Source organism: Erithacus rubecula (assembly GCF_903797595.1).
Source record: "Erithacus rubecula genome assembly, chromosome: Z".
Taxonomy (NCBI): Eukaryota; Metazoa; Chordata; class Aves; order Passeriformes; family Muscicapidae; genus Erithacus; species Erithacus rubecula.
Window position 1 is genome coordinate 17337490 of NC_136661.1, and position 72089 is coordinate 17409578.

Consider the following 72089-nt stretch of genomic DNA (forward strand, 5'->3'; position numbering starts at 1 on the left):
TACAGGACTGTGCAAGGTTTTTTAACTTCTTGGAATATAAAAATGGTTGTCCTAAATTAAGTTCATAGAATATCTCTCAAAAGATATAAAATCAGTTCAGTGTAATTTCCCTGACTTTGTATTTGTTTGAGAGAGATAACTTTTTTTCTTCGTTTCCCAATATGACAAAAAATGTTTAGGTTTTTAAAGCCCTTGTTCTACTAAACAGTTTAGGTAGTTCTTTACCTTTTAAGAAACAATATGTCTAGAATATGCATTTTGTGATTGTTATAAAATCTCACTGAGATTAATTTTTATCTGACATCATAAAATTATCTGACAACAGGTTTCTCATATTCAACCAAGTAATAATAAATAAAAATATAAGTAAATAAATAATAAAAATATATTCTTTTGAAGACTGTAAAGGGGCATAAAATCTGAAAGGCAGACACATATAAATTAGATTAATCCTTGGATGAAATCTAGTGCCTATGCATTGTATATTAGATACAGAATTTTTAATCTTCATTTTTCTCACATTTCTAAACAGTCTAGTCCCTCAAATTCATTAGTGGAGAGGATTCCTTAATAAGTCATGCAATTGCATTTTTTGCTAAGATACGTCTTCTACATTTAAATGATCTGTCTAATCTAAGCATTTGTCAAGGCTCATTGGACAGTCAGTGAAATGAAGTTCCCCCACAGCCATATCCAATCTACTTTCCTTAGCTCAGCTGCAGTAGCTCCCTCGCACTTTCTTTTTTCGTGTCGACTTTAGAGAGAGACTAACTGCCAACTTAAGCTAAGACATTTAAATGGTTAAAAGTATGAGCAGTGAAGTTTATCTTATCTTTTTATGTTTATGAATTATGTGGAAGTATTACCATTATTATTATTAAGAAGATATAATTTAGTATCAACTAGATCATAACTTGATATGGATGGCCATTTTTCTTTATTACTTGTTTCCTCCATCTGTAGTTCCATAGATTCTGAGCACCTTTTTTTCCTCATCACATTCTTTTTTAGTATCAAAGTTTACCAATGTTTTATTGGAAATTTTTCAATGGTTTGGGTGTGTTTCTTTTTGTTCAAGTTAATTAACTTGGAAGTGAAAGTAGCTAAACAATACCAGACCTTGAATAAACCAACATGATTTTAACACAATGTGAGTGAAATTCTGATCCAAAATAAACAATGTGGTGGTAAGTTCTTGAAATGATATAACATATTCTGTTAACCATTAAAAAAGTTCTGTGTGAATAACTCTATATTTGAACACTCAGGACAAAAATGTTTTGCAGCTTTCCCCAGGTGCTTCATCTGTCAGGAACAGAAAAAGACATTTCATTGCTTGTCCTCCAGTAGGAGACCTGCAATGATTTATTAAATAAGAGCAGAGTTCTTACCTGATGCTATGTTTCTAGCTGTGCAAATTTATGGAAAATTAAATGAAATAGAAAGTGAACCTACTGAGGTTTTGCCTGGAAGTATAATTTAATCTGTGGGTGGTTGAAATATGGACTGCCCTAGAATGATGTGCTGTAGGAGAACTTGAGAGGTTGTCAAGCAGCTGAGCAGGAAATCTGGACTGAAATTACAGGAATTTCTTCATTTAAGATAAAGAATTTATAATACTGACTTTTCTGTTTCAATGCCTGTATAGATCTGACAAATATTTTCTGATATTGATATGATAAAACATTAAATTTTTTTAATCCTCAGGTTTATTTTTCCTGAAACTGGGTCAATGTTCTATTTTGTATTAGGGACATGGTTAAGTGGTGCACTTGACAGTGCTAGGTTAATGGTTACACTCAATGACCTTCAAAGTGTTTTTCAACTGAAATGTTTCTGTGATTCTATGATTCTATGTATATTTGCCAAAAATGGCCTTAACTGTCCAATTTCTGACATCTGAGAATGTGGTGAAAGCTGTTTTTAAGACTTCCTTTATTGTTAAAAAACAGAGAAAGTTTCTTGAGGAACTGATTCTTCCCACCTTGCAGTAGTGGTTAGGAGAATGTTGTCAAGTGTTTCTCTCTTGGAAGTGAATGCAGAAGGAGCTAAAATAGTGAATTTTAGAACTCATCTGACATATAGATGGCTGGTAAGATTTCTTGTACCCCAAAGTTCTAGGTGCTAATAACTTCATTGAGAGAATCTTCGTCTTGCCTTCAGAAACAAGTGTGTTTCGTATGTAAATATTGTCCCCAGACTAATCCAGTCCCTTTAGAGGAATTGTACTCAGTGCTGCTGGACTCTTATTGGAGACAGCCATGTTCTTTCTCTTCCTTGAAAACTGTCAATAACTTTGGTAAAATATTGCTTTTAGATTGGTAAGTTCTTTATTACTCACTCCATCAATAATTTCATAGAGAACTTATAGTAAAAAACTCTTGTTCACATGTGTGTTATATTATTCTGGCTGAAGAACAATGATCATCACCAGCTCATGTATCTTTAGAGTCTGAAAAATTGCTAGTAATTTTTGTGAATATTCAGAAAAGAATGCATATTTTGGAGACAAAATACCCATCTGTGAGAGCTCTCACTCAATTAGGCAGAAAACTATTATCCCTGAGGACCAGTTTCAGGGAAACCTCTGTCTCCATCTTGATATGAGTAGGGATTCACAACTGGCATCACAGACAGTATTTCTTTCAGGAAATTATTATTTGTTTCCACTCTGAAAACCAAGTGTCGTCTGTACTACATCTTCAGAAGCTGTCAGTTTCTGGTGTAATACTGCTGCAAATTAATGCTTTAGGTTTTATTATATATTATTGCATATTATTATTACAATATATTTTATTATATATAGGTTATATATATAATTATATATATATATATATAATATATATAGGTTTTCTTGCCATACATTGCATTGGCTGCTACAGTTTTAAGTGGACTTCTTTAAAAATCAACTGGATCTGCTAAAGCTTGGCTGATGATTAGGAATTTTCCTATTGTTGTTTCAATTACCTTTTTTTGTGTGCATTTTTAAATTTATGACCTAAAAAACACTAAACCCATACAACTCCCAAAACCCATCAAGAATTAGTCCTGTTATTTTTGTCAATTGCTAAAATTTCAAACATTAAATGATGGAACCACCAGCCTTCACTCTTCCTCTTAAGTCCCATCCTTAGAAACATGGGTATGCTAATAAGAAGAGCTTTTGTTTCAGCTCTAAATGGACTTTTATTCTAGAGAATTGTAATTATCTTTTGACATTATTGAAAATACTGAAATTCTTAAAAAACATTGATTTGAAATAGCTTGTGAACTTTAAAAACAGCAAGACCATTTTAGTCGACTGCTGACAGCATGGGAATCCTCATTGCTGAGTCAAGCAATGACCTCTAGTTTCCTTCTACACGAAAGTTCATTAGAGATGAACCTAATTTTGCAGTGTTACTGTGGAAAAGACCATTTGATCTTCAAGCTTGCAACAATATACTTCCTTGTCTTTTCTGTTGGGTAATTAATAAATATTTATTTTCACAGCATTTATATTTGGAAGAATTGCTTCTTGCTTATGTAAGTAGTCTTTTCAGATCAGTTGAATTTATTCACTTAAATAAATATTATTTTAGTAATCAAATACTGCATGACTGAACTCTAAATATCAAATGCTTCTCTTAGTTTGGATCTATATATGATATAAATAACTTATTATTTTATGATTCTTGAACCAACCTAACATTTTAAAATTTCCAGATTTTAAACCAGATTGTCTCATATTTCCACACTGACTTTTATGTTTGCTACAAGAATTTTATATGTTGCATTTTCATTCTAAAGAAAAGAAAAAATTTGCAATGTGATTTGGTTTCTATTAATTTCAACCCAAAAAGATTATATCCCTAACTAAGGTAGAGGGCAAAATTATAGGTGGTGGGATACATCTTAGATCTTTTCTTTATGTGGCTTTAAAGATTATGAAATTCTCTTGTGATCAGTGAAAATTAAATTTATGTGGTGGTTAGACATTAGCATGAAATTAATTTTGTTGTCTATAAATTCTGTCTTGGACCTTATGAAGGATGACAGAGCAAAGCCATAGCCAAGTACTCTAATAAATTTCTTTCTAGGGTGTCACACTTTTATAGATAGCTTAGATTAATTTCCTGTTTCATGTTTTGAGTATATATGACTTTTTCTTGCTCCGTGACAGTTTCTGTGATCTGTTGCCACTTCAGTTCCAAGCACTTTGTCCTACATGTTCACTCGGGCATGCATGTGGAATAGTCTTCTGTTCATTAGATTCGGGCTGTTCTCTGTTCCACTAACTAACAGCTGGATGTAAGGCACCAAAACCTTGCTTAAAAGGGTTTATGGTTTTTCACATACTCTGAGTCAAACACATAGGAGAGAAATTCCAAAAAGATATCTTGAAGAGGTCAAAGCAACAACAACAACAAAAACACTGGCAACTTTAGAAAACCAAGCAACTTTGGCAAAAGGTTTAGAGTAATATTCAATCAACATAAGATAGTTCTCAGGAGAATAACTTACTCAGCTTAACAAGCGCTAAGACTATTTGATTTTAAATTATGCAAAATCCTGATAAGAGGGAATTAGAAAAAAGAAAAAGATGGAAGAGATAGAGAAAAGAAAAATAACTGCCACTCTTGATTCCAGCAGTGTTCAGTTGACAGAAGTTACAAAAGGACGTGGGGTCAAGACACATGCTTGCCTCGTGTTTCAGGTGAAATACTCTTTCCTGGGTCCTTTCCTGAGGTGGGATTTCTGGTCTGGTGGCCGCTTAGGAGCTGGGTGAGAGGCTTCAGAGGTGGGATCTGGAGCACTGTCTTCAGTGTGCCAGTGGCTGTCGGGCTGGGATGCACTCCTGGGCTGGGCTGGGGTCTATGGAGCATTGACCTCCTCACCTGACCCATCACACCTGAAATACTTCAAACCAGAAATCTTTCCAGTCTCTCACAATGGAACAACTGGATTCAATGAAGCTGGCAAAAATGTTTGCTGATAATTTGGAGCTGAAGTCTGACACTGCAAAATCGTAAGTTGCATTTCCCAAGGGTTTTTCTCATTCTAGCTGAGGACTATTGATGTGTTTCAAAGTGGGCAGAAATATCTGGATGGAAAGTTATTTTTAGGAGCATGTGACATTTTGTGTCTGAGTGAAATAGGGTCTTTTGGGGTTATTAGGCATCTGATTCATTTCAGGCCTTATGTTGAGAGGAAAATTGAGGGAAAAAAAATAAACAGTCAGAAGTCAAAAGAGAGCCCATCTACCATAACAGGCAGCTACATCTGTAAAAACTTGGAGATTGTTGGATGATCTCTAAGACTAGTGTATGACTGCTGGAAGTACTGAGGAGTGCTAGAATAAGAAGTATCTCTAGTAGAAGAGCCAAAAGGAATGAAATGCAGGGAAGAGGCATGAAGTGAGCTTCTGGGACCCAGGACTCTTAAACAGGTATCAGATGTCCAGAATATATGCTCTAACAACACATTCTTCTCTCTCTCCATTTTGTGATTTAGCAGCTTTTTTTTTTTTTTTCCTTCCTCTTCACGGTAGGAATTTTGTTTTTGTTTTGTTTGTTTGTTTTTATTTTTGTTTTGGTTTTGTCTGTTTTTATTTGGGTGTGTGCTTTTAGCTTCGGAAAATCGTGAAATCTGAACTTTGTAATTGTTTACATTGGGCTTCTTGAAGCCCCCTAGTCACCTCTGCTGTAATGTCAAGGTCACAGAATAGCAAGCTAAAAGGAGCAAGTGGAATCAGAAATTGTTTTGGATAACAAAAAGCAGAATTTCCCTTTCAGGAAAGCACCATCAGCCACAGTTGTCCTTAATTAAGAACTATCCAAATAGCAGAAGTTTTTTTTGAACTGTGATGCTCATTGTCAATGATTTGACTCCAAATGAGCTTGTAATGAAGTGGGAATGAATATGGGTTGCCCGATCCTGAGGATAAATTATCTTTTCAATGCCCATTTACTTGTTTGTTTCATGTCTCTCCAAGTAGAGAGTGCTTCGGGACAATCTTCAAATGACACATCTCCTCTCCCTCAGCTTTTCCACTCTGGTGGTTTCAGCACTTTTGTAGCTGTTGCTCTTCTGATTGCTTCACTCAGCTTTAAGATTAATGTTGATAGCTATGGGCAGAAATATAGCATACTAACATATACAGGATCTTGAGAGCTATCAAGACAAATTACTTTCTTTCCAGAGACTTCATGTACAGATGCTCCAAAACATGATTTCTCATCCCATCAGCCTAGAATCTGAGAGAATCAAGAAGCATCAGAGCTTGTTGTGTGGAGAACCCTTTGTCAGACACAAAGAGAGGAAGGGGAGCCTTTGACATAGAGGAAGACTGAGCCTTCTTCCACTGTGACAATCTGCTCCAAAATCACTAAGACCCTGTGAGGTACAGTATATAAACAAGGCTATCTACTACTGATGCAGGTGCACTGAGAAGGTAGAGAGTGAGGAAAAAGACAATGGAAGTGGAATTTTCATTTGGGATGTCTTCAATACTGAACTTCCAGCTTCACTTCTTGCTGTAGGCACTGCCAATAAGAAGCAGTCTGAGCACCAGGAGACATGGCAACTACTCCAAGGGACAGATTGATTTTGCTGTCTGTTCAATTCTGACCAAATTTGTTTTGGTATGTGATCTAGTAAGGGACAGAACTGGTGCAACAATTCACTGAGTGTTTCCTGAACTGATACTCAAGATGAGCTAACTGAGAGATGTATCACAAACTCTCATTTGCATTTAAAAATTCACTGCTGGAAGAAGAACAGAGAAAGCAAGTTTGCTGGAGTTCTCTGTATGCAATAATCTCGTAATGCAAGATTCTGGTTCCTCTTTGTTTTTTTCTGAGAGTAATGTACTTGAGATTAATATACTAGGGGTTTTTGTGTTGCTGTTTCAACACTCAATTTTATTTCTGGCAGGACACTGGCAGAAATAACATGGCATCAGTTGGAATGATGGAAGGTGTAATTAAATATGCTTTTGAAATTAACTGTAAGGGCTGGCAGCATCATTATAGTGAAGAATACAAGTACTTAATGAAGGAATATGCAATATGCTATTTGTATTTGCCTCTCTAATTTGTGGAGTAACTTGAAACATGGAAGCAATCCCTGTTTTTCCAACCCCTTTCTCATAACATTGTAAAACTTCAGTCCTGGATAGCATTAGATATTGCTGATAAAACCCAGAGGGTAATTTTAATGAGAAGAAATCTTAAATCTAGGATTTAGCTACCAAGAAAACAGATCAGAAGCTAAAGGACAGTCAGGCTGTTTCTAGCTTAGCTAGATTTAACAGAAAATGAAAAAAAAAGCACTGTCTTCTGCCAGATATTTTTGTCATAAAAGTACCATTCTGAATAAAGGAAAGAGTGTTTTGACTCCTATGAGAAATTGTGCATGTGCCAAGCCTGAGGACAGCCATTGTGCTAATAGTGATTGTGCCCAGTTCCATTCCTTTGGATTGAGTCTGTTGCAAAATTTTTGTTGTATTTATTGGTATGGATGTTAGAAAAGCTATGCTTTCTCTTTGTCTCTCCCTCAGCTCAGAGAATAGTGGTTCCATCCTCTTCCTTTAACTTAAAGTAACCTGTTATAGTTCAAGAACTCTGTCAGGAGTTTCTAACTGATTTTATGATAGAAATATTACTAAGTGCTTCAATGTCCAAATCTACTGTGAACTGACAAGACTGTTATTTGTGCCTAAAATAATTGTGCCATATAAATTTGTGCCATTCATAAAGCCACATAATCAGAAAAAGATGAGAATATTATATGATGCAACAGTGCAGAAGTTCCTCCACTGACAGATGAAGATTTAAGGAATAACAGACTGGGGGGTGTGTGGGGTGTGTGAGGTGTCAGGAGGGAGGCAGAGAAAGATGAGGAGAGAGAGGAGAGACACAGAATTTTAGGGAGATCCATAGGCATGGTACTATCCTACTCACCACAAATCATTCCTCTGGGGTTTTATGCTTCCTCACAACACTCCCCCCTCCCCCCAATATTTCTGTTTAGCATGGTAGGGAAAGAAAGCAGAAAAATGTTACCATTAGGGGTTTTTAAAATGTGGATTAATGGGAAATGAATTTTGTTTTAGAATCCTAAATGAAGTGTGCTATATAGATACCTTATGGTGCTGTTTATTAAATTCTAAGTGTGAACTGCTGACATTGGAAAAGGGCATGTCCCAGTGAGGAGGCAGTCACTGAGGGTGGTGGAGTTCCCATTCTGTGAAGGCACATGTGCAACTCTGCTGGGAAAAACTGTAATACTTTTTTTCTGGGCCCAGGGAAGCTTCAGTGACCAGATGCCCTGTAAACCAGAGAAACACCAAAGACAAATGAGACCAACCAATGAGAAAAAGCCCAGGATGAGGACTGTGCAGCAGGAGCACTTTCATCAGTCAGAAGGACAACATCTTTTAACCTTAGCAGGAGCATTGTTATTAATGAAAGTAAGGACTGGTCATGTGGGCTGGATGGCAAGACATAGCAATGAATGCTTGTCAGTTGTTTTTTCGGTTTTACTTTTTAAAATTTAAGTGCAATTTTTTTTTAGCTGTTTAAAAACATAAGTATACTACTTGAGATGCAATAACAAATAATGGGATTTAAAATATAGATATCAATGAAGCTGAGGATTAGGGGATAGCATTCCATTAATTAATTGAGGAAAATTACTATTATCATTAGTGTTAGAATGTAAGGAGTGTTTTTAGCAAGTCATAATTTTTTGTCACTTCTAGGTATTCTCAGGCCAGTTTCTTAGACAACTTTAATAATCACTACATTAGTGGGTACTGTATTGATTGATGAACTCCATGGATTGGTTTCTTTCTAGTTCTGCTATGAAAATCTGAATACATCTCCAGTTAAATCAGAAGAGAAATGAAACTTTTTGTTTCATTATTTCTTCTTCACACTCTGCTGACACTGAATTCCTAGAAACATAACACAATATAGTAGGCCTGAAACCAATATTGTTAACATCTAGGGAATCTGTTCTTTGCTTTCCCATTGGCAAAACCTGTCTATTGGATCAAGCTTGTAACATAAGAGAGGAATATAATGTAACTGTGAATGCCTGCTGAGTTGTACTAACTCTTGTTTTGTTTGCTAGCAGGAGAGTTGGTTTTATAAACAAAGATTTTTCATTACTTCATTGTCTTCATTTTTGCATACAGTGTCATTTTCCTTTAGCCTCAGTTATAAAATCTAGGAGTTTCTATGCTCACTTGCCAGATGATGTTCCCTTCCATTATGAACAACAACTATGTTAGGAAAATAAATTTGGAAATGTCTTAACACCAACTTTTTTTCTGCATCATATGTATTACCTAATTTGACTTGTGTTACCTAGGGACAGGCTCAGGCAAGGTGAGTGATGCTGAACACTGCGTGATATGTGTAGCATTCTCTGAATTCCCTAACAATGCCCACTTCTTTCTGAAATTCTGATGCAATCATTTCTGCTCTTCCCCATCCTTCTAGGTAGACATTCTGATATTGTGATGTCTCTTATCCCCATCTTGAGCACCCAGAGGCTCCCTCAAGCTTTCTCAGCTCTTTTCTTTACCTTGACTTCCAATATTCCAACCTGCTAAAACTCTCGACAACATTTCCCAGACTCCTACCCACCTCCAGGACTTCCTGGACACCTCCTAGATACTTGTACTGATTACAAAAAATATTGTGCTGCTGAGTAGCAGAATAGTTCTGTTCAGCTATCAAAGTTTAAAGAGCAATATACTGGAATGTATAAACTTGGTTGAATAACAGTTTGAATATGGCAGGAAATGCTAATATTTTTACAGGGTCTTCCTGGTTTTTATTGATTGGAATGCATAAGACAAGGGAATTCTACAGGGAGTTGCAATAGCTATTGCCATACCGAAAAACTAGAAAGTGGAATTTTTTTTACTGTTCAGTGGAACGTATTTATATATTTTTCTGCATAAGAAGAGATTCCTTACCTAAAGGCTTGTAGCCAGAATCATTCTGACGAACAGAAGTCAATACCCAGCTAATTTTCAAATTTGTCTGGTATATTGTGCATTTGTTTTATGCAATGTTCTGTCTACATTTTCATGTTTTCATACGTGTTTAAACCCGTATTAGAATAACTGGAAATTTGTGGGATTTTTATACGTTTTTCTCAGTGCAACCACATGAAAGATTGTCTCATTCAGAAATGAGTTAAAGTGTAAGATGGAGACCTATCCTATCCTATATCCTCAGTTATTACTTTTCATTTGCATTCCTCTGGAAATTGTCAGAAAAGAGAGTCTGGATGTTGCCTGCTTTTATCTTGCTTTCTTCCGTTCTTTGCATAAGAGAAGCTGCAATTACAATATTTTGTCCTTCCTCTTTACCTCTTGTGAGAATATTTCTGAATTGTAGACTTAAAACCCAACCCAAACCAAAGAGGCAGAATGGCACCACCCTGGAATGACAGTGAAGGCACTGGCTTGTCTACCTAAAACTGCAGCTGAGTGTGTTTCAGAAAGTATGACAGTTTTTTACTCAATATTCTGCCCATATTTTTAAAACCCTGCAATGCACCAAGTTCAGCCACATCATGTGCCTTGATGCAGTAAGGCACAAGGGTTTCATTTCCAGGGAATGCAAATAAATTACAGGTATGAAACTACTCAAAGGAATAGTATGATGGATTAATCTTTTGCCTTTAAATATCTTTATATTGATAAAGATTTCCTCAGTGACTGAGAGGGGACAGTCTTGGCTTTTGCAGAAAATATTACTTAGATATCTCCCTCCTAAACCTGTTGTTATACACCAAGCTGCTGATGCAAACCATAGGCAGAGAAGACCTTTCTGTATGAAAAAGTCCAGGGGTCAAATTGTTGTATGGTTTTCAGATACTGTTTTTGACCATTGGTAAGATTCTATTTCATCTTAATTCGTAGTTTGTTCATAGAAAGAGTATATTCAGGAATTTTGTTAATCATACAATGAAAATGTCAACACAGGGTATGACAGATAGGACACAAATACCTATTGGTCTTTCAACTTTGCTTGATTGACTAGTTACTTGCAGCTTTGAATATGGACTAGAATAAAGAACACCTGGAATAGGAGTGCTTTGAACAACTATTTGATACCTATAGGCTTCACACCGATGTGCATGGTATATCTAAAAGATTTAATATAGTGGAAGTATTATTACTGATTCTGCAGTACTCCTTATTCAAACTGACAAGAATTTCAGCAGGGATTTTAAACAAAAAATGGCTCTTGCCAATCCAGTGTCCATGCTAGACCATTGCTATTACTCAACTGGAATTCTAATTCTCTCTTATTCTATACAGGGACCCTATTTTGCAAGAAAAAAATTACTCCAAAGCAATTATTTTGGAAAAGTTAGAAAGGGCCCCTGATTTTTCATGTCATGAATAATTGTGTTTGTTTTTATACAGCTCTCCAGGAACTATTAAAATTTTTGTTCTCAGCCTTTCAGTAAGCCAGAAAAATGAATGTGGGAACCATCATGCTGAATCAGACCAGTGCTCCACTGAATCCGTGTCACTGTCCAATCTCTAATTAAAACCAACTGGTTGAAACTGGGACACATAGAATTACAGAAAATTGTGTTTAATGTTCACATCTTCTTGCCTATTAGTGTCTGATCACATCTTAAAACTCATAGTTAATGCTAGTCTCTGCTTTACAGCTGACAGCTGTATTTCAAACACTCACTCTTTATGTGGCATTGTTTTTTTTATTTTAGCTTTTCCATTAAAAATAACGTGAGAATGGATGTGGCAAAGAAATCAAAATAGTATTAAGCTTATTGTGTTTTTCCTAGACTTAGGAAATGATTGGCTACAACATGCAGGTACTCTTAGAGCACTAAAATATTCTATACCTGCTGTCAGACCAGCAAACAGTAAAACACTGCTGAGTTTCTGATTAGACATATTTGTCTAATCTGATTAGGTGCCTCTTACTGAATTAGATATGTAATTGATATCACTCAGGTTTTATTCAGTTGATGTGGCACACAGAAATTCCAAGAATGTGCACAAGATTGTGAGTGGGACTTGTGGAGTTCATTAGTGCCATCCAAATGGCAGTGGAACAGCTCTAACATCTCTGTACATGGCTCTAGACTGCACTGCAGTACAAAATACCTTGTCCAGGAGAGCTGCAAATGACATTTCTGATCACCCTGAAGTGCCATGCTAGCCACTGGTACACCAGAAGGCAATTCACATATCTCCAAGGAATTAAGCTGAAAATCAAATGAAGAGGGTTTATTTCTTCAGACACAAAGGCCCATGTAATATCATTACATACAAAGATACCAATACCACAGGCATTTATTTTGCCATCTGCTGGTCCTCCTTTTAATTTTTTTCTCTGTAGATATTCTGGGTAGTAACTTGCAGAAGTGTAAGTAGAAAACAGTTATTATTTTCATTGTATTTATAATCTATAGCTATAAAATATGTTTAATCTAGAGTAATAAGATTATGCAAGATTTTATTTTTAGTCATGCCATTATTGGCAAGTATAATAGTGCTCTGATAAGTGATCAAATATTAATGTTAGTCTTTCATATGTATACACTGCCTGTATTTCCTAGTTGTCTTTATAAGATTGTTAATTTGAAAAGTGTGCCACACTCTCTCTTAATAGAAAAAGGATCAGCAATTTCATAAAATTATATAATGTGGTAGGAAACTTGCTTTCTGACCTGGCTGAAAAGATAATTTATGCAGTCTTCTGACTGTCTCAGTAGGCCTGAAAAGAGAGAAAAAATATAAGAGAGGGAAGGAAAGAGAATCCAAAGCCTATACCAAACATCAAATGCTAATTGCAGCTAAAGAAAAGCACCTGAATTTCTGTCACAAAGGGAGAAGAGTGTTGCCAGGAGCATTGCACTGACCATTTGACATTTCAGCTGTCGGCCCTGCAGCATATAATCATAGGGTGTATTTAAGTTCTCCAGCAATTGCAAGTCTACTAAAAATGTAGTATTCTGACAGCCATCAAGCTGAAGGAATGACAGGTAAAAAATACATATTAATATAAATTGCATGGTGCTTTTTGTTATAAAAAGTGATTGAGCTTGCATTTGAGTAAGTTTATTTTAAATTCTTCTTCTTTGAAATCCTTGAAGTCACTTGGTAGCAATAACACAGTGTAATTGTTTTATGAAGCTATTATGAGTATTTAGCTTCATAATGACTATCTGTGCACTAAGTAGACACAGATTTTTTCACTGCTCCAGGATGAGTGTCTTTGTGCCTTTGAAAAGCACATGCCTTTTCCCTCAGCATATCACACATTTTCAGGGATGGTTGTGAGAGATTTGGAAATCCATAGCTGTCTTTCTTTCCTACTCCATTGGAAGCTGTCTCTACTAACAGCAATAATCTCTGCTTCTTCACATGATAACAATTCCAGAAGAAATGTCTTTTATGCAATGGCTTCCAGATCAAAGTCAGTGAGTGATCTATGTGGCAAAGCCTAAACTGAATAAAATTCCAGCTTGGTGCCATAAGGTAGAATCCCATGTCACAGGCAAATAGCAATTGCTTACCTTTATCCTTGTGGAATTCTGTTTGAAAACTTATCTTCAAGTGCTAGAGTACTAAGCTACCCAACACAACATTGATACATTGGTATAATATGAAGTATAGTAATAATTTTACTGAGACCACAATAATCTTCACATCATACAAGAATTTTATAATTTAAAGTGAGTTAAAAGTCTCAAGTAGAAAATGCTATACAGGCAGAACATTGGAAAATTGACTGAAAAACATATTTTTAAGTCACTAAATCAGGAAGAACATTTCCATTGTATTCTGAATAGTATTTTTTTTTCACTTCAGTAAATACCTTCCTTGAAATGTGTTTTCTTCAGCTTCATCTCACCAGTGGCAAAAGATGAGTTTGAACATCAGATGTTAAGATTCTTTATTTCAATACTTGCAAAGGTATAGCACAAAACTTGTGCTGCCAGTCAGTTTCAAATTTGGAGTATTGGGGACACAGATGAATGGAGTTACAGATTGCAGCCTAAAATAATGGGTGTATTTGTTCTTTCCAACTGAATATGCATTGTTTACCTTGTACAATAGCTTTATTTTTGGTTTCGGGTGCTTTATTGGGTCTTGGAGGTCTAGTTTGCGCAGTTAAATCTTAATTTCTTTTCATTTCATAGGAACTTGTGTCTAAATAATGACACAGAAATGAAAATTCTGTGTGTGACTTGTGTATCCATTTGGAAAAGCACAAAATATCCCTACCTTGCTTGCATTAGATGCATATACCTGAGTTTGCATGGAAATAGTGTCTAGTTTATAGCTAAAATAGTGTCCCCATAACAATTTACTATGGCAAGACTGATGAGAATATCAGTGCCAAGGCATGCCCAAAGGGGGACTCAGGATCACCTACTGCAGCATTTTTCTTGAATAGTAAGAGGGTAGTGAAACTCAGCCCCCTTTCAAGATTTGTCTAAGTTTAGGAGCACCAAAAGGCTCAAGAAATTATAGAATTAAGTACAGCATGAATGTAAGGCACATCTTGTGTTCTGATGTGAATAGAATCTTGAGAGCAATCACAGCTACCACAGACCCCCACTGAAGGCAGACTCTGGGCTTGACTGTGGTGTGAGATGTGTTCATTCTGTGTCATGGCCACAAATCTCCAACCATACTGAAACACTGATATAGAAAGAATTAAAAGTCACTTTTCTGATTTAAAAAAATAAAAAAGACAGAAAGATGTTATAAAATGCAGGGCAAGAGGCCACATACAATCCCATAGCTGAATATTCCTGAGGGGGAAAAGAGAAAGAAAAAGGGGCCTCTGTTAATATAGGGGCCCCTATATTAATCTTAAAGTAAAAGTCTGTGGTGACTACTGATCTGAGATGGTTTATTCCCCATCTCTAGCTGCTAAGTTTACAGATCTCAGCTGGGCCCTTTTGGTATTTATCCTTTCTCTAGGGAGAGAAGGGAAAAAACAGAGTACAGACTTCCCAGTCTTTGAAAGCCCAAAATAATAGCTGTTACACTTCACATTGGCTGACCTCTGTGAGTGAGAACTTGCCTCCAACTGGCTCAGATATTTTCTCAGTAGAGATGTCAGTGTGCTGCACATACTCCACATTACTGAGGGAAGCTTTAGGCACTTCTTAGTAATCAGGAAACAGCTTCCATTTTCATGAGAAGATTCCCTCCAAGCTGCACCTGGTGAGTTCACTGTGTTTAAATTGTGTGACACTGCTAAACCTAACAAAGAGTATTTACTTCATAAACTAAACATATGCTTTATTGCAGTAGTGCATCAAGAAATGACTGCCTTATGACAGTTCTTCAGATAACTGTGTGAACATTATAAAGTGATTACTTCAAAATATGAAAGCATAAGAAAGACTGTTCCTCATGACCTGTGCTATAGACTTTATGACCAGGACTTTAACTGCATGTGATCTAGCCATTTTCTTTCAACCTCAGAAATGTGACAACAAACGTGTCTTAAAAATTAGGATTGATTTTTATCATGAGAGCATGTCTGCTTAAAAACGCTTTTCTCCATAGCAGTGCATCAGCCACTATTTTAAGGGCCGGGATAATGCTGTATCGTAGAAAGAAGAAGGGAAATAGCATGATAAAAATGAAACCAGCTTCAAAATAAAATTACTTCATACTCCAAAATGTTCTACTTTTTGGGCCATATAAATACATTAAGGAAAAATGAGGACAAATATTGTGAAAAGAAATATTATCTGTAATTCCTCTTTGAATTATACTGAAGGCTTACTCTTTAAGTAACAAGAAAACAATATTCTATTGGCTATGTAAAGCACCTGAATTAGGAGATGGATTGCAAAGTGTGGGAAGTGGTGGAAAACACACTCCCAGTATTGGCATAGTGGTAGGTTATATTTTAGATTGTAGTCCACAAGAAGTTAAGAGAGGCTTGGAAGATTCATTTACATTTGTCTGGGATGGTGTGAGTGGACAGTGGGAGTTAAATGAAGTTAAATGGGAGTCAGATGAACTGGAACCTCTTGAGAATAGCATGTGGAATATCTTCATTTTAGTTACTGCTCAGATGAATATGTTCTGTTTTGCAGCTGCTATATGGCCACCTCATATCCATTTCCAAGTCCTGACAGACAGTGGTGTGAGGTTCAAAATTATTTTTGTTCAAGACCTCTTCTCCTTCAGTATTGATTTTAGTGAGCAGAACTAAAGGGTGCGGAATTCTTTCATCTCCAACCAAACGCAGCAGAAGTTGAAAGCATGCAGACTGGACCTTTTGAAGACACCGATACCAGCTGAACATCTTGTGGGAAAAATCTTTGTGCTTACATGACCATGCTGCTCTGTGTTACGTATCTTGGAAACATAAGATTGATGTTGTGCAGGAAATACTCTCACAGGCCAGAAAACTAAACAAACAGCAGTCATTCCCCACTCTCAGCTATTTCATCAGCTTTCTGCTATTGTTACAGATGGCTTGACTAAAAGAAGAAAGAAGTGAGTCTGAGGACCCCTCCTACAGGAAAACCTGCAGAGCAGCATAATGAGTAAGGAAATCTCTGCAAACTGTACTACAGGGTTCTTCTCAGTGATTCCAAATGGAGAGAGGCAAGATTAGCTTCTCTGTACAGGGACACAGCAAATTCCTGTGGATAACAGCTACAGACTGATGTTGAAAGTGATCCCAGGCAATCAGTTGCAGAGCAAACCATTCAGACATGGAGATATCTAATAAACTTGCACAAAAGATTATCCCTGGGAGAAGCCTCAGGAGCAATTGCACACATTCCTATTATGAAACAAGTTCCCTGTAAGTTTTTAAGTTTAAATAACAACAAGGCCCTCCCAGAATAAAACAAAACAGATCATCAGGGAAATTGTTTCTGATTGTTAGAATTTAGAAAAGTGCTTGCAGCTCAAGCATTTTAAAGAAGATTTATCTGAGAAACCATATGATACAATTTATTGGACCTGTGCACACAGCAAGCTGCTGTCATGAAGAGGGGAAGAAAAGAGTTGCTGTGAATACAGGACCATAACATTGCAAGAAGAAAGTTCAGTAAATGAACTTAAATCTCATGAAAATGTGATTCACAAAAAAAGAAAATTTCTTTTCTGAATTACAGACTAGGAGAGGTATGTATTCCTAAAATATCCCAGAGTTGCAGGTATATCTGAAGTCTCTATATGGAGAATAGTTCACAGTTTATTGAGCACCAAGAGTAGTCATGATAATCCTAATCAGTTATGGTTTTGGTATGTGCCTTAGGATGACTTAACGATGTTTCTATACCCAAACCATCTGTTCTGTTATGTTGGTGTTGAATATTGAGTTCTGCAACTTTACTACTTCCAGGAGTGAACAGGAAGGAAAAAAGAGGTGCAGTTTGTTGTCAGAGACTGAACTTGCTCTCCCGCATTCTTCACACAAATCATATTGTCTGCAGTGGATGGTGGGACAGAGCTTCTTTTTACCTTTAGTTAGTTTTTCTGACTAGCTGAGGCAAAGGAATCCCCTGGACTGTTTTTTCCCCTTTCTCTTGGAATTGTCTGAACCTGCACTGAACTGAAAACCCAGAAGGGCACCAGGCACCTGTGTCCCACCAGGCCTGGCCTGGGCCATAGCATTTCCCACTGGAGGAACTGAGAACAGCCTGCCTGAGTGAGCTGTGACCCACAGAGGGACTGAGAACAGCCTGAGTGAGCTGTGACCCACAGAGGGACTGAGAACAGCCTGAGTGAGCTGTGACCCACAGAGGGACTGAGAACATCCTGAGCTGGGCTGTGACCCACAGAGGGACTGAGAACAGCCTGAGTGAGCTGTGACCCACAGAGGGACTGAGAACAGCCTGAGCTGGGCTGTGACCCACAGAGGGACTGAGAACAGCCTGAGTGAGCTGTGACCCACAGAGGGACTGAGAACAGCCTGAGCTGGGCTGTGACCCACAGAGGGGCTGAGAACAGCCTGAATGAGCCAGGCTGTGACCCACAGAGGGACTGAGAACAGCCTGAGTGAGCTGTGACCCACAGAGGGACTGAGAACAGCCTGAGTGAGCTGTGACCCACTGGAGGAACTGATAACAGCCTGAGTGAGCTGTGACCCACTGGAGGAACTGATAACAGCCTGAGTGAGCCAGGCTGTGACCCACAGAGGGGACAGCTCTGAATTGTTCACCTCTTCAGGGCGGGAAGAGGTTTTGCTCTTTAGTATTGCACATTTTGTGCTGGGAAGTGCTTTGTCTGTTAAATAAACAGGTTTTTTTTTTTTTCCCACTTTTCTTTGAGGAAATACTTTTCCCCCGTACCATTGGTGGGAAGGACCTCTTGACTCTGTTCATCCCAAATTTGCCCTAAAGCAGGACAGTGTGCATCTTGGATTTGTGCAGCAAGGTTTTGATAGCATGAAGGGTACAGGTGTGGCTTCTGTGAGAAGCTTCCCCTGTGTCTGATAAAGCCAATGCTATCTGGCTCCAAACCAGGCCATGATTCAAGGCCCAGCCATCAGAATGTGGTAGCACCTCTGGGATATTTAAGAAGGGGAGAGGATCCCATCCCAATACCAGCAGCAACAATCAGAACTGATGAATGAGAATAAGTGAAACAACTCTGTAGACGAGGTCAGTGCAGAGGGAGAGAGAGGAAGTGCTCTCTCTGGGTGTGGGAGCAGAGATTCCCTGCAGCCTGTGGTGAAGGCCATGGTGAGGCAGCTGGAGGAGGTGCATAATGGGGCAGAGACCCACTTGCAGCATGTGGACCCTTGGAGAGATTAATTTTGTGAAGCAGATTTTTAGGTTACTCCACAGGGGACTCGTTCCTGCTCCTGAAGGAATGCAGTCTGTTGAAGGGACCCATGTTAGAGTAGTTCATGAAGCATTGCAGCCCATGGAAGGGTTCACATTGCAGAAGTTAATAGCCAACTCTTGTGGGAGGAATCCCAAGCTGGAGCAGAGCAAGAGTGTGAGGAGTGCTCCCTCTGAGGAGGAAGAAGCAGCAGAGACAGTATGTCCCTCTAGCCCTGCTCTGATGTGGAGGAGCTAAGAAAATCAGAGCAAAGCTGAACCCTGGAGGAGAGCAGGGAAGGTATTTTAAGATTCAGTTTTTATATTCTCAATATCCTAGTCGGAGTTTATTGGCAATAAATTAAATTAATTTTTCCCAAGTGGAATCTGTTTTCCTCTTTTGGTAATTGTTGAGTGGTCTCTCCCTGTACTTATCTTGACCCATGGACTTATATTTCCTGTCCTCTATCTTGCTGAGGAGTGAAATGATATAGTGGCTGTAGAGGGCACCTCTTGACCAGGTGAGGTAAACCCACAGGATGTCTTTAGCAGGGTGAAATTGTGGTTTTGTTTAACTTAAAATAAAAAAATGCTACAATATAACAAGCAATTAATGAAGCAAGAGGAAACATAACAATGCTTACTGGAAAAGCATGGACAAGAGAAACACGTAAATACCATGTGAAACATGTGAGAGTAAATCCATTCTGAACTGGCTGCAGTGTGAAGACTTGTCTAGGACTTCCTGACATGCAGCACTGGGATGTGACAAACCCAGTGTCAAATGTTAGTAAATGTCTTTATGATGTGTATACTGAATTTATGAATAATAACTGAATTCTTAATGAACTGATAAGCCACAACTGAATGTGAAGTGTTAATTGCATATCTAATTATTATCTTGCTTATAAAACTAGCACTTAAAACGTCTGGAAGAAATTCAGAATGACATAAGTTTTTCATCAGTTTTGAGTTCCCGTTGCTAGAATGGCAGACTGGTACTTCTGCCATACCACAGCTTATCAGTTATTTTATCTGGTTTTGAGTTGAAGTATTTCTCCCCACCGTGCTCCAGTGGCTGCCATTATCCCATTGTGGACTTTCAAACACTCCTAGGTCTTTTTCCTTCCTGCTTCTTGCATTTGGAAGGAGATTTGCAAGGTTACAATGTCTCTTCAGTCGAATACATTTATTTTTTCATCTGTGATACCACCAAAGTCCTCTGCAACAATTAAGTTACTGATGTGCAGCCTATTAAGAAGATAAGACAGTATCTTTGTTGCATCTAATGCATCATACGTCTCTTTCCATCTGTTGATTCCTGTAGACTGCAAGATCTTTTCATCCAGTATCGTAATTTTCTTCTGTGTTTGTAAACAGCACAGAGCTGAGATTCCAGCAGGGCTCTTAAGAGCTTAGTAAACAGCAACAGCACCAAGCAACAAAAAAGTAATGCATGCAGAAGAAATACTTTGTTGATGACTCTATCTTTAATGGACAAGACAGTAAATAGTTTTCGTAATTTTTTTTTCCGTTATTAAGTATTAAGTATTAAGTATTACCAACATGAATAAGCTAAAAGTGATACACTGAAGGGATTTGTGGCCAATATGTGGTTTAGAAGTTGCTTGAAATATTTTGAGGGAAATAGCTAAATGAAGACCATGGGGATTGTAGTGAATTAAATGGGAGCTGGAATCTGTGCAGGTAGTCTTTAAAGAATGGGAAAGGAAGTGAAGATACAAGGGAGTAATATATACAGTGAGAGAACACAGGAAGGAAACATCTAAAGTAAGCAGATGGCTGTCAGAAAATTATATTAGCAGTGAAACAGATCTAGGAAACAAGAAAAAATAGAAATTGGAAGTTTGAGGGAAGAATAATCACAAAGTAGAAATGAATAAGGGCAGTTAAGAGCATAAGTATTTGAAAACATTTAGGATGCCTGTCTTTCTGAAGTAAATGTGGGAAATTAAATAATTTGAGTATGGACTACTTCAGCAGTCAATTAAAAAGAAAAGTAAACAAATTAATAAAGGGTTGGTTGTTTTTTATAAACAAAACAATCAAAGGATCCTGCAAAGAAAAAATTAAAGAACCAAAAAATTTAAATCATTATTAGTGTAGCTTGATATTAAAACTAAAGGAAACAAATGGATCATGGTTTAAATTATTATGATATAGAAAACCATCTTCCATGTCTAAATGTAAAAAATGAAAATATGATAAACTAGTGCTGAGAGCTGAAGCCCACTATGAAGATACTGAGTTTGTTACATGGATGACTGTTTTTGCCTGACATGGAGGCACATTTATGTTAATATATTATATACAGATATTCTAACATAGTGCTTTGGATGCATTGTTTCAATAGGTGTTTCAGAATTTTTGTGAGGGATCTTAGAATGTAAGAGGACAGTAATAACAGAGAGGTAATCTGCATTAGGCCCATGGTCCATCTAAGACATTTACTTCAAGACTATTAGAACTAAAAGAAACACTGAGTAACACTTTGGGTACATAATTACATTATTAATTTGTTCATTAAGATGCCTTTATGTCAATTTCTTTTCTAACTTTGTTTTCATTTGTGTGTGTTTGTTTTATGATTCATTCCTTGTTTTGGTTTGTTTTGTTTTGCTTATTTAAAGAAGTACTTTGTGTGTCAGACAATCATGGAATAGACGTTTTCAGTGAATTTAAACTAATCATTTTGTTTTCTGACCAGCAAGAGCTGACTCAAATTGTGTAAAGAAGTAACTGCTCATATGCATCTCAGTGGTCAAAAAAAAGATCACCCCACATTATAGGGCAGATGCTTGCTTTGTGTGACCACCACTGACCACTGAAGTCCCCCCAAATAAGGCTCCACATGTTCCTGGAATCTGTACTGTAGGATAAGACCCCACAGTAGGAACTTGAGATAAGATAAAGGAGGTTATTTTCTGAGTGTTGTCTCAGAGTTAACAGGGAGGTTAGCAAAGCTGGGGGAGAAGAATATATCACTGATAATGGACACAAAGAACACAGAATTTATGGGTCACCAACTCACCACCCACAGATCCAAAAGAAGTGAAAGACTGAGCATGTGGACTAATTATGATTAGGGGTGAGGAAACAATTTAACTGGTGGAATAAGGGAACTCTATAGCCAATGATCATTAATTCCTTTGTTTGCTAAAACATGTTGTGAAAGTTATGAATGGACTCAGGTTCCCCACTACTGATATGCCCTGAGTCAAGAAGGGCCAATAGGACACTGCTGGATCCACAATCTTGTTGATCTGTCTCTCTCACTCTCTCTCAGCCTGCTTCTTCTCTATTTCTTCTATTTCCCTACCTCTCATTTTATCGTTAAACAAAATCTGTACTATTGATTTTGGCATATGGTCTCCTTTATAGCTTAATTCAGGCAGAGACAGCTCTCTCTAATCAGATCTTAATTGTCACCATGCTGAGAGTGTGACAAGAAATATACAGTTTGTGAACCATCCCTTGTGGTCTAGCATTTAGTATCTATCCTTGCTTTCTTGATGAAAAAGAAATTTAGGGATGATGTTATTGAAAGTTTTCTCCCTTAACTTCAGTTTTGCAATCATAAAAATCAACTGAAACATCACAAAAGCTCTCCTCTTTGCTTGAAGTCATTCCCCCATGTCCTATCACTACATGCTCTTGTAAAACATCCCTCTACAGCTGTCCTGTAGGACCCCTTAGGCTCTGGAAGATACTATAAGGTCTCTCCAGAGCCTCCTTCATGCTGAACAGCATCCACTGTTTCAGCCTCCCTTCACAGAGGACTTGCTCCAGCCCTGGGATAATTTTGTGGCCTCCTCTGCTACTAATAGACCTGCTTCATTCTTGCATTGGGTGCTCCAGAGCTGGATGCAGCACTGCAGGTGTGTCAGAGCAGAGCAGAGCAGAGCAGGGCAGAGGGGCAGAGCAGGGCAGAGGGGCAGAGCAGAGCAGAGGGGCAGAGCAGAGCAGAGCAGAGGGGCAGAGCAGGGCAGAGGGGCAGAGCAGAGCAGGGCAGAGCAGAGCAGAGCAGGGCAGAGCAGGGCAGAGCAGGGCAGGGCAGGGCAGGGCAGAGCAGAGCAGAGCAGAGCAGGGCAGAGCAGGGCAGAGCAGAGCAGGCCAGAGCAGAGCAGAGCAGGGCAGAGCAGGGCAGAGCAGAGCAGAGCAGAGCAGAGCAGGGCAGAGCAGGACAGAGCAGGGCAGAGCAGGGCAGAGCAGGACAGAGCAGGGCAGAGCAGGGCAGAGCAGGACAGAGCAGGGCAGAGCAGAGCAGAGCAGAGCAAAGCAGAGCAGAGCAGAGCGGAGCAGGGCAGAGGGGCAGAGCAGAGCAGAGCAGAGCAGAGCAGGGCAGGGCAGGGCAGAGCAGGGCAGAGCAGAGCAGAGCGGGGCAGAGCAGAGCAGAGCAGGGCAGGGCAGAGCAGAGCAGAGCAGAGCAGGGCAGGGCAGAGCAGGGCAGAGCAGAGCAGAGCGGGGCAGAGCAGAGCAGAGCAGGGCAGGGCAGAGCAGAGCAGAGCAGAGGGGCAGAGCAGAGCAGGGCAGAGGGGCAGAGCAGAGCAGAGCAGAGCAGAGCAGAGCAGGGCAGAGGGGCAGAGCAGAGCAGGGCAGAGCAGAGCAGAGCAGAGCAGAGCAGGGCAGAGGGGCAGAGCAGAGCAGGGCAGAGCAGAGCAGAGCAGGGCAGAGGGGCAGAGCAGAGCAGGGCAGGGCAGAGCAGAGCAGGGCAGAGGGCAGAGCAGAGCAGGGCAGAGCAGAGCAGAGCAGGGCAGAGCAGGGCAGAGCAGGGCAGGGCAGGGCAGAGCAGAGCAGAGCAGAGCAGGGCAGAGCAGGGCAGAGCAGAGCAGGGCAGGGCAGAGCAGGGCAGAGCAGAGCAGAGCAGGGCAGAGCAGGACAGAGCAGGGCAGAGCAGGGCAGAGCAGGGCAGAGCAGAGCAGAGCAGGGCAGAGCAGGACAGAGCAGGGCAGAGCAGGGCAGAGCAGGACAGAGCAGGGCAGAGCAGGGCAGAGCAGAGCAGGGCAGAGCGGGGCAGGGCAGAGGGGCAGAGCAGAGCAGAGCGGGGCAGAGCAGAGCAAAGCAGAGCAGAGCAGGGCAGAGCAGAGCAGAGCAGGGCAGGGCAGAGCAGAGCAGAGCAGAGGGGCAGAGCAGAGCAGAGCGGGGCAGAGCAGAGCAGGGCAGAGCAGAGCAGAGCAGAGCAGAGCAGAGCAGGGCAGAGGGGCAGAGCAGAGCAGGGCAGAGCAGAGCAGAGCAGAGCAGGGCAGAGCAGAGCAGGGCAGAGGGGCACAGCAGAGGGGCAGAGGGGTAGAGCTGCCTCCCTCACCCTGCTGGCCACGCTGCTTTGGCTGCAGCCCAGGATGTGTTTGTCTCTCTGGCCTGCGAGTACACATTGCTGGGTTATGCTGGACTTCTTGTCCAACACCCCCAAGCTCTTCTCCTCAGGGCTACTCACAATCCATTCTTCACCCAAGCTGTATTTATGCTTGGGATTACCCTGACCCAGGTGCAGGATCTTTTGCTTTACATTGTTGACCTTCTAGAGGTTTGCATGTGTAAACCTCAGATATATATATAAATCTTAGAGTAATTTGTACATTTGCACAGGGGCATGTTTTGCTTTTGGAGCAGAGACAGAACGTTCTTCTCTGAAATAACATTGCCCAAGGCTTTAGTCTGTGTTCATCCCCTTTTTTTTGGAATAACCTGTTATTTTGATCAATAGAAGCAAGATTGTCTTAGAACAGAGGTTAATAATCTAATTATGTTTTTATAATTCAGATAGTAAAACTGGAGATTCTGAGAGCAATGGCAGTTTGAAGAAAACAGAAGATCCTGAGTGAAGTGTTCAAGGACAGATAGTAAAGACAAAGATGTTACAATTAGTGTCACTGAGGTGACACGTGGTTGCTTATGATTAATTTTCTGAAGAGCAAATTGGAACTACTACAGTCAATAAGAAAAAAAATAATTACATGAGAAAGAGCACACTGGCTATAAACAAATACAAAGGTGAATGTGAATTGTAAGATGGTTTATCAGAAATTGCTTTGGTGGATTTAAGGATCCATGGTGTCACAGAGAACACTTAGAATTCATATTGGAATTCAGGGTTTCTGGATAGAACTCATAATTTCTTCTAACAAATGAAAGATTTACTTCTATTTATAGAAGAAATAGGTGCATTGTGAAATTGTGTAATGCTGGTACAGTAGCTTCACATTAACATTCTTTACAGGTACAGGTTTAAAAATTGCACAACAATATAATAATGCAATAAACAAACTGAAATTCTTCCCTAAGACATCAGAGAGTACTATCTATACATCTGACTAATTCAGAATAGAGTAATATTTTGTAATAAGAAAGATGTTAAAAAATGAAATGGAAATTTTTGAGGTAATATCTGTTTGTTTCATTGACTTTAGTGGATTTGGGATAGATCAAGAAAAAGTCTCCATGTGAAGGCAACTATGAGCTAATGAAAAAATAACATAAAAACTAATATAAATACAAAACGTTTTAATGACAGCAATCCTGTCTTAGAATTTAGATCTTAGTAAAGACTGTTGAGAATTTTCTTCTTCTGTCTGTGGGGAGATTTTGATTCAATTTCAGCATCACAGACATTCTTCCCATCATGAAGTCCATATTTAGGCACAAATTCAAAAGCTGATGATTTACTTGACAGAACAATTTATCTCTCTGTAGCTGACGCAATTTGAGTTTCCCATTGGCTCCAAACAGGAGCTGCATGAGGGTCTGTGTGAGAAGGTGGCGGTTGATCTCTCTAGCAGACTAATTCATCTTTGCTGCTTTTTAAATTAATTTTCCATCCCTGCCAGATAAAGCAGTTTCAGTTACTTAGCATGCTATCAGACTGAGAGATTTCTAAGACAGATGTGCTAAAAGAAGGTAACTTGCTTTAGATAGCCTAGGCAAAATCTATGGATTTTGTAAAATGGAAACTAAACCATATAAAGTAAAATAAGCCAAAAATAAATTTAGCCTCAAATACAGTCTTGGTGTTATTGAAAGTATCACTTAGCCAGGTACTTAGCCAAAGTAGATTTCTATTTGCATAGGTAAGTGATTTTAATATGGTCATACAGGAAAGAGCATTTTACTCTTGCAGTGTGGCAAAGTATTTCCTTTCATGCTTTCCCTGCCCCCACTTCCTTCACTCCTTGTATATAATGCTTTCCCCACTTAGAAAGAAAATAGCAAACATCTCCCTGCTTTGTTGGTCTGGAAAACAGTGGAGAATATTTCCAGACATTAGGAAAATTGTATGCTAAACACATTTTAGATCTGAAATGTCCTAAGAACATTGATTTCTTATGCAACAATAATGTAAAAATCTTGATGCAAATAGAAACGTTAAGCTCTGGAGAAACAAACCAAATGATCATAGATTTTTGGCTGAAGCATCAGCTTCAAGAATAAATCATTTGGCTCAGTGTCCTACTGTTGTCAGGATCCAAATTTTTCAGTGTCTATCAGGCTCTGTAATTTTGGGTTTGGAGACTTCCCGACTCCAAAGCATAAATTAATTTCTCTCAAGCTCCTGTTTCATGCAGTGCTGTTCCTATAAATGATTAAGGTGGAGGAATCAGGTCATCATTCACTGAATTGCTTTGCTTTTGCAGAATGAATTCTCATATAGTATTTTAATTTATGTTTCTGTTGAAATAAGTGAAAAAGAATTAGAAGTTTTCCTGAAAAAGGGGATAAGCCATCTCTTTTTTTATCAATATTAAAAAATTATTTGTATTAATAGATTAAGAAGCAGCCAGTTTTAGGAGGAGTTAGAATGTTCAGATATGTAGACTGCCATAGTGTTAAACTATCTTCCTTTCTACTTCCAAAAGATGAGAGCAATCAGTCCTTAAGAGCTGATGTAAAAATAAGATATTGTGGTGCAACAATGTTATGTATTATTAATTCAGTTTTGGTAATGCTGTAGACAGTAGGTGATGATGTAGATAAACCTGTAGGATATAGGGCAGGTGGTTGAATGAGAGAGAGAAAATAAATGGAAACCAATTAGACTCAATTTCAAACAAGTTAAAAAGATAATTCAGCAATAGCTGATGAGAATAACTCCCTGACAATAATAAAAAATCTACATGGATTCAAGAAGAAAATGGAAAAAATAATGGAATAAAAATTCATTGAAGATTACAAAATGTAATTAAGTAGGGACAATGTATATCCTTGTCATGCTCTTTGCTGTAGTCAGGTACTTGCCTGTCAGCCCTACTGGAGACCAGACTGTGGGCTCAACAGACTTCTGCTGTTATAGAGCAGATAATATTCCTATATTTTAGGGATTGAAGTTTGATATTTACTAATACAATAAATAATTTTCATGTAGCATATGATATATATATATATATTCCATAGCTGAAAAATAAATATACACCACAAACATACATAATCCCTCATTTTTAAAACTTTAATATTCCATTTAAAAATATTGATGTCATTGTATCACTGTGTATTTTCACATGAACAATGGTTAAACTACTATAAAGGTTAAACTGAAGGTGCTTACAAGATTTTCCTGTAGGAATCTCTATGTTTTGCAGTGGTTTCATTTGTCCAGAGTGAAGATTCAGACCTCTCTTAATACCAGATATCTTCACTGGGGCATTTAAAATAGAAGCATTACATAACTTTGGTGGCCTTATGAATGTTTTTTTTTTAAAGAAAAACATCTTTTTTTCCAGCCTAAACAGAAATACACATGGATAAGTTCTTTTATTGTGAAAATCTGTGCAGACAGAAGGATATGCCTATACAGATTAAATTGTTGAACTGCATTCCAAGTATATTTGGCAGTAAGATTATCTATCTCTATCTATCTATCCATCTATCTATCTATCTATCTATCTATCTATCTATCTATCTATCTATCATCTATCTATCTAATCTATCTATCTGTCTATCTACCTATATAATCTTCTGTATCTCCAAACATATTACAAATATTCCCTGACAGCTCCATAAACAACACACTGAAGGTTTTCCAAACAGAAAACATGTGGTCAGTGATATATCATTTTGGATGCTTTTCTGATAGCATTCCATAAAGCCTTTAGCAACTTTTCTGTCTTGCACTGTGCCATGCATTATGGAGTTAGAACTCATTGATTTATGGGCATTTCAAAGGACAAATTAATTTGGTTCATTTGGTATATGCAACAACAAATTTTAGAAAAGCTCATGTGTCTTTACAGTTTTTTTTTTTCCTGAAACATTGAAAAATTGAGTTTTAATATTTGAAACGTATAAGGAAATATAGGTTGACTTTAACTGTTTTCTGAAACCTGTTCCAAACATTTTGAAATTAATGAGAACTTTAATTTGACCTTGGTTGGTCTTGGATCATCATTTTAGTAATCGTAAAGTAAATATAGACTCTATTAAAATCAGGCCATGTTACCTCAAAGCTTCATATTTAACTCTGTACTTTAGTATTATATCCCTCTCTATATTATATTATTTAGTATTGTATCTCTTTTAAAATAAATTTTATTTGAATGCTTATTCTGCATTCTGCTTGCTTAAATTGATTTCTTTTGTTCTCTTTTCAATTATTAATGTCTAATGTCTATCAGAGTTCTGCTATTTAATGACCTTAATTCCTTTATTTGTGATTTATTCTCTTCTTATAAATAGTTAATTCTGTTTTGTCCTTGTAATGCCATTTTTATGTGTAGAAATATTTGTGGAATACTGAAGTTGTTTCACTGTAGTATTTAGGCATGAGAAATCATGTGACAGTAAAGTAAATGATGAGTGAGTGGAGGTCATGTCTTTACTCTTTCCTTTTGTAAAGCAGTATCCAGTGGGTGTGATTAGCAGTGACTTTTTGTTCAGCATCTGTATTTAATCAGCAGTTATTTCCCCCTTTCCTAGACTGGTTAGTATAACCCTTCACCATTTTATCTCTTCTCTGCCAACCAGTCAACAAAAGGAGGTTTTCTAGCTTTCTTCTCTATTTTTGTGGCCAGCCTTGATAAAACTTAACTATCTGATTTTCTGTAAAGGAGTGATAACATAAGTAAAGTAAATGACTAAACAACATTTTTAACTCTTTCTAGAAGTTCTGTGAACCATGGCACAGTAGTGACTCAGCAACACAGAGTAAAGGTTGAAAACATTTAAAAATGACCTAAATTTAAATTCAGGTATTAAATAAAGTTTGCTCTAATTATAAATGCAAATGAGCAGTGTTTTCGTGGGTTTGACATATTAATGACATGACCACATATCAAGACTTATAAATTTGTCTTAAGGGTTTCTCATCACTGAACATCCTCCTCCTTGCAAAAGGACAAAAGTGCCTAATCTCATCCTCCATGTAAGCAGTGGATCAAAACTGTTACATATATCCATGGGAAACCACACAGAGAAACAGCAATACATCTTTTGAAATTATCTCTTGCAGGAACAAATAGCATTTGACAATTAATAAATTAAAATTTATTTTCCTGTTATTATTTTTGGAGCTGATTTCAAATGAGTTCATCAACTATATCCTATTGCCCTTCTGCTCCTCATGTCTCTGCTTGCCATCATGCCCAAATAATATGGAAGGATTTTTATCCCATGTTTAATACATACAAAACATCACCACCATAAGGATCATGTTGGATTGCCCCATTTGACTATGCCCAAAGACTGCACACGAGAAATAATCAGTAAAAAAATCTTGAAAATTTTTTCCTCCTGTAGGTGAGAGGTTCATGAGACCCTGTGGATATTGATAAAACAATTAAATTAGTGGCCTGTTCACTCCAGGTCATGGGAACTGCAGGAAGATGCCAAGAAATTAGTAAAATATGGAAAAAATGTCTAACAATTCTACAAGCTAAGAGTTCGGAATCCTGTATCAAATGTCGTGATTTTAATATGTCATAGAACCATCTCCTGTCCATGAAAGTGCAGGATTTTGAAATGTTCTCTATGGAAGGTAAAATCTGTCTCTAAATACTTAAGATCTGAATTGCCTCAGAGCTTAAACCCTTGAGGAGCCCTACTCTTGGAATGCAGTGACAACATAAGGTAAGCCATAAACTAAAATGAAGAAAAAAAAATTAAAGTATTTTTTCACTCTGCAATGTATTCACAAGACAGTAAGGTAACTGTCATCCCTTAGAACTCTGCAACAAAATTACTTGATAATGATATTCAGCTCCAAAGTATTTGTTTCTCTCATAAGAGTTTAAAGACAGAAGAACTGTAGTTCCTGGGTTGTGAAATAAATTTTAAGTCTTTATCTTTAATGAGATTGTGTTACATATTACCCCAAATTTCCTTTCACTGGACTTCAAGGCACAGCTGAATGCTACCATACATGTCATTAAGGAATGTCTGGGGGCTGTTTTCAGAGTTGGAGGACAGAACTATATGTGGTGATTTCTTTTTTTTTTTTTTAATATAGGCTTTCCTTGCCAGTTTGGACATCCATTACATCATAAAAGTGGCTCAAATTAAAGTTATTCTGCTACCTCGTGGCTGTAGCTTGAAATACCATGTATTCAGTGGTTTAATTTATAAAATTGCACATGAAAATGATACTCATATCATTTGTTAAACTGCATGGTATGCAACGACACTACCACGTGAAAAAAAGACACACAGTTGTAGATTTGCATGGGGAGACACTGAGCACATATTTGTACAAGAACATACATTTATAAACATTCTATTACATAATTATACATAGGAGATATTCAGCTGAAATCTTAATCATTGTTTCATCTTACTGTAAGGAACTCACTATATGGATTTTACCTTACTGAGGAATCTCATTCACAATATATCTCACTGCTTGCTTTTGGTGGCAAGGTAGTTCTGTAATATATAAAAGATGTCTTAGAAATTAGGGACATGTACATTATTTAGGATGATTGTATCCATAGTGGCAGGGTAACAGAAATAATCTGGAATGATGCCAAAGAAAATCCCTGAACCCCAAACTGCTTTTTCTGAACTTTTAAAACAAATGTTGTTGAAACATGACTTCTGTGTGGCTTGATTTAAAGGTGCTAAATGTGTGTGTTAATCCTATTCAGATTGATATGTTAGTACAGAAATTTATGAGCCTCACTGATTTTTGACAGCATTTTAACTTTTCTTTATCTGGTCTAGAGCAAGAGTTCCTTAGCAGGGACAGAGAATATTACTTTTATGTGGATAGCATTGGATAAAAATATGATGAAGCTTAAATGTGAATTAGATATGAATGTTATGTATTTCAAAAGAGCAGACTAAATGGCTTTTCTTTGGATGCATATCTCAAATAACGGATAAAAATTTTGCCACCATGAAAAAACTTCAGAATGCTTGCATCCAGGCTTCCCCATATACCATGTGTTAAGCAGATAAACAGCAATTTCATTCAGCTGTTTCTTTGTACATAGAGTCATCCTTACCTGGCTAGGTGAAAGTTATTTTCTTTTTATGTCCCATTATTTTAACTATTTATGCCGTCTGCCATGAAAACTGTGGTTATTTATTATAACGTATTTGTGACTGTCTGGTGATTAAAGAATTATCTTTGCATTTGTTTTTTGTTTTTGTTTTTGTTTTTAGTTTTGTGTTGGTTTTTTATTTATTATTTTATTTTTTTTTATATTAATCATTGTCAATTTAGATCAGATTTTTTCCACATGGAGGAGTTTTGATTGTAATTATAGTTTGATGCAAAGGGTGCATTCATTCCAGACTCCTTACTCTGCAGGGCATACACCTTGGGATTTGAAATTACTACCCGATTTCAACCATATTTAGAAGCTGAAGAAAGTCTTAACAAGAATAGTCTTTCTATAGATTTATGGATTTTACACATACAGCAGCTGAGTGAGGGACTGGAACCTAAGTGTTTTGTCCCCAGAACAAAGTGGAACAGAACTAAATTTCTACACATTTTATTTGGCAGCAGATGGCTGCTGGCCAGTGCTGCAGACAGCCACAACACTGCTGATTCTGAGGCTATCCTCACCAGGCTGTGTGTGAAAAAAATAAATGCACATTTTTCTGAAGAAAAGCTTCAATGACCGTTTGCCATAAAATAATTTTAATTGTTAAGGTTTAGTTTTTAACCCATAGTCAGTGAATAAATGACTAGCTGCAGTTTATCTTTGACACCTATCACATTGGACTAATGTTATCATGTTGGATTGTGATACAGTTGATATTATTTTTACTGATCTTATGTGTGACTTGACCAGGCTGGCAGCTGTGCAAATTGCATGTGAGGATGCTGTACTTATAATGTAGCCAAATTTCCCTGATATGAGTTAAGCTTTATTCTGCTTCCAATATTTCTCACCACACTGTGCCTTAGCTCATAAAATAGGCAGCAGGGGAAGTGAACATCTGTGGGCTTTTTACTGTGGCCTCTTAGTGCACAACTTCCATCAGACCTCAGCGTATGATTCCATGTCCAACTGAGTTTCACAATCCCTAAGAATGAAAATTCCACATTGTCTCTAAGCAATCTCTTCCAGTCCTTCAGCACTACCATGGAGAACCATTTTTAAAATATTTTATTGCAATTTCCTCTGTTGCACATTCTGAGCCTTGTCTCAGGTTGTCAGCAGGTTCTCCAGTCCTTGAACACCTTAGTGGCTTGTCCTTCTAGATTCTCTCATGTTTATCACTATCAGTTTTTTAAAATCATAGAGCTGTATAATGGTTTGGGTTGGAAGGGGCCTTAAAGAACATCTACTTTCAACCTCCCTGTAGTGGGCATGGGGCATAGATTTCACTGCTCAGAGCCCAATCCCACCTGGCCTTAAACATTTCCAGGGACAGGACATCCACAATTTCTCTGCTCCACTGCATCACCACCTTCACAATAAACACTATTTTTTCTAATATCTAATATAAACCAACTGCCTTTCAGTCTGAAGCATGTTAAAGGTTAGTTGTCTAAAACTAAATCTAGTATTCCACATGCAGCATTGCAAGCTTCTAGAAATGCAATGTCATCTCTTGCATCAATTCTTTGGTCACACTGTTGTTAATATAGCATAAAATATATTTCATTTTCATATTGCAAAAGTACAGTCCTCACTCTCTTTTGACTATGGTGAGCATCCCTCATTCAGTTTGATTGTTATAAGGCACAATTTTTAATAGGCGCTGACCAACTTCATCCTTGAAGGGAGAATCCTCTATTTTTCTTCCCCCTCAAACTAAACCCAGATTGAAGCACTGACCTAAGCTGCTAATCACTTCCAGGTGTTTTTACCTGTGTACTTACAGGGCAGTGTACAGTTGAAGATGTTATTGTCACTGCTCGTCTTGTGTCTTGTTTCCATTTTTACAGTCTGTATACCATAATTACAGCATTTATTCACCTGAGGCTGACAGGCTCTGACTTCAGTCTTGTCTTCCCTCATAATTTAACCCTGCTTTGGGGCTCTAGTTCTGCATTCACCTGAGGATTTAGCAATTCCTCAGGTGAGAACCTCTGTTGATATATTCTACCAGAAGATTTGTTAGTGAGCATTGTCATTTTGACTGGTTGTTTCTGTCTTTGAAATCCACTTTGAGCATCTTCTGCTTTGAAATGTTATATCTGTTAATCTCTCAGCTTGCTCTCAAGGCCAATTTCACCTGCTGTAAAACACTGTTGACCTGCAGCAGGGTTCACTATGTTTTTTCCTTTCTACTTTGGTAAGATATAGCCCCTGCTACATGCGTGGATCAAATATTTTCTAGAAATACCATTTCTAGTTCAGTAGGCTGGGCCTTGGTTTCAATCAGTCACATGGATCTGAAAAACCCACCATTTCTATGAGTTTGAGCCTTAACATTCCTTAAATCTTCTCAATCTATATATTTGGTTTCTTTATGTGAATCACAATATTTAAAAGATGTTCAAGCTTCTTGTGAAAGTTTTCTCCTTGCATTTTTGATTTTTATTAAGGTAATAATATCTGACTCATGATCTCTGTAACTGTCATCCTTTTCAACTTCACAGCCACATTTCCAGATGAGTTTCTACTGACAACTTTATTTTCTAAAACTGCATGTTCTGGTGTTTTCCAGGAATTGCTTAGGGCCAAATATTAAAGCAAATGTCTCAGTGTCAATGTCTTCCAAACAGCACAGGAGTACTCTCATGTTGGTGTGGGCATTAGCACACATCATAAATTAAGTCTGCTTTGAGATTCTAATCAAGGATCTGGATGCATACTATCTTATAATTTGTATGGGTGAAGGGAAATTATAGGGGAAACAAGTTTATTCAGCAATGATTTGTGTAAGGAAGCAGGTACGTAACACAAGAACCATTAAGGACCTCTAATGAGGCATATCAGCCACATGCTCTTTATTTCAGCTTTATGTAGGTAACTAATACATTAAGCAGAAGAATCTTTAGGAAGGCCCAGGAAAAGTGAGATTTGCCCCTTCTGTGGTTCGTGGAGTTACAAAGAGGAGAGTTGTATCTATTGCATCCAGAGGTTGCAAATTAAGTGCTTGTTACTCCATCATGTATCCTTAAATTCTAGCACTACCCATTGCCCACTAGCCTGTAGACTTCCATCACATTCCTGCCTTCATACAGGATATTTTGGATTCAGAGTATCACAGAAGTGGATTTCATCTTTTTGACTTCCTGCAATTAGGAATTTGCTGCAGTTATTAGCTTGTTGTGGCTGACTGAAAAATTTCCACATCCTTCCATCTCTGAATATAGCACTGGTAATTCTAAGATACAAATTTGATTACAACATAAAATAAAATGTCTTTTCAAGCAAATTAATATTTATAAACTATCTACATGAGACCATTTTTCTGTTTTTACTTAGACACATGCATTTTCTTCAGTAGCCACAAGATGGGAGTATTGACCCTTAAAGTTCTCATTTTGTTCTTCAGTTTTCCTTCTTAACTCCTGTGCTGTGCCAGGCAGACTGTTTTGTTGCTTCCTGAACAAGTTCTCTGCAATGAACTAAACTGGAGAGAATTTCTGGGATTTTTACAGAATTTTAGTCAGCCTTATTCCCAACATTAATCCAGGAGGCAAAGGTCACAGGTACATTAAAAGAATTTCTTGTGACTAAGCATCACATTTCTCTGATATAAATTTAAGAGTGGTTTTTTTCCAGTTCTGCACAGATATGCCATCTTTTCAGATAATGGGTCCCATTTAGTCCTCTCACAAGGCTGCAAGCACAAGTGGAGTAACAGATCAAAACACTTGCTACATTTGCAAGTCACCATCTGCAAGGAGGAAAGAACACAGTTTATGTGATGAAATGACTGACTGAGTAATTTTAGGAATGAGAGCTTATGTCAAGAAAACATTAAGGACAAGAAAATCCCAGTTAAATGTTATTATATGGGCAGCTGAACAGCTACTTGTTCTGTCTTTAGGCTTATTTCTGAAAGGTTTGAGCATGCAGAGATGTCCTCCTATTTGTCACGTGGCCCTTAGTGCCTGTGATGGCACTAAAAGAAAATGGATCACTTCAGGAGTTTCTGAGCATTGAGGAACATTCAGATATGAATCTTCTTGGCCTGTGCCCAAAGCATTCTAAACTTTATCTGCACATAATGTGACCCATATCCCTCTTACATCGGAAACACAGCATAAGCCAAGATGTCTTTTATTGGTTTTTCAATTTTTCATAGGCACACCTCTCCTTCTCCTTTGGTTAAAGAGCAAAGTATTTCGTAAAGGAGTGTGTAGGAAGTACCTGGATACCTTGTTACCTCTTAGAGGAGTTTTTATATGTATTCAGAAATCTGTGAACAGCCTTGAAAAAATATCCTTTGTGGCTGATCCTCCTGGTACAACAAAGAGAGAAAATGACTTAACCACTATATTCTGTGTGCAGGTATTAAAACAAATATAAATATAATTTCTGGATTTGTTAATTAGATGTGTGCTATAAAAAAAGCAACATTCTAATATATTTTCCAAGAAACTTGACTTCTATTGAAATAATTAAAATACAAAAATAGAGGGGTTTTTTTCAGAAGTCACCACAAAATTTTAAATCAGATGGGGTTTGGTGTCTTGTTTGTTTAATTCTTTGAGTTTTTTTAAGTAACATGCTGAAGTTTCCTTCTGCTTTGTTCTTTTCCATTCAAAACTCTTAGAATTTACTCTGGGTTTAGGCTAGTTTATTAATAGAAAAACAAAGAAGATGCTTTCTTTGTTTCTTTGGGTTTTTTTCTTTGTATAGATGATGTGAGTGAAAAGTAGTTTAGCCATTACACCTTGCCTTGGTGAATGCCATCTTTTCAGGGTTTGACATCTGCACCTAGATACAGATAATTAGCCAGCTTTGGTCTGCATTTTAACAAGATGAAAACTTGAATCTTCTTGCTCCTATATTGTGGGCACACTGAGAATTTTAGTGCTAATGGTCCTTCTGTGTACACAATAATGAAAACAAAGACTGGGGTGACTTGTGGCAAGCAGTAACACAATTGCAGCAGATATATTCATGCTCTCCACACATGCCTGTGCCTCCTGCTCAGTCTGAAACCTTGTCTTCCCTCACTGTTATCCTACTGGAAACTTGATATGTTGGCCTCTACAAAGATGTAAGAAACTTGTCTTAGACATACAACAATAGCTAAAGAAATATACCTTAGACTTAGACCCACATTTAAGGAATTAAAAAAGAAATCTCACTAAGAAAGGAGGAAAGGAAAGGCAGCATTTTCATGGCAAATGTTTGGCAGGAGTGACCTTGGAACAGTGTGCTTTCTGCCCTCCTTCTCTCATTGCTTGTTTTTTCCCTGGATGTGTGGGACTATGATAAATGACTGACAGTAGGTTTCACAAAAGACTACTTCAGTGCCTCCTGAGTGTGACACTACAGCTCTTCTGCAGAGTGCCCTTTCAGGCCTTTCCAAGGCCCTCCTCAGCCATCTGGTGCATTTTTATGGAGGAGAGGGATTAATTCCCAGGTGAGAAGCAGACGGAGCTCAATGAGTACAGAAAATACAAAACTCATTGTTAGTTTGGTTACATCTTGGCAATGCCTCCAGAAAAATAGGGCTGGTTTTCCTTTTTCTACCAGCACATTTTAATTGTGATTTTAAGTTCCTGGCTGTTAAACTGCCTGGTAAGAAGACATATAGGAATACTTTTGCTTAAATAAGAATACTTTGGATGTACATGTAGAAACATAAATCAGAAAATATAATATTGGAGGTGTGACTTTATTTAAAAATGTTATCTGATTGAAGGAACCACCTTATAGTACAAGGCTGTGTTACCTCTGTAATGACTTCAAGAGGCATCAATGGTTTATGCATAAAGCAAAATTGAAGGTAATTGTGAAAATCATGTTCCTATGTGTCCTCAGGCCTGGAAGGCTGAATTGAAATCTGTTTCCACATTCTGTGAAAAAATCATATCCAAAGGAGAATCACAATTTGGTGAAACAGGAGATGCAAGTTGATAGGTAATGCCATGTTTGGGGCAGCTAACAGTCATGAGAGGCTTCAATGTGCGCCTCATTTTTGGGGGCATTTAATAAAATGTTTCTGACTGCCTCACATACGGGACTTTCTACTGGTCTTTTGTGGATTTTATTGTTGTCCCGTCTCTGAGGGTCTCTTCAGGCATGAGACCTCCCCAGAGAGGGTTTGCAGGTGGTCAGGAGTCTGGTTCTCTTGGAGTCACTGGCAAGAAAGCAGCTTGAGACGATCTTGTGTTGTTTCAGGGCTGTTTATTTATCTTATCTTTAAAAATGTTTCTGCCAGCCCGACACAGGTCCACTCTGCAGGTTGACCATTGCAGAAGGTCCCCTGGGAGGGCTGTGCCAAGGCCTTTATCTACATATACAATATTTACAAATTTTCACCAATGCCATGCAACCTCTTTACAATGTCCAGTTCTTTCCCCATCCAATCTGTGGCTCCCAGGGTGCAACTTCACCATGGATGACACGAAGAAGAAGGAGGAAGAAGCCCACCACACCCAGGATTCTCTATCTTGACCACATTGCTCTTAATATAAACAATCTAAAAACCTACTTATACTACATTCTGATATTCTAATTTACACTCTACTCATCATCATTTACTGTGTCTCTTCCCTCAGCATTGGCAAATTCTCCCAAGGAGCCAAATCCAGCCCCTGCAGCTCCTGGACAGCACTCGGGGGTCTCAGAGGGATCTGCCAGGGGGGTCTTTGCACCCCCAGAAGAGCCAGGGAAGTACCCTGGACTCCCACATATTGTAAGCAAAACAATTCCATGCCTGCCTCAGAGCTCATGAGACAATTCACTAAGGTATTAAATTACCTCCATCGTTTACCTCATATATTAATTAATTAATTTCAAATGCACTGGAAGTCCTAAAGAAACCAATGGTCCTTGTCAGAATTAGATTCTAAAAGAATCTAAAAGGATCTAAAAAGAGATGTCACCCAAAAGTAAGATATCATGTTACTGCAAGGACATTATTGATGAGACTCATTATTGACTCTTTACTGTAGTTGGATTTACTTGGTTTGTTTAGTTATCTAATCATGATGAACTTTTGGTTATCTTACCAACATGAACTTTACCCATTTATTTTTCAGTATGGTGAAGAGTATGTTAGCAAGCAGTATCACAGACATATGAAAGTGAGGCATAATAGTGTGAAGAACTCTAGAGTAATTCAGTCTTTCATCACCAGTAGTGGCTAAAAAGTGGCAAAAAAGAATTCTCTTGAAAGGTCTAAAGACAAGTGGATCAAAACACTGAAGGAATTTTTAATATAATGAAGGTTGTAGACAAACAAAAATATTTCCCATACCTTGTACAAGCTCAGAGAATGTTGTTGAAGAGGTCTATAATGCAAACCTTGTAGAAGTGGAACAGCAACAGACGGCACTTCTGATCTCTCCTCTATTGTTTTTCTGTCACCATGTTGCAATCTGCATGTGGCTATACTGCTCAAGGAGCCTGTCTGATGGATAGAGATCATATGGGCCATGTCCAGCATGGCCTTTTGCCTTTTTCCATTACCTGGAACTGCCAAGACTGAGCAAGGAAGTGACAAGGTGAGTTGGGGCTCCAGTGGAACTGAAATTCAATTTCATGCCCTCTGTAGAGCTAACCTCACTGTAAAAATTGGCCTGACAATTTTACCCTTAATCGTGCCTATGAGAACTCTCTTTGATGTTAGAGATGGGCTACCCTTACCCACCTTTCTTGTCACACTGTGAGCAAGCCTCACTAAATTGGGTAGCAAGATGCAGACCTTTCAGGAAACCCAGACATGAACAGCTTTCCCCAGCCCTTGAAAGTACATGGGATTGATCTGTTTGCTGTACAATCCCCAAGCCCCAGGCTATGGATAAAATTTCTTAGAAGAGAGGCAAAGTAAATCAATTCTGTTCTGTTGCTGGGGTAAAGTTGGTCAATAGATGATATTTTAAAGCACCTCCATCAACAATTTATGAGATTTATTCAGTTTATGCGAAAGAGCACTCCATAATCATCACTACACAGTGATGGCCCAACAGGGTGTTGCTAACTGGATATCATTTAATAAAAGTTTTTCAAGTGCTCAGCATGCTTTCATCAGAGGGTGATTTTTGTTTTTATCCTTGTTTTGTATGAACGTTAGGAGGTAATCAAGAAGTTATAAAAGTTGATGATTTATGAAGCTTTTGAAGTGGTGGGTGAAATTGTAGGCTAGATATAATGCTTATATTGATCACAGTGTTGGTAAAAGCATGATAAGACTGTTGACTAAGCGTACTATTAAAATAAATTTCATGACAGGCTGTTAAATAGAGATCTAGTATTATTTAAATAACTTGATTTTGGTTAATAGTGGTCATGGTCAACACTGGGCAGTATTGTGTTGATAGACATATAAACCTCACAAATATTACCATATTGACTCTGTGTTTTCCAGAATTGGAAAATTAGTTACATAGTTACCAGTCTCACTTACAGCAGCCCCTTATTTTCTTGTATTTCCAGCAGTCTCTTAAGACCAGTAACCTTTAAAATCTTTATTCCATGCCCATGCTTCATCCCAACCTGCTTTTTCAGTAACTTCTGCTTTGTTGATAAGTTGTTTTTTTTTTGTTATGCAATTCTACTTTTACTTCCTTCTGCTTTTGAAAGCACAAAAGTGAACAAATTAATAATTGTTCTTTTTGTGTATGTACTCCCATAGTTAATTCCTATCTCATATTATCCACAATTTAAAAAGAATTTCAAGAACATATTTTTAAATGTTTATCAGTATCTCTAAATTAGTAATTTTTTAACCTTATTTTCTCTGACTGTGCCTTTATTTCCATTTCAAGCTACTTGCATTCTGAAGACTCTGAAGACTCTCTGAATAGTGTCAGAATTTACAAATCTCTTAATGAAAAATCACCACTCCCAACAAACAAACAAATAAACAAACAGCTTTCCCCCAACAAACTCCCAACATACAAAAACAAACACAGCAGAAAAATTTGACCATTTTTTTTCCTGTTTTGACTTTACTTTTACATCTCCCTCCTCTGATTTATTTGCACTCTATTTCACTGCATCCAGTTGAAGAGCTGGTATGTTTATTCCAATGTATTTTCAATTTACTAGTTTTAATTTAAATTAATATACACAGAGAACCACGAAGTTTGGAAAACAATCCAGTGCTATCCATTAGGGCTGTGAAGCTTCCCTTTCTGTCTTTTTAATGTGCAGAATTTGGTTTCTTTATTTTTCTCATATCGCTGCTGGCTGACGTTTTTCAGAAAAAAATACTGGTTTGCATCCTTTTGAAATGAGATCTCTGTTTTTTGGCCACTTTATTTCTCATGTCTGATGTACATGTCATGACCTAAATGTGACATGAGAAAGTCCAATTTTATTAGGAAGAAACTGCAAAATGTGTTTTATACTTTGGGATAGTTTTTCAAAGTAAACAAATGTATATAATGAAAAACACTTTTCAAGAACCTCACCTGAGAGCACTGCTGCCCTGGTCTCTATTTGTGGGTGAACATCTGAGACATGGTACAGATGTCTCCAGCCTATGTTGTGCTTCACTTGAACAATTCCCCTTCAATCTAATCTACACAAGTTTATGTTGATGTTATGACCCTTTATTTTAATATATAATTAAATTAAGTAAAATGACTAGAATAAAATTATCAGTACCATAAAACCAACATGAAAAGGATTAATTCACTCTTTTAATGTTAGGCTTGGTATTTTTCTATTTGTCTACAATCTTCTTTTTGACAAGAATTTTAGTTCTTTTATTTTATTGTTTTCAGAAACATTTCAGAAGCTCACTCAATGTTATGAATGAAGCAAAGTTCACTGGTGTTAGTTATTGTCTTCATTATATAACTGAACAAATGTGTTAAGAGTAAAATTGTTTAAAAAACACAGTGCATCTGCTGGAAGTTTTTTCAAATTAATTTTAAAAATGTTGCTGTCAATAGAAGTTTCTTCATTATTCATACAGACCTCAAGACTAATATGGCAAAATCTTAGTATGTCAAGAAATGCTGTCAAATCTTTGTGTAGCTTTCAAATCTCTTGAAAATATCTCTGGTTATCTCTGGAGTACTTCTGAAGCTGGGAAATTCTAGGACATATTGGCAGGATTTTTCAAAACAAAATGTGTGTCTCTATTGAAAGGTTTGATTCCAAAAACCGTAGCAAACCAGACTGGAGCTCTGTGTTATGTATACAGCAATTATATACTATTACTAGACTAAATTTGGGACTAAAGAGTAAGAATAACTTTTATGAGGGACTAGATTTTCCAGAAAACATAGTAAATATCACACCTATAATAAAAAAAAAACCTAAAACAACTTACTTATTCAATAATTTATGCTCTTTTAAAATTTTTACTTTACCCATGCTTGCTGAAATTTGACACAGCAATATGTGTTGGGGATGAGGGTGGTCCCCAACAATACTTTCTAGGGCTCCTCTGATATTAGGACTACTGTGGCAAAATAGAAGAAGAACAGTGTGACAACCATGACTTGCAATATGAAATACTTTAATAAAAGTGAAAACAAATGTGGGACGAGGCCCAAAAATCTGAACACACTAACCATAGGAGGAGCCAAAGGCTGAAGACAAAGATGGAGGGAGGTCTGGAGTATAAATGTGGGGCAGGAAAGGGGCTGGAGGTGAGGTTAGGGCTAATGGGTATAGGGGAAAGTGGTGCAGAGGTGGGGTAAGGGAAGGTAGGGTCCAGTGGGGCAGGCTGGGTGGGACACTGCATCAAACAAGGGCCAATGAGGATACAAAGAAGGAAGAATATCTTAGGGGCTGGGAGTGGTGATGACACTGGAAAATGAGGGTCGGGAATATTTATGAGGCATTAACATGGGCAATCCCATAACTCCTTGGTGCAACAACTTCTGGGATTGCCACAACTCAACAGACACCTGCCAAGGCCCAGGGTTGGGTACAGATGTTCTTCAGTAATGATTGCCTGACCTGGAGCACAGGCCAGGCTGACTCCTACAAATATAACCATTCTTCTTTTGATAGTGAAGAAATAATGGTGAAGAATAATTAAGCTTATAAAGACATTAGGTATTCTAGGGTTTATTAGGCATATATATGCAATGTCAATGTGAGAACAAGAGGATTGTGAATTTAAAAAGGAAAAATATTTAAATCCTTGAGTTTCTGTAAGACATGCAAGGAAAGATTAACAGCAGGGAGAAAATATGCCTGTAGCCAATAAAAAATTAGGAAAAAATTGTGAAACACATCACAAAGGACTGGGGAGTGGCTGGCATAAGATTATATGCCTTACATAATATGTATGTGAATTTGAAATGTATGTCTGTATTGATGGAAATTAGACCAGTATGCAATCCTTGGAAAACTCATTTAAGCAGAATGAGAATATTCCATGTTTTCATTCCATGATGACATAAATGATAACAACATTGATAAGCCTAAACTAAAAAAAATAAAGGGAGAGAAGATTATATTATTGTTGACTTTTTTTTCCCTGCTATAACATTTAACTGAACCATTCTGTGCAAATTCACTAAGCTGCTGGATCATCTGGCTTGAACTTTACAGGTTCAAGATAGGGAATTGCACCATTTTCTCTTTGTAAAGGTCCTTATTCTCACCTGAACAGATGTGAAAATAATCTTTTGAGGTGTGTTAGAAAATTGGCAATAACTTTTCTATATTTTTGCACTGAACACTGATCTTTTCTAGCATGGATTCCCACATGATATAAACCAGAACAGCTCTGTTGAAGTCACTGGAGCAAATCAATCAATACTGGCTAAGAATTTTGTCCCCAGTCAGTGCTTTGATGGGAAGGCAGAAACGAGACTCTTTACTGTCATGTACTGAGAAAAATCATGTGTCTTACTGGGTTAGGCTTAAGACTGCCCTTTGGAAAAAAAAATAAAAAAATTACTGCCTCTTGGCTAAGCAAAAGAATTGCACAGTTTTGAGTACAAACAATAGAGTCTTTGAACTAAGGATATGCAGGCATGAAACTGTTTATTTACAAGGAAAAATGACCCACTTCTCTAGGAACATGACCCAATTTAATCTGCTAGAGAAAAAAAATTGAAATGCTATTTGACCTAAATTTTTTGAAGCAAAAGTTGTGTGGAAAACAGAGAAGTGCCTATATAGTTCACGAGGCAGCTTCATTTACAGGTCATTTGCTCCATGTGTCAGACAGGATTGTGTTTCTTATAATAGGCTGTGATTAGGATTACCTGAAAACTTCCACAGAGCTTTGATCTGTCGTATCACTCTTTTGCAGCTGTCTTAGGGATGCAAGTACACTGTAAACACTGGTATCACTTAAGTACACTCAGAGTCTCAGGACAGGCTGAGATAACATTTGGTGAGAATGAAGTACCTTTCTCAGACAGATGTGCAGAGGCAGGAAGACCTGATTCTTGAACTGTCAGATCTGAGATAATTTGCTATGATTTTCCTAAGAGATCAGCCTCCAATGCCACTGGTTTTATAAATAGGCAGAAAATTTATCTTTTGATTAATTTAGGAGGCCAGTATGGTAGAAATCTCATATGCCTGCCTGGTCTGAAGAAATTCATGCTCCCTTGTCCATGCAGGAATCTTTCCTGGGAATGTACCTCCTCTGACTTTGACCTATTTATTTTTCTCTACATATCCACAAATGTACTGAATCATCAGAGACACTCAGAACTGGGTCACTGCAGAAGTATTTATTCACTATATTTTGACAGCAAGTCTTTCTATGTACTCTTCTCAATATGAATATGAATCCTGAAATTTTAGACAGCAATGTAAGTGACCTGTGATATTCAAATCAGGTTGTAGTTTTAATTGAAAGATCAGATAAATTAATTTCTCTTCTCATACAAGTTGAAAGCTTCAATGTTTGCAAGTACTTGTTGGTCACTTCTTCCCCAACAGAACTGCAAATGCAAAATGACTAATAGCTGCTTCATACATTTTGCTTCAGAATTATGAAGAGATCCAATAAATTGGAACAAAGAACAGCATGGGCACTCTATCATCCAAGTTTTTTGGCAAAACTGACAATGTGAGATAGCAATAGCAAAAATTGGTTTGAAACTGTGACCTTTGGTCAGAACTATGATTAGTAAAACTATTTGAGGTATGAGACAGTCTTCATCATGCAGATTTCAGAATTTATTCTGTGGTTGTTTCCTCTTTTATGCATGTAGGCCATGTACAACAAATAGGAGAATGGAGTTTTCAATGCTTTTGCTCATTTATTATTTTGGAGGTATTTGTATTACCTCTGTTTGATACTTTGCATTGCCTTTGGATGGGCAGCAAAATGTCCCATGTGAACTTGGGAAAAAACCTGAAAGATGCTCAGAAGTAAAATCAGACAGAAGAGTATCCTCAAAGTACATGGTGACCTGAGGTAGGTGGACATGAAAGAATTTTATTAGAGCTCAGTAATCCTGCCTTTCTTGGTGATTTATATTGCGATGGGTAATTCTTTTGGTGTCATAAAACTTCAGCTTTAACTCTCTGATTACTGCTATTCTGCTAGGATTTTTTTGCTGCTATTATGGTAAACAAAATGATAACCTTTTTTTTGAAGGTGTGTAGTAAAAAGCCTACTGGAGAGAAACAGATTTTCAGTCTGCAGAAATCTCAAATTTCTTTACTTCCTTTAACAGAGGATGCACTGTGTTGTTCATCCAGCCACTGAAATTTACTTTTTATAAGTGTAAAGATGCAGCTATGTGACATGTACAAGGCCTGAGCTGGCCTTTCCTGTTACCCCTACTCAGCTCTATCTATATTGCAGAAACTCTAATAAAAGTCAAATGAGTCCAGTAAGATTGGCAGAAATAGATAGCAGTTATCTCAAGCAGAAAAGTGGACCACACAGCAAAATTCTCCCAGCCCAGGTGTGCATATATCACAAAAAGATTTTAGGAATATCATCTTATCAAATGCATTTCTTTCCTTTGCAAAAAATATTTAAGATGCAAAATAACTTACAATATCTGTCCAATTTGTGCAACTGAATTTCTTGCTTTTTCTGAAGAGATGATTATCTAGCAGTATCAATTTTGACAGTGATTCTCAACAGACAAATGATTTATCACAGATTTTTTTTTGTCTCTTCAGTTGGTAATTTTAAGATACAGGGTTTAACTCCCCTAAAACAAACAGCTCTCTAAGTCATGTTTGAAATTATTTTATTGTTTTCTTAACAATACTGATCTACAAGATTTCCAGTATCATATTTGCCCTTGTACTAAGTGTTGAGCTAAGCATTTATTGTATGTCACAATGACAGATTTACAGCCTTAATTACTCATGGTTGTTGCATCAACCATATGCATCTGCATATGAACTTTTCACAACAGACTCATCTTATTTACAGATAGCATGTGGCTAGCCATGGTCTTTTTAATTTTAAACAGGAATTTAACATTAGAAATCAGAGCTAATTAAGTAAAGATAAGAGCACTGCCATTTGTTATACAGTTGGAAATAAATAATTAAGATTAGTGGCAGGAATTAGTGGAATATTGGATTGTTGAAACTGAGAAAGTTTTTAATTTTTTAAAGGAATACTTTAGAATTATTAATTTAGCCAATCTAACTACTAAAAAATATGTTCAGAATTTCCTCTGACAAACACATAGCAAAAAAGAACTCTGCTTTTAGAAGAGTTTCATAATGAAAAAGGATTGTGGCAGTACCTGGTTGACAAAAGCCTCCACTTTCAAGGTCACCTGCAGTTCCATCTTTCCCCTTGTGTCCCCCTGCCTGCACTTCTCCTCAAAGTGGAGCTTTCATTGTGGTACAACTCCTAGAAAATATGAATGAAGAAAACTTCTTATGGGCATTTTTGATGTCAGGTATAATTGTACAGCTACTGCTTTCTTTTTCTATTATTTTAAATTGGAGTTATTTCTTTACATTTAAGAGATGTTTTTTGCCTACTACAAACCTCCAGTATCTACACTTTAAAAATCTGAATTTTGGCACTTATTCTGGATACATTTATTTAAAAATTATTATTTTAAAATCAATTTTTATTTTCTTTGAAGAGTACCTATGGTTAATATAATATTAGTCAATAGAACATACTTTTCTTTAATGTTTATTTAAAAATACTTCTCGTGTTTATTAGCAGCTGAATTCTTCTTCAAATTCCTCTCTGAAGAATTTATTTAAATGTAACTCCTTCTGGCAAAGCAGAGATGGTAATTTTTAAGAGAAAAAAATTGATTTATGCACGTACTAAGTGCTTCTGGAATAGAGTTTGCAGATTCAATCTTACAGTGCTGCACAATTTCTTACAGAGCTGTGATTCAGCCTCCAGCTTAGGAGTGAGGAATGAAATAAAAAAAAAAAAAAGAAAAAAGGAGACCCTTCTCTCCATCATATACAGAAGATATACAGTGAATTAACATTTGCCATGTTCTCTAAATCATCTTCTAGAATCTAATAACATCTTTAATAGACATAACAGCATGACTGCTTAATAGCTTCTATTTTCCATTGTTGCTTTAGTGTCATACTTTTGCCAAAACTCATTCCAGGAGTGCACAAGTATCACTGCTGAGAGTGGAAGTGTGTTTGCTATTTGGGAACACAAGTGAAGTAGAAGCTGCAGTAGTCTTACAGTCTTCATCTTGCTCTGTTTGCCTCAAGCACTCTGCCCTTCCTCCTGCTGGATGAATCCATGGCTTGCTTTCCTCCACTTGAAATAATCACCTGTCTTCTGGTGATTAATTTAGTTATGCAGATTTTGTTCTGCTTGTTTTTGGAGCCTCAGCCTCCCTGAGCTTTTAATCATCAAATCCATTGCTCATAAATCTTTTTCCATGCAGTCATTTGCTACCTCAACATGGGTGGTGTATTCTGAGCAGTGCACTCCTCATTCAGCACTCCAGAGGTCACACACCACATCCGAGTCCTCATGGTCACTTCTCATGTAGCTGCTCACCCCAAATTCATCTCGTTCCTGCTCATTTTCCAGAAGTATTCCTTCCACTAACTGACTATCTTTGTTCCAGAGCCTTATCCAAAGCTTTTCCTCTCCAAAGCTGTTTTTTTGCCAAATCCAGGTTGCAGGACAGAGCACAGAAAATCAACAGTTTTGACCATTGTTTACTTGGGAGGAAATGGGATCTCTTCCCCAGTTTCCACCTGGCAGGAAAAGTGCTTTAGTCCTAAGACATTTCCTCCATCATTTGATGACCCTACCAACAGGTTATGTGTTCTGCAGCTTCCCCTCTCAGAGAAAAAACCCAAACATTTTATTTTAATAAAATATCTTCCTCCTTTCCAGTCAGCCTCACTAGCATCCTACAGTTCTTTTTGCTTTTGGCAGCTCTCCCAGAACTCTGGGCTGAAGGCAGAAAGAAACCACACTGATTCTGTGGTTTCTAGAATAGACCAAAGCTCCTTATAACATATTTCATGCAGCTGTGCTTTCTTGGCCATCTCTCTCACTTCCCCAGTTAAATCCCAGTCTTTTTTTCTCCATTAGCACATATGGTTTTCTAAGATGATCAGGTCAATGACTCATTGTACACACTTGTTAAACAGGATCATTTTGAAGGTGCTTTGCAGTGAAGTGGTCTGGTTCAGTTTGGGTGTGCTGCAATATAGAATTGCTAGTCTTGACATTGGAAAGAAGAGATGCTTTTATCTTATGCCTCCTTGCATATTGATAGGCAGCTTTTCATGTTAAAATACACTAATTTATTGAAATCTAAACTGTATTAATCACCATTAAATACTCTTAAATATGTTCACTTCCTTCAGGGCTCTGTTGAGGAGGTTATGGAAATATAGATTTCATCTCTGTGACTGTATATGTGTGTGAATCTATACATTTCCATACATATGTATACAGAGAAAACACTTATGCTTTAATTTACATTATTTTCTAGATACATAATGACAGTAGCTCACAATCAATGCCTGTAGTATAAATTCTGAGAAAGACCTTAAATTGCTATTAGAAAATGTATCAGACAGGCAAATATTACACACACACACACACACACACACACACACACACACACACACACATATGTAAAATTCATTTTATGAACAAGGATAATGCAAATTTTATTTGTACTGTAAAAAAAAAAAAGGGAGTTATTAAATTTGTCCATTCATGTTGCAGCGATTCCACACATCTAAGTAGATTTTTGGAGAAAGTAAGACATTTTACAAGTATAAGTAACTTCAGAATGATTTTGGAAAATAAAATTATTTGGACAATATAAGGCCATGTTTGAGTTAGAAAAAAATGTTTATATTATTGAAGGTTAATAAAAGTAGCTTTAGATTTATGTTTTCCTGTCTCTTTTTTATTTTTTATTTTCATAATCACCATGTTCTTAGAAAAGAAACAAGTGGTTACTCTGCATTTGGAGGTTCTCAGAGAGCAATAGAAATGTGTTACAGGAACCTGTCGCCCTGTGAATTCTCAGAACTCTTTCCTGGTGCAGTTCTGCAGATTCTATAGAAGTGAAATGCTTTTTTTGTTGTAATTATAAACACATGTCTTAGGAAGGAGAAGTCACCAGACTTTATGAATTGAGAAATTGTTATTATGACTTAGTGTCACAGGGTTTCCTACAAAGATTGAAATGGCTCTGCCTGTCCAGATGGCTGCTCCCATCTCATCCCTACCTTCCAGTCCCTTTTGTGTGCTGGTGTCAGTCCAATTATATTTCCTGACACCTGATAGCTCTGTTTAGCTGTGGTTTCCAGATCACAGATTTTTCAGTGGATACAGTGAAAATGCTAGGGAAGTGCAAGCAGCAACTTCATTTACATTAAAAGTTTGTGTTCTAGATGCAAGGAAAATACCATTGCTTTGAATAGTACTGTGCTATGAGAAACAGGAAAAATGAAAAATGAGTTTCTAATAGTGAACATTTGGCATGGGTTGTTTCTGTACCATGGAAAAGGGATCTTCTGTCATGCAGCAGGCACAATTAGAGCAGATCAGGGTCTTATAAGAGGGCTCCTGAAAAACATAACTGCTGCACTACAGCTCTGATGTTTGGGGTTGTGTAATTTGAACAGTCTTCCTAGATTCATTACATTTTTTTAATCCCTAGGGTTAAGACCTGAGAGAATGAGCTAAACACTTTACAGAGCTAATCATCCATCCTGAATTTTTCTTGAAAAAAGATAGAAGGATGCATCTGGGATTTTGCTTCATTTGACTAACATTCTCTCCCTGTTTCATTGACTAATTTGGTGGTTCATCTTATAACTGTTCCTAGCCTCTTATATCTCTTCCTTGTACGAGCATGGGTCTCATAGAATCTCCTGTCTTCACAGAATTGTAAATGCTAAAATTTATTTCAACATGCAGCTTTTACATACTTCATCTTGAGGGTTTGATACTGCAGCATTACAGCACTGGGTAAAAAGATTGCATGAAAAGGAAAACCACAAGTATTTGCAGCAAAGCTCTGCATTCTTTTTTGGTACAGGATTTCTTGGCCCTGTGACACACCAGGGAAGACACCCTTTTTCAGATTCAGGCTGCCATTTCTTTGCAGCTGTACTCTAATATGAATTTTTGAAAAGATTGCATGAACTATGGCTGAACTACTCTTGACTGCTTTGCTGCTGAAAATTTTCCTTCAGCACAAAACAATTAAGTTTTGGTTCGTAAACGCCCCACAGTACCAACTAAATAGTTGCTGGATGCATCTGTATGTATTAACTATATATGAAGTTCAAGAATGTTACATTTTTAATGGGATAAAACATTCTTATTTCAAGAAAGGAAACAAGTACCTTACTTCCATTTACAGTATGATAGCATACAAGAGTTGGGAAGAAATTTTTCTTCCCTTATGCAATTATCTAGTTACATTAAAAGGGTGAAAGGGGATTTGATTTCCACTGAAATCTCAGGTGCTAGCCTCTGTAGGAAATATGATGATGACTGGATTAGATGAAGTAGCAGTCTACGCTAAGATGAAGACACCGATTATTCATGGATTTTAAGACCCAGAAGGGACCATTATGATAATTTAGTCTGACCTCTTGTATAACATAAGTCTTATAATTTCACACAGTAATTCTTGTGCTGAGCTCCTAACACATTCCTGTGCATTAGTAGACCAGTCCTGAAGCCTTACTTTGGCACTGAACAGAAAGTGGAAGTCACTAAGACAGAAGAATATTTTAGTTCTTTCCCTATCCTACTGGAAAGAATGATAATTTCACCTGAGTGCATAAGAAAAGACAGTCAGTAAAGGTTTTAAGAGCACAGAGGTGCTCTTAAGAGCACAGGTCCATATTTTTATCCTGAAATTTGAATACCATTATATTCCAAAGTTTAAACATAGTGGTTTATTTTAAATTGGTGAAGAAAATTATGGAATATTACAGCTTAGACTAACTGGAAGTGACTCATTACTTTTTGTGAAAAATTTTTTTCTGCATCACCTTTAGGACCATTGAAGTGGCTAGGCACAGCTGGTTTATGTGTGATGGAGGAGGCAGTGGGCTCCAAAATTATTTTCTTTATATGTTTCTAAATCTATGTTTGTCCATTTTTAGTTATAATGCAGTTTAGTCTTCATTGCAGTGTTAAAATATGAATAAAGAGTAAAAAGGCCATATTCTTGGGTTCAGGTGGATCAGATCAGTGATATTCAGCTAATTTGCACATAATTGCTTCTGTTTATACCTCTGTACATCAGGTCCTTAGACAGAATTGGGTGAAACAAGAATGTGGGAAAATCTGTTTTTCTTGCCATCTGTGTCGGATGGAGTTTTTTGTTTCTTGGTTTGGTCAGATTTTATCCCTCTATGTGTTGTTTAGTCTGGAAAGTAAACTTCAACGGATTGTTTTCCCTTTCACTTGATACAGTTTCCTTCCTATTTCTCAGGTACTTGTGTTCTCTGTGAGTTTGAGTTTTCAGATATTTGTATCAGGGAATGTACACCTTTTATTGCTAGTACTGCTTTTTATTTAAAGTGTATGGAAAGTATTACATAGTGTGTAATTTGTAATTACATATTACAAATAGTGTGTCCGAATATACCATTTTTTTCAAAATGCATACATAGTTACATTAAAATATTTTTTGACCCATCTACTCACTTACGAGATCACAAAAATGTTCTGACTTATGACCTGAGATGTTAATGCCAGAATAAAGTGCAAAAGAGGAAAAGGAAATATATATGGGTGACATTTTAATTTATTTTTCTGGTTCTTGGTGGCCGCCAGAGAAACCAAACCATCTAACTTGAGGAAAACAGTAGGATTTAACCTGCTGCATCATTAGTTCTGAACATCTTCCTTTTCCTCTGCTGTACATACCTACCTGTTTGCCATATGCACCAGAAGAGTCTGAACTTTATTTGAACAGGAGGGAAATTAGAGACGTGGCAGATTGACACATGGTCCTGACGCAGTCGTGACCCCTATACTACCCAGCATAAAAATTTGTAAGTGTGGATAAATTTCACTGTGTGTGACCAAGTTACAAGTGTGTTTGCAGACATGATCAGCTGACAGTCATCAAGTGTGGAGATGATGTAAAGTTTTAGGCTCTACGAATGTACATTTTTTAGGAAATGGACTACTCCTTGATATGGAACTTTGCAGTTTGCAAGCTGAGTGCCTCAGGCAGCTTGCCAAGAGAACTTGTGATCACTAACTCCCAAAAATTTGTTTCCTAAGAAGTCTTGAGCTCTGATCTCGGCCATACTGGAGATATCAGTGACATCAAGTGACTCTTGATTGCTTTCCCTCCTGGATCATCACTCCTTTACATTTTTGAACAAACACAGAGCAATAAAATGTATATGAATTGTGCCACACATCGTCAAATGAACTGATTTCTTCTATTCACTAGACTAAAATTGCACCAACCGGCACAGAACTGGAAACTGCAACATCATGAGAATAGGACTTGAGGATAAGACCCAGAAAAGGAGTATTTTCCATTGATGCCCATTATCATGTAATTACCCATTTCCGACTGGTTCTTTTATTATTTTTGTATTTTTTTCAGTCTCATAAAGATAAGCACAAAGCAAATGATAAGTGCATTATTCTTGCCACCTAACATTATGGTACCTTATCATCAAGATATTATTTTTATTTTTTTGTGATTTTTCTAAATTTTTACTATTCTTGATGGAAGTAGCCACACGGGAAGACAATCACTCACTTTGGTGATTGTATTTCTTTATTATTTCCTCAACTGCTGTTCTTAACTCTGAAAATAAACTCTATTATTCTTTTTATGTCGAAGAAACATGATATTTATTGTTATTATGTAATTCACTTTTGTCCTTGACTTTGATTTTTAAGAAAATATAGAAACCATGCTCGTTCTGTTGCTACCTCAACCAGCTAACATATATAAACAACCTACAACATAAGCAATAAAGAACTCAGAATGCTGCCTTAGTCTTTGCTAACTCTTAAGCACAGTATGAAATGTGAAGATATTTGTGAAACGGTAGTCTCTTTCTGGAATTAACACCGAAACATACAAAACCAGGAAGCATTAACCTGGAACTATAAATAAGTAATTCCCAGTAGTTTTTGCATCCTAATTATTCAGCAATGAGTATATATATAATAGGAAATATATTTGCTTAGAAGAGAAAAAGCTCGTCATCCTATCACACACAGCCAAGCCCTCCCCAAGCAGAAGAGAAGGAGCAGCTAAAACTTAACCTCTGAAAAGGAACCAGATATCTTTAGTCTGATGCTTTCAGAGAAACACAATTATGAGCCAAATAATTTCCCCTTTTTTCCTTACTCTTACAATCTGTGCAGAGCTAGCTACCAAAAGGAAATACCTGTGTGCTGAGACAATGAAACTGTGCACAGCCTGTGTGAATATTGTAGATGTTTCAAGATATTTCCTATGATTCCCTATAATTAGGCTCCTGCTGACATATTGTCTGTCTTCCAGTGATGATTCTCGCTTTGAAATGAAACAGTCAAAACTGTGATGATCCAAAGGACCATTGGGCTTCTTGAATGATAGGAATCTTTATTTTTTTATTTTCTGGGATGTCTCTATCACCAGAAAGAGCCATCTTCTGCATGCTTGCATTTTCTATGTATCATGAGTTTACTCAGAACATTCAGCATAGCAGATGGCTGGGGACCTTAAACTGCATGATATGAACTTTAGAAAAGGCCAGTCTGGACCACAACACCAAAAGCCAAACAAAAAAGTGTGATAGCACTGGAAGGAAGAGAAGAGAGATATAATGTGTAAAATATTGCAAATGTAACAAAAACAGAAAAAAAAAATAAAAAAGGGATGAAACTGGTTTGTGCAAGAATAAGGGAAAATGGGGTGGAAATTTGAGTCTTCAATGGTAAGAAAAATTGTGATTTTCCAGAACTGTGGGTTAATTTTTTTTTTCATCCTTTGGATTGATGTAATAATAAAATTTTTAAGAGTGGAAAGAAAAAAAACCATGAAAAGTGCATAAAGTTTCAAAGTTTTATTTCATAATTTGTTCAAAACCAGTTTCCTCTTAGTTTAATTACACTTTGAAATCTAAAACTTTGTTAGCATTATAGCATCTATATTTAGGTGTCATGGATCACCTTCTGTTGGGAAAATGTGAATTTTAAATCATATACTGTATTGTAAAATATCCTAATTTGTTTAATGTGTTTTTATCTCTTGCAATCATAACAACCCTGATTCAATTATCTCAGTCGTTACTCCCTAGTTTTACTGCAATAGGATTTTTCTCTTTGGTATATCTGATATGCAGAGGAGTTGCCTCCTGTTATTTCCTTCAGGGATGGATGGAAATGCTAATTTTCTAGGGAGGAAATCTTTGTCTGCTGTTTTATTAGTAATATGACTCCAAATCATCTTACAGGTGTTATTCAGTGGTGAGGTTAGACTCCATCTCAATCTGATAAGGAGTTCCTAATAAGAGGAAATTAGGTCAGTACTCACAAAAAAAATTAAGTGCCATATGTCCCGACTCTTCATAATGATCATTAAATCCCAAAAGGACATCTACACAATACATGCAATTTTGAGAAAATAAAGAAAGTATTTGTGAAGCGGTTACAGTTTTCTGAGAGCTAATTAGGATCAAGATATTAGGTACTCTTGTTAATATGAGTAGATTTAAAAAAAAATGCCATAAGCAGAGAATTCTGTAAATTGATCCTTTTTATCAACCTTGATATGATTACTTTTTATGCATGAACATAACTAAATATGAAACAAATTGATATATTCTAAAATATAATTTAGAAAAAAGAGTTATTTACTTGCATTTCTCTGTTTATGAACATTATTTAAAGATTCGTTTCATTAAAAAAAAAAATGGCTTCTGTTTTTAGATTTGAGTTTTCCAAATCTCAGAGACCATATATATAAGGAATATGATATAAACTGTTCAGGCATTGTAAAATATCCATTATTTATCATTACCTAAATTTGAAGAATTAAATATTTCAAGTATCTTGTAATTTCATATTTACTTTATATTTATGAAATTAGAAACCAAAAGTGTATTGTATTGGTGACAATGTGAGATTTTACACCAGAATTTAATGTTATATAGATCTGTGATCAGATACTGGTGCCTTTTAGCAGCCTATCTATGGAAAAGAGAATCACTATTCTATGAGAAAGAGAACCACTATTCTCATGTGACTCGCCCTCACCACAGCCAGTGTTCATCCAGAGTGTTTTATATGATGTTTGTTTGCATGCAACAGTTTAATTTTAAAAGAAGTATTGGAACTCAGTGCTTTGAAACACAATTTGGGTTTGCTCTTTATTTTGATAACTTTATTTCAGCCTAGTAATAAAGGAGTAGAAAGAAAGTGAGAAATACACTATTAGGGAAATTTGATTATCCTGCTTTCGTCAAAGCAGCACAAAATTGAGCATTGCAGAATTTTTTTTTAATATAGGTAACCCTATGAACACTGGGAGCACCAACAGCAAATGTGTGATAAATATGATTCAGACAATGTAAATGCAGACTGCAAAAGTCAATTGTTTTAGTTTTCAGCGGAAGTAAAATTTAGTAACATAAACATTGAAAAATCCTAACAATACTATGGAAAATATACAGTTAAGTGTGCTAACAGATTTTGGAAAGATAAAAGCTAATATAGATGCTTAAACTCAGAGCAAATATCTCAGAAGCATAGGAAAATATGGTAGTTCTCTGAAAGAAAAACCTTCCCTGGTTTTAGGAAGACACATTTTTCATCTGCAAAATAAAACATGTATTCTAAAGAAGTATGATGGTGCTATTTGTCTTTGATTTATTTTAGTATAAAAAACACTATTCAGAGAGAGATTTATTAACAGAAGAATTGCATTTCCTCACCCCTAATTAGCTCTAGGGACAAATTAAATTTTATAGCCTTCAGGAAAGTGCAGTCCATATGTAAGTCAGGATGATCCAGTGATGCCATTACTATTTCTATGTAGTAGCACATTACCTCTTTCTAGTTAAGATTCAAGTATTGAAAGCATTTTGGTTAGAATTAAGTGTTACACAAATAATTTTTAAGTTTTTATATTCTTGCCACCTCTGAAAAATCAAGCAGTTTAACGAGGTCTTGTCCTGGTTGCAGCTAGGTTAAAGCTAATTTCTTCTCAGTAGGTGGTAAAATGCTGTGATTTGGATTCAGAATGAGAATGTTGATAACACACTGATGTTTGGGCTTTTGCTAAGGCTTGTTTATCCTAAGTCAAGGACTTTCTTCCTCTGTCTCATGCTCTGCCAGTGAGGAGGTATGCAAAAAAACCTCCCCAAAATCCCAAAACTGACTGTGAAGGAGCATAGCTAAAACAGGGGATAGGAACTGACCAAAGGAATGTTCCACACCATGGAAGTCATGCCTAAGATATAAACTGGGGAGAGTCACCTGGAGACAGCAGATCTGGGTTTGGGAACCAAACCCATCGGTCAGTAGGTGGTGAGCAGCTGCATTGTGCATCACCTGTTTGTTTCCTTTTTATAATCACTATTATTACTTACCATTATTATTGCACTTTCCATTAGTATAAATTATTAAACTTTTCTTATCTGATAAATTTATTCTTCTTTCACAAGTTCTTCTCCTCATTTCACCCGGGTGGGAGGCAAGAGAAGAAAGAGGTTGAGTGAGGGGATGTGTGGTGTTACATTTCCAACTGGGCTTAAACCATGACAAGTCTTGAGCATTGAAGCATTTAATTTTAAGTTTGATGGAACTGGGATTGTATTTATGTTGTCTGGGACCACCTGCAAGAGAATTTAGATCTTGATAGTTTTAGTCAACCAAAAAACCAAGATAACTGAAACATTTGACTATGGAGGTCTGCCTTTGGTTCATTCCCTGTGCTTTTTTGTCTTTTGTGAACTTCAGCAATTGCCTTAGGAAGAGGTCTAAAGACAGATTGCTATTTTTTTATGTGCTCAATTATATATGCTTGTAGATTAAAAATGTAATGTTCTTCCAGTATTCCAGAAAAACTGTCAATTCCTGTAGAAAGACTATAGGTATACCTCAAAGTTATCTTAAACTTTGAAGGTTTCATTCGGCTATGAATGAAGAGCTATGCAATTACTATATCTTTCTAAATAAAACCCTTTTTTTCCTAAAACCAGCAGTACTCTAAAGCATGGTTATTCCTGTACTGGAGAACAGAAGCCTGATGATTGAAGTATGCAACTTAGCCAAAGAGCTAGAGATGTAGCAGGAGATTTGCTGCTTTAAAAACCAGCCACTTCACTGTAGGGAATGAAATTTTATTAATGCTGGTATGTTTACTAAATTCTAAAATTTGTTCAAAAGAACAACAGTAGCAACAAGTTAATCTCTATTAACTCCAAGTATTGCTGACTGTTCACTTATTGCAGCACATTATTATCATAGAATCATAGAATGGTTTATATTGGAAAAGATCTTAAAGATCATCTAGCTCCAAACCCACTGCCATGGGAGGGGAGGCTTTCCATTACATCAGGTTTCTCAAAGCCACATTCCTTTGGCAAACACTGATAAGACCAAAGGGCATAGCATAAAGCTGTGTCAGGGGATGCATAGATTAGATTATTAGAAAAGTTTCTTCACCAAAGGGTGGTTGGGCTCTTGAATAGGCTCCCCAGGGAGGAGTCAGAGTTCAAGAAGTGTTTTAAGGCACATGGTGAGAATCCTGGGGTTGTCCTGTGTAGGGTCAGGAGCTGGACTCAGTGATTCTCGTGGGTCCCTTTCAACTCAGGATACTCCATTATTCTATGATACAGTCTGGTCTTGATCACTCCCAAGAACTGGTCAAGAAGACTTCTTTGGGCCAACCAATTCCATCCTCACAGTAAAGAATTTGTTTTTAATATCTAATCTAAACCTAACCTCTTTTAATTAAAAAGCATTTCCTCTTGCCCTATCACTACATGTCGTTGTAAAACATCCCTCTCCAGGTTCTCCTGAGGGACCCTGCTAGGAACTGGGAGCCCTCTATTAGGTGGAACCTTCTCTTCTCCCATCAGATTCCCTCCCCACCCCACCACCTTTTCAGTCTAGGAGATGCTCTCCAGCCCTCTGATCATCTTCATGGCCTCCTCTAGACCTGTTCTAACAAGTCTTGGTTATTATGCTGAGTGCCCCAGCTCTGGTGCAGTGCTCCAGGGGGTCTCAGCAGAGCAGAGCAGAGGGGCAGAATCCCCTCCCTGCCCTGCTGCCCACGGGGCTCTGGATGCAGCCCAGGACACGTTTGGCTCTCTGGGCTGTCAGTGCCATGGCTGGGGCATGTCCAGCCTCTCACCCACTGCACCCCCAAGCCCTCTCAGATCTGCTCTGGACCCAGTCTCCACCCAACCTGTACTTGTGACTACTTGGGATTGCCCCAACCCAAGTGCAAGACTTTCACTTGCTGTTGTTGAACTGCATGAGGTTTGCACCACCTCTCAAGCCTGTCAAGATTCTCCTGGATAGCATCCCTTCCCTTCAATGTGTCAACTGCCCCACACAGCTGTCTACAGACTTGCAGAGGGTGCACTCAATCCAGCTGCCCTTGTCACCAAAAAAGTAAGACAGCACCAATCCCAAAACTGACCCTGAGGAATGTCATTAGCCTCCACTTGGGCATCAGGCCACTGATCACATCTCTTTAAGTGCAGCCATCCATCCAATTCCTTTTCTATGATGTCCATCCATCAAATCCATTCCCTCTAGTTTAGAAGCTAGGATATAGTGTGGGACAGTGTCAAATACACAAGTGCAACTAGATGGTGTGCTTTCCCTTGCTGATTAATGCCACAGCCTCATCATAGAAGGCCACCAAATTTATCAGGCGTGATTTACCTCTTAATGAAGGGGCTATTACCAATCACATCCTTATATTCCACGTGCCTTAGCATAGTTTTCAGGAGTAACTTCTCCATGATCTTGCTTGGATCTGGGGTGACACTGACTTTCTCCATGTCTGTCTTTTCTCTTTTGAAAGGATGAACTGTCTCTGACTGTGAGCAGTTCTTGTACTTTGGAATATACTGATGTGAGCCACAGCTTCTGCAATGGATTTGAACTTAATCTGCATGTTGCATCTCTGTTGTATTGATATGACTCATTTTAAAACAAATGCTTTTGAGCATGGCTGTCTTCTGAACATGGCTTTCACAATAGGGTGGGCAGCCAGATAACAGAAACACTTCAGTGCTGGATTTTTATGGCTTATAACTGGAAGGGAAAATGGCTAAAAGCATTAGTCGCTTTGCTATTCAGAGTTTTGACTGCTTTAGCTAGGGGGGCCGGATTCATGATCCATTTACTGTTTCCTGTCCAGTATCTAGTTGGTGCATTATGTTCCATGTCTCATTTCATTAGCTGAGCCCTACATGATGTCAATTGAGAAAAGCAGTAGCTGTACATTATAAAATCCTTGTAATGGTATGACAATGACAGTATTATAGTGGTCTTTTTCTTGGTTCCAATGTACATTTTACCATTAAATTTCATTCCTTCTCAGATGCAGTGATAGAAAGAGATTCAACTATACCCCAGCAGGAGTTGTAAAATTTTCCTTGAAACGTTACATAAGGGAGCACTTGATAGATGGAAAATACTGATATTGCTTTCAGTTCCCCAAATGTAGAATAGTAATCTTGGTAACCAGCCTGACAACATCATAGATATTCACTTCCCTTTGGGAAAAGAAAAAAAAAGTGGGGGGGTGAGGGGTTGACAGGGAAAACAAACCCTATTTTCATAAAGTAGAAATTATAAATTGTCAGAATACATTTTTATTTAATCTGTATGTCAGGGAAAAAAATTTGATGAGGGTAAATTTAAGGAAGTCTTATGAGAGATCTGTTTACACCTAGATTTGGAAGAATTAGTGCAATGAAATTGGTAAGATTTAGAAGTAGGAAGGCAGGAAACAGTAGGAAGAGTCTGTTTTGCAAGAATTGGGTGCTCATTCCCAGCCGGATTGAATTTAGACTGCATATTTATGAAAAACAATTGTGAAACTTAAAAGATCTTATTTCATGCCCAAATTAATGGAAAAAAACATGTAAAATGGGAATTTCTTGTACAAAACAATTATTCATTGACTTAACAACTGCTTTCAATAATCATAGAAAAAATAAAAATACACAAATCTGAAAAAGCAGAGAGAATAATTGGAACCAAATCTTCATGTCTATCACCACCTATACCCAGAGTGCTCCATTTTTGTGCAGGTTTCTCCATTTGCTTATCTTATATGGGTAAAATGAGACTGTAGCAAGGGCTGCTGGGCAGCTATGACACTGTCTATTGAGTACTTGAAGGTTTCATGAGACATTGCAGCTACAAGTGCCTTTTCTACTAATCAAATCCAAACCTCTGTGAGATTTATTAGGGACAGAGTACAGAATTATATGCCTAGAGCTAAAAAAAAAATCCAATCTGAAAGTCCAGCTTCAATTCCCTATAGTTTTTTTGTCAGCCCTTTATCTCACGAACTGATATTTCCTAGATTCATGTGCACAAAGTAACAATTTTGCTCCTAGTAAGGAGGGTGGGATGTGTGTGCATGTATGGATATGTATGTGTGTATTGTTCTCACTATGTGAAAAGAAACCAAACATTTTTAGAGAAATTCACAGTGGTATGAAGTGCATGGCTGAAGAAGAGGAAAGTAAAACTGGACTGCACACTTTGCAGCATTAAATTCATAGTGTCTGGTATTAAACAGGATAAATGCATAAACTCGTGTATTTTTATAAAATGTTGTGATAAGGAAATATTTTTGCACACATTGCAACAAGGCTTGCTTACTTTATTGTATCATTAAAAACAAATGTATTCCTAAGGAGTTAACCCCACAAAAAACTGGTCATGAAATCCTTTTAATGCCTCACATTTTTCAGTGCTCTTTATTTGAAAAGGAAATTGGGTTTCTCTTGTCTCCAAACAGAATAGATGCACACAATCATTCATTTCTTTTTTCCTTCTACACAGTTTGCTGCATTGATAGCTAAGTACAGATTTCCATGATTACCAGAATACAAAACCTTTTCTTCAGTCTTTCCACTTCATGGCATGACATTTCTTAGTTTTGCTTCATGTTGTTCTGCCCTGATCTGCCCATATCAAGTCCCTGATTCTTTACACAAATATCACAGTCTTTTTTATGTCTGGACCGGAGCTCATAAGAATCACAGAAACATCTGTAATTATTCTATACCATTGTATACTTGGCTAACCTTTGAGGCTGCCAAAAGAAATTGGAGAACTAAGCTTGTGCTAGGGTTTTTAGCTATTTTTCTTATGATATTAGTAGTCATCCAGAAGCAGACTATTACAGAGAGTAAGCTCTTAATATTAGAAAAGATTCCACAGGTCTGGGAAGGTATTAAATACAGACAAGAAATAAAAATTCATTGAGTATAGTCTTGAAGACCCTGACAACTGTGAGATTGCTATTACTATATGGTTAATTCCTAAAGAATGTTTAAATCTGGAAGAGAAAATATGTTTATATTGCAGAATATATTGCCAATATATTATTTGTTAAAAGAGGTTATGCATTTTTCTTTCCAGCTTTTCACTATGTATTTATTAAGAAAACATTCTTAACTGTATAGTATTTTGTAAAAATAGTGGACAAATGAAGATTTAAGAACAGTTAGTTGCCTTGTTGCCATGGTTACCAAGAGTAATTGACACTGATTGCTGAATACAGTAAAATAGAAACAGAATGTACCATTTTAAAGAGGGTACATATAGAAAATTTAGAAGCAAATTAACACTCAAGAAAAGAACAACAGCACAATTTATTTTCAACTGAGTTCCCTACTTGATATAGTTTTCGTGCACAAAGCATATATTAAATGTGGCAGGGTGATGAAAAAAAACCTCCATCATTTGGAAGTGGTTTTAAATAATATCTCTTCAGTTCTGTAGATGGAAGTGCATGTGTGTGTGTCTGTGTGAATGTGCAGACATGAATATCTGTTGTAGGGCAGCAGACAAATAGTGTCCTTTATTCCAGATACTGATAATAGCATACAGTTTTATCTATACTGTGTGTGGTAAAATGCTTAGTTATTATTCTAGATTATAGACAATTTAGGAAGTCAGGTTGTCTGTTTCCAGAGTTCTGCTCCATGCTGTAATTTCAGATAAAACTCTTAAATAAGGTGTGTTACTATAATAGAAACAAACAAATGGAGAATTGTATGTCTTCACACACAATGAATTTGAATATCATAAGAAATAGACTTATGATTTTGAACAACTAGAACAAAGAATATATCTGAATTTTGAAAAACAGCAGTGTGTTTAGCCTCTACTATTTATGCATAATAATACCAGTTAGAGTTCATTGTGCTTTAAGGTTAGGAGATGGACAGGAGTAATGAACTTACAGCTCATTTATCTATGATTTTCTTCCAGTAGAAAAGGCTTTAAAAGGGACTATCACACCCTAAGCTGGAATGCAGGAAACGGTGATATTATTTAATACTCTGTTAGTACCTAAGGTGCATTTCTACAGCACTGGAGCTTTTCATAAACTGTTAATTACCTTGCAGCACTACAGGCTACAAAGAAATATTATATGCAATGACTTGTACTGAGGAAATTGAGGTAGATTTTTAAAATATGTGTGATGGATTTGAGACACGGAATGACATAATTTTCAATTTTTTTTTCAAAATCTCATGTCTTCTCAGGTTTAATTTTTTTAAATCTTGCTGGCTACTAGGAAGTTTTCAAAATCCGGTTTCTTACTTGGGTGCCCAAAATTAGGCTATGTCATTAGCAGATATAAAAGTTGAATGCTCAGAGTCCTATTGAGCCACAAGCATAATCTAATTTATTATTGAACATTTTCTCTGGGTACCTCATGCATGCAATTTAGTTGGCAACCAGTTTAAAATGCTCCCTTGGCAAAATATTTGAAATGCTCACCAATGCAGCTTGAAAAATTTTCTTTTCACTAAAAATCAGCCACTCAGGGCAAAAAAAAACAACCTGGATGTGACTTGACTTTATTAATAAAGAAATATTTCACCAAACTCAGGGCCTTTTCATGAGATCCCAGTGTAATGACAAGAAGAATTGAAATTATGAATTATTGTGCCAGTGAATAAGAAATAATGATCATTAAGACAGCTCTGTGGTAGCAATCGTGACTTCCAATAGCAACATTTGCAGGGGGTTGAATCAGAACTCCCTTATACCCAGACTGTTGTGATGAAAGCCTTCCCAAGCTTTGGGACTGCAATTCTTTGCTTTGTCTCTTTTGGTTTTCAGTAGAACTCTATCATTTCTCAGAATTCAGGTGGACCCTACTTACATGTTTCTTTGTGCTACAGTATTGAGTAGGAGACATCACAGCAGTATATATTTAACCATTTCAAGCTGGAATAAAAGAAACATTGTTGAAAATTAGGGAAAGGGATTGATGGACTAGGTTTTTCTGTAAACCAGCCTGATGAAGCAATAGATTCAGAGCTGGGAAGGCACCTCTAGCCTGAGCCTCATGAGCTACTTAGATAATTAAATACCAGTAGAATGCCAATACTTTCTACAGCATGTTGCTCTAGGCAAGTTACACCTGAATAACAAAGACAAGAAGATTAGAGTGAGCCCTCTTTAAAATGAGAAGGGAATTTCTTAGGCTTGTTTCTTGCAAGGGGAGGAACTACTTCAGCTGCTGGGGTTAAGGAACTGAAGTGATAATCCTCAATCTTCTCCTTCTATCCCGGTTTAACTTTGATGCTTCATTTGTCATTTTTCCACTGCTCCTGTCACTCAGGGATCTGGGATTTACTTTGTGCAAACTGAAGTTTACTTCTGCATAAATTAATATTGGGGTAGCTATATAACTTGGGGTATTTCACTATCCTTATGACCGACATTAGCTTGACAAGTCAGGAGAACTGGCTTGGGGTGCTAGCCACACTCTGGACACATTCTCTGCAGAGGGAAGCTGTGCAAGAAACCATCCCCATCATCTGCCTCTCGCTAATCCCCTCAGGGGACATCTGTGCTTTCAGTCATACATGATTGCAGTGTTTGCTGTGTGTGAAAATGGACATTAGTTAGCTTTAGAGGTTGAAAACACACCCCAGAAGCAGGGTAAATAAGCTTAGCAAGGGTGTTCTCTGTATCTGCTCAGGGCTTGCAGCAGTAACCCTGTTCTGTGTACCTGATCTGAATTGCTGCTGCCACAGCTGCACAGACAGATCCTGAGCTATTTAGGAGGCTTCACGGTCCTATTCTGTAATTGTGGGTTTGAGTTTTCTTTTCTTTTATCTTCTTTTTTCCCCCCTCCAAATACATATACCAGCACATCCGCCCCTTTTTTTTCATAATACTCTGATGTCATAAAATCACTTTGGTATATCATACAAATGTGCCTGATTATAGAACTAGAAACTGGAATTTTTAGTCTTTAAAAAACAGGCTGACTCTGTAGGTAAATCTGCAGGAAGCATTTCTGTTGCAGTGACTGTTTCAAAATATTATCTACAGGTTTAATTTTATTATTGGTCTTAGTTTTCTTCCAAGGATGCTTAATAAGAAAGGTCAAGGTATCATCAAAACATTGACAGATTTTTGCTGAATGACATAAAACTGTCAGAGATGCTGAGCTTTGATGTTCCATTAAGTGATCGATGCGGATTACTGACTTTTGGCTAAATGCTGCTCAACTCTATAAGGTCAATATTTGTTAGTTCATTGGTAGAATAATTAATCAATCAATACAGGATGCTTGTAGTCAGGAAAAAATATTACCAAGACTGAATGTCTGGCATTAGGAACTAAAATTATTTCATAATGTCTTTGGAGTGTTATTAACTCCCTGTTTACAGAATTTATTTGTAACCATCACATTTCTAGTGGAAGGAAGAAAAAACAGCCAAGCAAAGAGCACTTGTAACCTTGAGCTGCAGGAAGGAAATGCCTCTAACAAGCAGAGTGCATCATCATTAGTTCGTCCCTTTCACATCATCACACTCAGCTTGGAAAAATAATTGCATGCAATTTTTCTATTTTACAGTTGGGCCACATGACACAATGTTCTTTCTTTAGAGCTCCTACTCCAGTTCTCCCATCTTGTCTTTTTTTGTAGTTGTTAGCACTGCTAGTAGCCTCTCACATGTCTCCACTGGAAGCTTTTACTGCACTGCATGTACAGTGCCTTCCATGACAAGGCCCTGAACCATCAGGCAGAACTTTTATAACACAGACTGCTGCAGTAATAATAATGAATATAGATAAAAGGCATCAATAGGTACACTGGGTATTTTCCAGATATAATAGCTTTAAACGTCACAATTCTATTAGAGTTTATAGTCTAATGCACCTGACATTGCTTTCAACTTACATGTAAAAAAATGTGTATAGACTTCTTGTCTAGAGTGCTAAGATGGGCACTTCTTCACCCACTTCATGTGTCCAGGATGTTTTCAGGCTCTGAGAATTGAAAGAAGGAGTTCTTTCTCACCGATTTACAAAAGGTGCTTTTAATGGGTACTTCAAATAGTTTAGATGCCAATTCCTTCTTTATATGATTTGTTTTTGTACATGCACAAATTAAATAATTGCTGATAATTGGGGATGCACTCAATTGTGAGATCCAAATGTCTTGAAAGTTTAGGAAATTACATGATGAATGTTTGAAGAACAAATAGTTGACACCCCTCATTAAGAAAGGGGTGTTTTTCTCCTTACCAAATGTAAATATCAAACTCAAATTAATTAATATCTAACCAAGCATAAAACTAAGCTTAATAAGTGGGAAAAATAGTTACAATAGAGAGAATAGTTTTGCTAGGATCAGTCACTCAGAACTTGGAAAAAGTAGAGAACAACTTCATGGGGTTTTCAGGGGTCAGAGACAGTTTTGTCAGACTTACATGCCAGCTGGCTCTCAGATTCTAGACTGTAAGGGCATTTCCCTGGCTTTGGTTCTCAACTAGGCCATGCTCTGGTGTTATGCAACTCCCTCAGTCTTGCAGAGTGCTAGAAAGATTCTGTAAGGGTGAGGCTGAGCACTGCTGTGCTGTACTCCATTCCTTGTCATGTCTGAGAGGGCACATTGTTCAGAGAAACTGAGGCCTCACCAAGTAGCAGGGGTGAGAAATTATGGTTCTTTAGATCCCACTCATTCTGACAGCAACAGTATAGAATTTTTCTTTCATTTTAGCAGGGAAAAATGGAAACACTAAGAGCCTACATATCTGGAATTTAGACCATGGCAGGAAACTACACCCAGATCTACCAAACCATGGATTTATTTTCAATCAAGTGAAAATATATAAACCTCTTGTAACTTTATTAAAATTATTAGAAGTATGATAAACTCTTATAGGAGTTTTGATTCAAAGGTTATGACAGTTATGTAACACATTTTCTCACACTTATCTTAAAATTATGTATTTTGGAAGTATTGTTAATTGGTAACTATATAATTTGATAAATTTTTTTTAGAGATATTTTGTTACAGGAATAATGATTTGTGATTTGCTACAATGCAGTACAGAAAAGACAGGCTCAGAGCTTTTCTCTCACACTTCTGGTTAGTATAAAGGTTTCATGAAAGGAATCACCATACATAAAAAGAAAATTTCCTTACTTAACTTCTGTGAAATTTTTACAATTTGACCGTTTCACATATTACCTGAATGGTTTATTGCTTTCTGTTTGTCTGTGTAGAATTAGAAAAATGTACTTCATACATTTCAAATCCTGTAATAAATATTTCTGTTTGCCTTGCAGTGTCATCTACTCATTCAAATTAAGATGACTGTAGATGTCAGAGGGTGTGATCTTTGTAGAAGGGAGAAAGAGCACTCCAGTGAAGTTTCCTATGTACCATGTTTCACTGGGTTGTATTGGGTTACTGTGCCACAGCTTGTTATACTGCATTGCAACTAACATGTCATGACAGAAATAAGTCACTAAGGGTATGAGCTACCAAAACACTTAGCTCTGGCAAACAAAACTGAAAATGAAATGGCACTGAAATAGGTTTTGTACCTCAATTATCATGGATTCCCCTTCATCAATAGTTTTCATACAATGACTAGAATTTTATGCTGACAAAAGGCTGTCATGATCCAAACTGTAGCTCCATACAGAGGTTAAGCATCCCTCTGAAATGGGAAAACCTTCTCTGTTTGAGAAATTATTCCCAATGTCAAAATTCTGTAAAAAAGTTTTTGCCCTAATATTGGACTTCAAAAACCTCTCTAAACTTACACTTTACTGCTATTAAGACCCACTCCTTCACTCCATCAGGTTGTAGATATCTTGATACTGGGTGCCATACAGATACACAGGAAGACATATGAGTTGGCATAAATTATTGGAAATTTGGAAGTATTAGAAGGAAAACTGGAAGTCCTGAAAAAGCTACTTTCAATGACAATCAATAAAGAAATTATTTTGGTTCTGATGAGGTTGTAAGTTACAGCCTAACAACCTTTTCTATCACGAGAAGCTGGAGAGCTTCCCAAAGGAGCTAATGTCATTGTCTGTTTTATAGAAAAGGACAAAAATGGATCAATTTGTTCAGAATGACCCAGGAGATGAGTGGCCAAGGCTAGACCATGGGTAATGTCATCATAGAGCTGAATAAATGCTACTTTGTCTGCTCCATGGGGTACACTTTTTATGGCTTTTGATGAAAACACTTTACTAGGAATTAGAACATAGTCAACATGTACTCAAATGCCATGTTAAAGCTGGCTGCCTGTAATTTTGTTCTTTTTTTAAGAAAAAATTATTTTAATTTTTTTTAAAAAGCATGATAGTGCTAAAATATTCTACGCTTCTGAGAATTTTAGCTGTTGGAATAATAATTTTTGAAAAAATTTTGTGCAGATGAAATTTTTAACATTAGTAATTTGCTCATTTTTTTAAAACTTTACTTCAGAGGGAAATATCTTCTTTCTGGGAATATTGTTCGAAACCTATTTTTTCTGACAATAGGTCAGAAATACAGGCCAAGAAAAACCTTCAAGAAATTGTCAATCTTTACTTATCCAACTTATGTTTGGTTACATTAAGAGAACACATATATGGTTTACCACTATTTAAATGTGAGTTTTGTCTTGAAACCTGCCAGAGTGAGTAGCACTCAATGAAAAACCAGAAAATCAACAACAGATAGGAAGAGCTCTTACAAATAGGATTAGTGGATGCCTCAGAGATTTTATCCAGTAACCTCTCTGGATGGTATCTGTGGTTCATATCCAGATGCACCTTCATATGGAGATTGATAGTTATGTTTCAAAGTGGGATGGTCAGCAGCTAATTTCTAAGACAGGTTGCCAATACAGAAGAACAGGAATAGCAAAGAATTTTGAAGGCATGACTTTTTCCCGGATTTGAAGAACCTAAAGTCCTTTGTAGAGGGTAGCTGAACAGAACTAGACATATGGAAGTTAACTACATGTATATTGTATTCCTCTGTATATTGACATATATCTTCGCATATTTTTAATGGGCAGATACAGAAGATTTGCAGGAAGTCTGATTACATTACATTTAATAGTATCCATTATACCCAATTAGGAAATGCTGCAATAGTACAAAAGGATAGGCAGCCTGTATATTATGAATTCTGGTGGGAGGCACTAAACATGAAAGTGTTGTTCTTTGACTGCCTGAGGGCTGTCTTAAGTGCTAGGCTTTTGATCTTAGTGACAGTTTTAAAACCCTTAAGCAAACCAGAACTAGGAATAAAAAAGCCGACAGCTGTGGTTCACCTCTCTCTGTCTCTCCTTGCCTTCCTATTATCCTAAACCCTTGAAGATCTCTGGAGAGAGACACAGCTCACACTGCATGTATGAAACGGCACTCATCATGTGTCTCCTGGAAGTGCACTATGTATGTCTTTTTGCTTCTCTGGGGTTATTGAGACGACTAAAAGGTACGACCCTAAAGATACGAGCACATTACTGAAAGAGCTAAGGTGGTTCAAGTTTATAGTGTATGTGGTATCCTTATGTCTTCATGAATATTGACATCTTGTTGCTATATTGTATTCAGCGTGCAATTTATGGTATAAGTAAATTGAACTGTGAAGCCAACAATTAACTACTTTGTGCGAAAAAAAAAAAACCCTGTTCATAGGAACAGGGAAGGCTTGCAGACCACATAAATAAAAATATAATTTTATGATACAATAGTTATTACATGTTTAGAAAGTTTCATGTTACATTTGGCAAATGACAATAGATAAAATCTGAACATGTCAGGTAAATAGTAAGTCTATTCTGGCTAAAGATGCTGTTGCTTTAATTATGACATTCATCATCACTCTAGGAAAAAGCCAAAGTCTCTAAGTGTAGATATACAAACACTCAGATTTTATGTGCAAACACAAATGTCTGCTTTTTAGCAATGCAGCCATGTAACTGTCATTTTTGCAGGTGCAGTTGGAAAGATATGTTCAAAAATAGGGTTATAACACCTACTACAACATAAGCTATTAAGATCTTTTATGGAAACTCTAATGCTACCTATACAAATTCTTTATCACAATCAGTTCTGCTGAATAGCTACATGGGGAATTGTAAAGACAGTAGATGAGCCATTCCACTGATGGCCTTGGAGGACATTGTAATGATGTATTGCCTGAGATTGTCAGTGCTGTGGCTTCTATACTCTTTTCCCCATATACCACTTTCTAAAGTCGTCATAGATTATTGATGAGAATGACTGATTGTATATTTGGAAGTGCCCCTGATAGAAATTTTGCTCTTATTATTGCTGAGAAGGTTTTCAAATTCCTGACTGTAGGTAAAATGGAAGTAAAAAATAAATAAAAATAATTTTCTATGATAGCAGATGATAAATCTTCAGTAGATTTCTAGTATTGATGGCTGACAAACTAATAAATCATTGGAGAATCCCCTTAAACCCAAGTCAGATATTTTTTAACTGTAGGGAAATTTTCTATCAATTTCAAAAATTAGAACAATCAGAGAGAACTGTGTTTGTGGTAAATTAAATGCTCCTTTCTTTCACTTGGTAGGCTTAGGCTAACATTATTCACTGAGTTTCTGTAGAAGATGAAAAAAAACACACTGATTTTTCAAAGATCTGTACTGTTAATGGACTTACACAATTTGGTCAGAATTGCTTCAACTATAGTATATATGCACACAGTGTGCATAGTTTAGTAGCAAACAGGTAAATAACAAATAAATGCAGTTAATGGGCATGTAGTGGGCAATAAAAATATATTTAAGGTTTTCCAAAACAACATTTTAGCAATATCCTCAATCTGGATTTGGTTGTTCCAGTTTATTAAGCCTGTTAGCTGAGAACTGCAAAAAAAGACTGTGGCAAAAAAGGAATTATGGAAGACATTAAATGATTCAAAAATTTTAAAGTGGACAGAAAGGAACACTGTTATTACTACTAGGCCCAGAATCAACAAGGAAAATGACAGAGTAACTGTAAGGGTTAACCTAGCTCCTGGGTCCCTCTGAGCAATGAGAAAAACATTTAAACTGAAAAATCCCCATATAATGTATAACTGTAATTCTGTATTTTAAAGACAAAATATTTCTAAGATTGAAGCCTAATAAACTGGCAAGTAATGGAGAAGAAATATTATAGCACTATATATAATCCAAGGAAGCTTTAGAGTTCTGTGTATCTTTTTAACTTCCTCTCAGTAAGCTCCAATTTGAAAATATACTATGTAAGAGCTTTGCTCTTTAGAATAGCAGTTGTAGAGCGATTGCATTGAATGTGTCAAATTTGTCAATATATAACTTGTAAAATATTAATTTCTAAAAGGCAGTTCCTTATCATCCTGTTCATCGCATTTGATGATGCTGACAAATAATTTTCAAAATTAAACTTACTTTAGTAGTCTCAATGACAGAAGTCACACCAGTAATGCAATTAATTTTAAACTCACACAGCTTAGTAACTATATTCTCTGACTCAGAACCAGACAATTCAAAAAACTCTTGCAGATTTTAAACCCCCAGCAAGATTAGAATTTGGAGCTTGATAGAGCCTGGTCTATATATAAAATAGATGTTGCATGAAAGTCCAAGAGCGACTACCTAAACACAGGAAATAGTGGTTTCTGGATCTAGCTTGCAGATTGAGACCTGTCATATAACATAGAGAATTTATTTTAGACTAGTCTTTAGTAAAGCACTTTTATAGAGGTTTTGATAACAAAAGGAATTGTCCAATTATGTTTTTACAACCTAGCATGCTCATTAAAGCACAACAATGGAAATGTTATCCTGTATTAAAATGGTATAGGATGGTATTTTTTTAAGTATAAGAAAGGCTCATTTAATTTCATTGAGGTTTTCATGTCCAAAATTTCAACAACTGCAAAATTATTTTCTGTCATATACAGAAAAGATGAAAAGATTAAAAAAAAGGCGAGGAAAAAATATTGGTACAGATTAACTCATATGTACAGTGATTGTAGTGTAAATGGACTTTCCTTTGTCCATTGAATGATGTTATCTTTAGCAACCTGTGTTACTTAGAAGCTCCCTAATTTACTACCATAACTGCTTCAAAACGCTCCTCATTTCTTTCTTTTCAAACAGCCATTTTTTTTCTGGTACAGTTCTGATGACCTTGATGGGCATTATATCCTGTTTCTATTGTCCTAATGCCCCTCTTTAGTCTCTGATAGGCTTCTGATAATTTCCTTGCTATGTTGGTAGGTGGGGACAATTTTCATAAGGTAATTAGACTTCTGTAATATTTCAGATAAAAATTTTATGTGGCCTCTCATGTGATTCTTAGTTTATTAGTTCTAATATTTAGTGAAAAGTCAGTAAGGTCAAAGTGAAGGCAGAATCAATGAAGAAAAAATAATGAATAGTTATTATGCATAAAAAGACATTACCACTCTCTATGAATTATTTTTTCTGTTGAAATAGAAAGAACAACTCTATTAGTTTTTGAAGGACACTTCACATACTTCACAAACTTGCATAAAATAATTTTACTAAAATTAATAGAAAAAAATATGAGAGTTATCCATTTAAAAAAATGCTCAATAACTCAGTTATTAAACAATGTGTGCAATGTATCCAAATGACCTGTGTACCTAAAAAATCCATCTCAGTTTTTTTTGTTGTTGTAATTTAAATTACTAACTCAGCAATGAATTTTTAAGTCAGTAAGTGAAGAAGTTGACTATAAATTCATTGATTGTGAGGAATGTGGCAAAGGGAAACATCTGACAAAAACAAGCCCACATTGAATCACCCTCTGAATCTTCACTTGCATATTCCAAAAGAGGGCAGCAAATGTCTGCCTATCTGGTGCTCTCCAGTTCTGGTCAGCAGTGGTCA

At 37.0% G+C, this 72089-nt stretch overlaps 1 long non-coding RNA gene across 1 annotated transcript; it reads left to right on the top strand.

Moving 5' to 3' along the window:
• The first annotated feature begins 24593 nt into the window (after positions 1–24593).
• Positions 24594–51259, top strand: LOC306814302. Its single transcript, XR_013777139.1, has 3 exons — positions 24594–24813; positions 44545–44688; positions 51173–51259. It is a non-coding gene; the product is annotated as an uncharacterized lncRNA (long non-coding RNA).
• Positions 51260–72089: the final 20830 nt, after the last annotated feature.